This window comes from Hylobates moloch, unplaced genomic scaffold (genome assembly GCF_009828535.3).
Source record: "Hylobates moloch isolate HMO894 unplaced genomic scaffold, HMol_V3 SCAFFOLD_15, whole genome shotgun sequence".
NCBI classification, from domain to species: Eukaryota; Metazoa; Chordata; class Mammalia; order Primates; family Hylobatidae; genus Hylobates; species Hylobates moloch.
This window is the reverse complement of record NW_026652290.1, coordinates 4,533,589-4,602,837: the sequence shown is the minus strand read 5'-3', so window position 1 is coordinate 4,602,837 and position 69,249 is coordinate 4,533,589. Positions and strand designations below refer to the sequence as shown.

The following is a 69,249-nucleotide window of genomic DNA, read 5'->3' as shown; positions in this document are numbered from 1 at the left end:
GGTTGGGGGGCAAGTGTCACCCATGCCTCAGAGTGAGCCCTAGATCTGAGGAGAAACAAGATGGGGAGGAGGGGAAGGGGGTCAGCTCAGAGGGCAGCCCTGCCCACTCTGCCATGTCCCAGCTTTCAGACGTGGCTGAGAGGAGATGAGATGCCCTGGTCCCCAGAGCGGGTCACAGAACTCGGGGTAAGCTTCTGGTCTGCCTACCTGGCACATGCCCCTAGAGAGTGGCCTCCCCAACGGCACCCACCACCCCAGGGCAGGTGAGGAGCAGCGTCCCCCACCCCATGAGCCCGGCCGGCCTGGCCACCCTGCTGGGCCGCATGGTGCCACAGGTCAGCAGGGGTCTTCAGGCCATGTGAGGAAGGTGTCTGGGCTGGTGGCCAGGCTGGGTGGGAGGGGTGGGGGCAGGTGGAGCGGGGTGGGCGATTGGGTGACCCTGACCCCTCAGCAGGCTGCACCAACCCTGGCTGGAGCCGCCACTGGCCTTTGCTTCCCTTCTCAGCAGCAGTGACCTCAAGCAGCTGCTGCACCTGTTGGGTGTGGGTGAGCCTGGCTCTTCTTTCCCTTCCAGGGGAGGAGTCAGCCCGGGAGTCAACTGCCAGGTCGGGGAGGGGATTAAGGAGCTGAGAACAGGAGACAGCAGAGGGGACAGGCTGTCTTCAGGCACAGCTGGCACCTGGGGGAAGCCGCCTCTTCCCTCCCACCCCCCTGCTTGTTACTGGAAATGAGGAGAGCCTCCCAGGTCCCAGCAGAGCTGCTGCTGGTAAGTCCCTTCCCCAGCGGCCCCTCCACCCCTCACAGGCCCAGCTGTGCCAGCCCAGCCTGGGCCCCACTCCCGGCTCCTGCTTTAGGTGGTCTCCTGTGGCCTGAGGCTCTGGGGGTGGGCAGGAGTAGGCACCCAGGCCCAGAGGCTCCGCGCCTGTCTCCAGGCCTCCCTGCTGCCCGGGCTTTGTGGTGGGAGGCGGGGTTGCAGGTGAGGGGAGTCCTCCGCAATCAACCCCGGTTTATAGGAATTGGGGCCCCAGTGCCCAGATTCATGGGCCTCCAGGGGAGCAGGTGGGAGGCCCTGCCCAGCCCACCTCCCTCTGAACACGGATCTGAGGTCACACACACCTGGCTGGAAGTGACTTATCCTGTGAACCTCAGTGTCCTCACCTGTAAAAGGCAACAAAATTCCGTCTTCCTCCAAGTGGCTGAGAAAGGTAGAAAAACAGCATGAGAGCAGCTGGTCCCAGCCCCGTGAGCACTGGCCGGGACCCCTTGGGCAGGATCCCATGGTACCATCTCTGCCCATGATCCAAGGAGACCATTTCAGAGAGGGTGAACAACATGCCAGGCTCAGGGCACGGGGCCGGCTTTAGCTTAGCCACAGCCAGCCGGCTGGTGAGCAGGGGCGGGGCGGACGTGGGCCTGGAGAGTGGGGGCGACTTCTTTCTACCCCCTCCCAGAAGGAGAAAGCCCAAATTTTTAGGCACCACAGCAGCCTTTTTGGGCAACAGGCTTCCCTTTTTTTTTTTTGGAGACAGAGTCTTGCCCTGTCACCCAGGCTGGAGTGCAGTGGTGTGATCTCAGCTCACTGCAAACTCCGCCTCCCAGGTTCAAGCAATTCTCCTGCCTCAGCCTCCCGAGTAGATGGGATTACGCCCACCACGCCTGGCTAATTTTTGTATTTTTAGTAGAGACAACAGGGTTCCACCATGTTGGCCAGACTGGTCTGGAACTCCTGACCTCAGATGATCCACCCACCTTTGCCTCCCAAAGTGCTGAGATTACAGGTGTGAGCCACCGTACCCGAACCTCTTTTAAAAAAAAAAAAAAACTTTTAAGTTCAGGGGTCCAAGTGCAGGTTTGTTATATAGGTAAGCCCGTGACATTGGGGTTTGTTGTACAGATTATTTCAGCACCCAGGTACTAAGTCTAGTACCCATTGGTTATTTTTCCTGATCCTCTTCCTCCTCCCAGCCTCCACCCTCTGATAGGCTCCAGGGTCGGCTGGTCTCTTCTATGCAGGTTCTTAGAAATATCAACTGAGACCGGGTGCGGTGGCTCACGCCTGGAATCCCAGCACTTTGGGAGGCCGAGGCGGGCGGATCACCTGAGGTCAGGAGTTTGAGACCAGTCTGGCCAACATGGCAAAACCCCATCTCTACTAAAAATATAAAAATTAGCTAGGCGTGGTGGCACCTGTAATCCCAGCTACTTGAGAGGCTGAGGCAGGAGAATTGCTTGAACCTGGGAGGCGGAGGTTGCAGTGAGCCGAGATCACACCACTGCACTCCAGCCTGGGTGACAGAGCAAGACTCCATTTCAAAAAAAAAAAAAAAAAAAAAAAAAGATAAATATCCCTGATGGAATGCAAGGGGAAAGCTCCGCCCTGGCCCATCAATCCTGGCAGGTGCTCCATCCTCCCACCTGGGGACCCAGGTGGCAACCGGCAGAGCAAGCCATGTCAAGGTGGCAAAGCAGCATCCGCCTGGGTCCCCTAAGGGAGTAGGGCTTCGTAGACTGGGTGCACCCGCCCTGGGCTGTTACAGAAGGAGAAATAAACTTCTCCACAAGCCACAGTTGCTATTGTTGGCGACTGTGCTGCAGCTGCTAAGCCTACCTTAACTAGTGCCAGTTACAAGAAACAGAAACTCATCTCAAACCAGCTTAAGTCAAATGGAGCCTGAAATGCAAATTAAAACCACAAGAAGACATCACTCAATACCTATTAGGACGGCTACTATTTTTTAAAAAAACAACAGAAAATAATAAGTGTTGGTGAAGACGGGGAGAAATTGGAATCCTGTGCACTCATTTTTTTTTTTTTTTGAGGTGGAGTCTCACTGTCGCCCAGGCTGGAGTGCAGCAGCACTATCTCGGCCCACCACAACCTCCACCTCCTGGATTCAAGCGATTCTCGTGCCTCAGCCTCCCAAGTAGCTGGGATTACAGGCATGCGCCACCACGGCCCGACTAATTTTTATATTTTTAGTAGAGACGAGGTTTCACCATGTTGGCCAGGCTGGTCTCAAACTCCTGACCTCAAGTGATCCACCCGCCGTGGCCTCCCAAAGTGCTGGGATTACAGGTGTGAGCCACGGCACTTGGCCCTGTGCACTCAATTTTGGTGGGAATGGAAAATGGTACAGTTGCTGTGGAAAACAGTGTGGTGAGATCCTCCAAAAGTTAAACATAGAATTAGCGTATAACCCAGCACTTCCACTCCTGTGTCTATCCCCAAAAGAATTAAAAGCAGGGACTCAAAGAGATATATGTTCACCCGTGTTCATAGCAGCATTATTCATTTGCAATAGCCAAAAGATAGAAGCAACCCTAGTGTCCATGGACGCATGAATGGATAAACAGACTGGTCTATCCATACGGTGGAATATTATTCAGCCTTAAAAAAGGAAGGAAATTCTGACCCATGTTATCACATGGATGAAACTTGAAAACATCACACTAAGCGAAATCAGCCAGTCACACAAAGACACATACCGTGTGATTCCACTCATGTGAGATCGTTAGATTTATAGAGACAGAAAATAGAATGCTGGTTGCCAGGGGCTGGGGTCCAGGGGAATGGGGAGCTAGTGTTAATTAATGGCGACAGTTTCAGTTTGGGAAGATTAGAATGTTCAGGAGCTGGAGAGCTATTGCGCAACAGTGGTAATTACTTAATGCCACTGAACTTTCCACTTGAAAATGGTTAAAATGGTAAATTTTATTATGTGTGTATATATTTATACATATATCTTTACATAAATTATTTATTTTACAGATGGGAAAAAAAGTTTAAAAAATACACTTTACCGCCGGGCGCGGTGGCTCAAGCCTGTAATCCCAGCACTTTGGGAGGCCGAGGCGGGCGGATCACGAGGTCAGGAGATCGAGACCATCCTGGCTAACACGGTGAAACCCCGTCTCTACTAAAAATACAAAAAATTAGCCGGGCGTGTTGGCGGGCGCCTGTAGTCCCAGCTACTCGGGAGGCTGAGGCAGGAGAATGGCGTGAACCTGGGAGGCAGAGCTTGCAGTGAGCCGAGATTGCGCCACTGCACTCCAGCCTGGGGGACAGAGAAGGACTCCGTCTCAAAAAAAAAAAAAAAAAAAAAAATACACTTTACCAAGGGAAAAAACAGGTTAGACAAATATGGGAAAATAATAATAATTGTGGAATCTGAGTGATGTTCTATGGGGATTCATTACACCCTTCTGCCTATTTTTATTTAATTTATTTTTATTTTTTGAGATGGAGTCTCGCTCTGTCGCCCAGGCTGGAGTGCAGTGGCACTATCTCGGCTCACTGCAAGCTCCACCTCCCGGGTTCACACCATTCTCCTGCCTCAGCCTCTCGAGTAGCTGGGACTACAGGCACCCGCCACCATGCCCGGCTAATTTTTTTTGTATTTTTAGTAGAGATGGGGTTTCACCGTGTTAGCCAGGATGGTCTCGATCTCCTGACCTCGTGATCCACCTGCCTCTGCCTCCCAAAGTGCTGGGATTACAGGCGTGAGCCACCGCGCCTGGCCCCTTCTGCCTATTTTTAAAAAATATTTTCATGGGCCAGGCACAGTGGCTCACGTCTATAATCCCAGCACTTTAGGAGGCCGAAGTGGGCAGATCACCTGAGTCCAGGAGTTTGAGACCAGCCTGGCCAACATGGCAAAACCCCGTATCTACTAAAAATACAAAAATTAGCTGGGCGTGGTGGCAGAAGCCTGTAGTCCCAGCTACTAGTCGGGGCTGAAGCAAGAGAATTGCTTGAACCCGAGAGGTGGAGGTTGCAGTGAGCTGAGATCACACCACTGCACTTCAGCCAGCCTGGGTGACAGAACAAGACTCGGTCTCAAAAAAAAATTTTTTTTCATAATAAAAACTAAAAACAAATAAGGGGAGGATGGAATGATCAGTCCTGCTTCTTCACTCCCCTGTAGTAGAATTATGCATTCACATCCTTGACTTAGGGCATAGCTATGGGACTTGCTTTGATCAGTGGGATGTCAGGGGATATAGAGTGAGTAGACTTGAACTGTGCTTGCACAATGAACTTGCTCTCTTTCGCTGCTGACGTCGCCTGGAAGGAGCACGCCTCAGGTAGCTTGCTGGGCCAAGGTTGATAAGAAACATGTGAAGCAAACCTGGACCCAACTCACAGCCCAGATGCCAGCCAGCTAATCCAAGCCTGGATCTGGTGAACGCCCACAGACCCACAGAGATGTGAGCAAAAAAACAAATGCTTATTGTAGAATGCCACCACGATTGCGGGGCTGCTTGTTACACAGCCTGATTATGGCAATCACTAACTGATACAGGGAGTTTCTCGTAAAACCCAAGAGAAGCCACTAGTCAGTATTGTGACTGACAGTGGCACTCTGGTTAACCTAGGCAGAAAAGGAATTCAGTGGGTGTAACCGTTAGCACAGAATGGCCCGCATAGGGTATCGAGGCTGGATACTCACTGCGTGCTGTGACACAGTGTTGTCTGGCTCTGCCACAACCCTTGGGAACAATCCTATATTACTCTTTTTTTATTTTTTATTTTTTTTTGAGATGGAGTCTTGCTGTCACCCAGGCTGGAGTGCAGTGACGTGATCTTGGCTCACTGCAACCTCTGCCTCCCAGGTTCAAGCGATTCTCCTGTCTCAGCCTCCTGAGTAGCTGGGATTATAGATGTGCACCACCATACATGACTAATTTTTGCATTTTTAGTAGAGACAGGGTTTCACCATGTTGGCCAGGCTTGTCTCAAACTCCTGGCCTCAAGTGATCCACCTGCTTCAGCCTCCCAAAATGCTGGGATTACAGGTGCGAGCCACCACACCGGCCCCTAAATTACTCTTGAACTTGGCATCTCATCTTTACGATTAAACATTCAGGTGGAAGCATTTAATGTGATCACTTTGGTCACATTCCCAGGAGTCAGTTTTCAGAGCCTGGGAAGGGGAGCAGAGACCCCCAGGACCCTACCTCCAACGTAGAAAGGGTACTTGGACACCACGCAACCAAAAGGGCAAATGTCTACCACTGACAGGAATGCAGGAGGGGCTGTAGACAGGTGTGAGCTCTCGGCAGGAGTTGGGGGGCCTGCTCCTACCTCCTGCGGTTCCCCCACGTCCCCTCTGTTTTGAATTCAGAGCTTCGGACAAGAGTCCCCTCCTGCTGTCTGAAGGGCACCAGTGTGGCTGCCCGCTGCTCCCAGGTTCCACGTGCCTAGCTTCAGCCACCTGGAGGGAGACTGGTTCCTCCTCCTCATTCCAGTTCTGATTTCTGGAGCCAAGCGAACGCAGTTTGGAGAAATGCCCCTCGGCTTCCACTGTCTCCAGGCAAAGGGTAGGAAGGAGCGGTTCCCAGAGGTCGAGATGAGGACTCAGATGAGGCCACAGGTGTCTGTAGCCTAGTGTGGAGTCTGGCAGATGCAGGCGGAGACTTACCTCTGACATAGGGAGTTGTTGACGTCCCAACTAAGTCAGCTGAGAACAGAAAACCAGCGAGGCAAACAACCCCAACTCACGGGACGGCTCGGAGGCTGGGGCGAGGCATGCAGAGTACACCTGCCTGATCCCAGTGCAACTCACAGGGCGGCTGGAGGGTTATCCCAGCCCAACTCTAGGGCAGCTGGAGGGCTGGGGAAAGGCATGCAGAGTATGCCGACCAATCCCAGCCCTGGACAGAGAGGCATGGAGAGGGCTATTTTGATACCCAACCTTGTTTTAACCTGAATTGACTCTCCCTTAGCTGAGAGAGCCAGACAGACTCCATCTTGGCTCCTTCACTTACAGCCCCTTACCCACCCCCTTCCTCAAGGACTTAACTTGTGCAAGCAGACTCCCAGCGCATCCAGGGATGCAATTAACTGATAAGATACCGTGGCAAGTTATATCCGCAGTTCCTAGGAATTCGCCCGGTTGATAGCACCCAGAGCCCCCGCGTTTGTGTCCGGTTGATAACACCCAAAGCCCCACGTCTATCACCTTGTACTAGATTTAAAGCCCCTGCACCTGAAACTGTTTGCTTTCCTGTAACCATTTATCCTTTTAACTTTTTTGCCTGCTTTGCTTCTGTAAGATTGTTTTAACTAGACTCCCCTCCCCCTGCCCGCCCCCTTCTAAAACAAAGTATAAAAGAAAATCTAGCCCCTTCTTTGGGGGCAGAAAGAACTGTGAGCACTAGCGGTCTCTCAGTCGCTGGCTAATAAAGGACTCCTGAATTCGTCTCAGAGAGTGGTGTTTCTCTACAACTCTCTCAGTTACAACACTGTGAGGGAGGCAGATAGAGGAAGGAACACCCACGCCCCCAACTGCACTGTCCCCCACCCCCATGTTCTGCAGGTGCCTCCCACTGTGGGCTCCACAGAGACAGAGGATGAGGGAGCCACTGATAGGCCCCTGTAAGGCAGCCTCGCTCAGCAAGCAGGAGCAGGTCAGGGGTGAGTGGAAGGATGACAGCCCAGGGCGTCCTAGGCCACCGGTGCAAGAGCAAGCTCCCTGTGCCTCCTGACCGCCGCCTCATTTGCGGATACACATGCTCATGTTGGGAGATAGCTGCAGTCATCTCAGCTCCTGTCCCCCATTCCGCAGGTCCACAAGTCACCAGGTCCCATTCCCCTTCCCCTCCACATATCTCAGAGCTGTCACAGACTCTCCATGCCCCATTTCAGGGGTCTTGGCCCAGGCCTTGTCATGCCTTAACTGGACCAACAGCAATGGTCTCCAACCAGCTCCACCCAGGTACCCCCTGCCCCGCGCGTGTCCCCCATAGTTGCACCATGCCTGCTGGCACCTGCCCTCTCTCTTCACTGGTGCTCCAGCAGCTGCAGAGGCAGGGCTGAACCCTGGGCCGCTCTCAGGGCCCCCACCTCCTGCTCATCCTCCACGTGGCCCAAGCCCTCCATGGCTGTTTGCCTCTTGCCCACATCTTCCATGTTGATGTTGCCTGGGACTGGAGGATGCATCAGAGCATGGGTCCTCGAGCCAGGTTAAAAACGGTGTGTGAGCCTGAGCATGGTGGCTCACACCTGTAATCCCAGCACTTTGGGAGACCGAGGTGTGTGGATCACCTGAGGTCAGGAGCTTAAGACCAGCCTGGCCAACATGGTGAAATCCCATCTCTATTAAAAATACAAAAATTAGCCAGGTGTGGTGGCACATGCCTATAATCCCAGCTACTCGGGAGGCTAAAGCAGGAGAATCGCTTGAACCCGGGAGGCGGAGGCTGCAGTGAGCCAAGATCGCGCCACTGCACTCCGGCCTGGGCAACTGAGAGAGATTCTATCTCAAAAATACAAACAAACAAACAAACAAACCCGATGTGTGAGTCCAGTTTTGCCATTCAGCTTCCTCACATTCACTTCCTTCATTCACTCATTCATTTAATTAACAAACCTTTATCTGTGCCAGGTTCTGCCCTGAGGCTCTGCAGACCCAGCTGGGGAACAAGCCCACCCCCTGTCTTCACAGGGTCTACAGGAGTTAGTGCATGCAGTGTGCTTAGGACAGGGCCTGCTGGAGGAATGTTTACTACTATTATGAATGACAGGTACCCGGGGCTAGTGATCCAGCATTTCCTGCCTAGCGCCCCAGCCCTGTCCATTCCATGAGAACCGGCCCTCCTCAGCCTCACCAGGGACGTCGACATGTCTGACCCCCTGCAGCCTGCAGGCAAGAATGCTTTCGTCTTTTCCTGTCACTCCCTAGTTCCCGAAAAGGGGCTGGGGCTCAGGCGGTGGGGTGGGCTGGACTGAAGGAGCCCAGGACCAGAGTCTGTCCTGCAAGGGAACTGCTCCCAAGACTGAACCACACCCACCCCCCCTCCTGGAGAGGTCCCCATCTTGCCCCTTAGAAGATAGAGGGAGCAGAGTTGAGTCTAAGGGGTGCTGCCCCCCCATACCAGACATCAGGACGGAACCACAGCAGGGTGCCAAGTTGGGGCTCAGCTCCCCTACTTCCTCCTGAGCGAGAGAGAGCAGGTCCTAGGCAAAGGCCGAGCCCCTGGTCCCGCTGAGCAGCCATGGGTGTGAATTAAATGTCTGGTGCGGCCCCAGCCGGCAAGCGGGCCCCACGCAGGCTTCTATCCTCCCTTTATCATCTGCAGCAAAGCGTTTACAGTCAATAAGCTGGCTAATTAATTCTCTTCAAAGACCTCTCAATTATTCATCCTGGGCTACAGAGAGAACAATTAGAGCATCTCCTTGCTCGCTCTGGCTGCAGAAGTGAGGCTGGGCCTGGGCCACGGAGCCCCCTGAGCCCCTGCAGCCTTGGGTGTCCCCAGGGTCCCCTCCCCCTGGCAGAGGCAGCAGGACAGAACCTTCTAGGGGGATCCTCTTCCCCAAGCTTGGAAGCAGCCCAGATCATTATCCCCACTTCTCAGGGGGAGGACACGGAGACGCTGAGCAGGCAGCGACTTCTGGAGTTCAACAGCCCCCTAGGGCAGACCTGTGGATGCAAAGCCGGGCTCCAGGTACGCAGTGCCCTTGGGGGCCGCCAGGTGCTGGCAGCAGGGCCATAGGGACCTGGGGCTGAGCCCTCTCTGCCGCCAGGAAAAAGGTTTATGCCGGGAGGGGAGAGGAGGAAAAGGGGATCAGCTAACAGGGTAGCAGCTGCAGCCAGGCCGGGAAGGGTCTCGTGTCCCAGCGACTGCGGCAGGGGTCACTCTAGAAGGGGTGAAGCCCCGGAGCAGCCCTCAGGTTCCAAGAGGAGCTGCGCTGTGGGCCCCAGCTAGGCCTCCTCTGTGCCAAGGGGGCCCCTGGGTCAGAGCTAGCTTCACTGCTCCGCTCCAACTTCCTGGAGTTGCTCAAGTCACTCGCTGGGGCCTTCAAGGACAGGGCAGCTGGTCTTTCCCCCTGTCCACCCTCTCCTCTCCAGCCCGGGGCCCACATTGCCGGCTCTCACTCCCGTCTCCCCCAAACAACAGACACCGGTATGCGCAGGGTTAACTCCCTGAGGCTCCAAGACCGCGCAGAGTGGGGGGTGGGGGGCCGGGCGTGCCTGTCGGGAAGTATGGATTTCTGCAGTGGTTTTACTGGAAAAGCTGTAGCTGAAGGTGGGAGGGGGTCACCATGGCAACTTCTGGCTGTGGGAACAGGTTGGCTAGTGGGAACCCATTGTTCCAGGGGCCCAAGGGGGCCCAGCAGGCCCTGGGAGACCCCACACTTGCCTCCCAGGGGCCCTCACCCACTCAGAGAGCTACGGAGACCCTCCTCAGTCTGGAATTACCAACCTCCCCGCCTCCCTTCCCGTCCTCCCTCCTGTAACATCTCCCCTGGGCTGGGCCCCTGACTCAGCCGCCCCGCCCCCCACTGAAGTGCCCCTTGCACCGGAGCTGTTAATCGAAGCGCCAATTACCAGGCGGAGGCCCAGGAGCTCCAGGCAATCTCCCTCTTAGAAGAGCTTTTCCTGTGGAGCGAGCCTGACTTCAAAGCCTGGGGTGAATTCAGGGATGCCATAAATGAAGCTCCCCCACCCCAGCCCAACCCAACAGAGGGAGCCCAGGATGCCGGCGGCAGGGGGTGGGCGGGGTGTGCAAGAGCTCACCCCAACCCCGTCCCAATAGGGAAGATTCCAATCACAGCGGCAAATTCTAGGAAGTCCTCCCCACCCCACCACAAACCTGCACAGCCCTCCCTGCAAGGGAAATCAGGGTAAGGGGAGGCGGCCCGGAAGGGACAGGAGGCTCCCGGGTGCCCCTCCAAATCCCAATGCCCCCCTGCCTGCTCTCTGCGCGGGAAGACTCCTTGGTGGCTGGGATCAGCCCTGCCCAGCGTCCCACAACACTGCGAGTGCCCTGGGCTAAACCTCCCATAGGGACCCTCTGCAATGCCTTGCTGAAGCCCCCGCAGCTGATTCAGCCCCGGCCCCGGAGGGCCTACTGGGTGCAGGGTGCACGGGATCGGGGATCAGGCCAAGGGAACGCGGGGCACTGGAGAGCAGACACGGCTGGCTCCTAGACCCTCCAGGCTCAGGTTCCTCCCGGGTCCTGCAGGGCTCCGGGCTGGCCTTGGAGCCCTCCTGCAAACCGGGGAGGTGCAGAGTGAGGGGCTGGGAGGGCCCCGGAGGATATGTGTGTGTGTGTGTGTGTGTCCCGAAGGCACTTCCAAAGGCATCTCCAGCGGCACTGCCCAAAAGGCCCTGGCCAAGCACGGATGGTTGCGGGGGAGTGAGGGGGGACGGCGGCCGGGGGGCGGGGGGCGAGGGGAGCCACGCCCCCTGCTTTTGTTCCTTTCTCTTGGAATGCTGCCCCAAAAGAAACACCACCCACCCGCCCCCCACCTGGGCACCTCCCTGCTCTGCTGGAGGACCTCAGATCTGTGACTCCTCTCACTCTGGTTTCCTCCTCTAAAAATGGGCCCGATAAGCCCACTTCCAAGGGGTGGTGGACGCGGAATGAGATCAGGTGATACGCGGGAAGTTAATAGGTGACGGATTCCAAGGTCACGCTGCTTCCTCCTCCTTCACCCCCACCAGAAAAGGGCAGTGGCCCTTAAGTCCTGGGTTGCTGCTGAGAGATGTGGCTCCCTACCTTCCCTCCCGTCCCCTAGGGTCCTGTGGGGCAGAGGAGACATCAGCACAGGCCAGACCCCAGAAAGGCGCGGTAGGCCTGTCCAGGCCAAACACCCAGGTACGATTTTGCAGCGTTGGGCAGGGCCTGAAAGAGTTAACCTGACCAGCGTTAACCAGGGTCTTTCCGTCATCTGGGTCGTCCAGCTGATTTGGGGGACACTCCAACTTCTGGGGCCTCCAAGTGCTCCCCTAATATCCCTGCCCTGCCCCCGCACCCGCTGCCTGCACACTCGGATCTGCCGAATCTCGATAAAACATTTGGGGTAGATAAGTGCTGCATATAAATAATTAAGACCACATGCATATTCGCCAACAAAAGAAAAGTTTCAAACCCCTATTCCGGGAACAGCTGCCCGTGTGGGGCCCGGCAGGGCTGTGGAGGCCCACCCCACGGACTCTCTCTTCTGGGAGGACCAGCCAGGGGCTCCTGCCCAAGCCAGTGCCTCCCCCAGCACCACGGGACCTGGCTTCCAGAGTGGGCGGGGGTTGGCAGGGGCAATGAGCCCAGAGTGGGGTGGGGAACGCCAGCACCACCATGGAGGGGCCCTCACACACCCACAGAGCCCAAACCCCCAGGCAGGGTCCCCCAACCCCAACACCGGGCAGGCTGTAGCCACCCTGTCGGTTCCCAATAAGCCATTTATCGAATAAAGATTGAACCCAAAACTCCAGTTTCCAGGGGAGTGTGATTCCTGAGCTCTGGCTGAGGGCAGCCGGGCTAGAAGAACTCCCAGAGGGAGTAGCTGTCCTCCATGCCCTTCTCCTCTGCAGGACGGGTTGGCGCAGGCTCACCCTGGGCTAAAGGAAGGCTTGCCCTGCCATGCCCCTGCCAAGGACCTGCCAGGACTCCCCATGGACGTTAGTATCTGATTCCATCCCTCTGCCTGGCTTTCAAGGTCCTCTGTCCCACGGGGCCATCCCAGGAGGTCAGACAGGCCTCCTGCTCACACCATGCTCCATGCCCTCCCTGGAGATGTTCTGTACTGGCCCCCCCACAACTCCCCACCACCCCCACCCTGCCTGGTCATCCCTCTTGGTTCACATCTCACCTTCAGAAGCAAGCCCCTCTCCACCCTCTGCTATCCGTTTCCTCATCCACGTTTCTCCAGTTATTTCCTGAATGCTCATTATGCCCTAAGCCCCCTGCTAGGGATCCTGAGAATGAAAGACTCAGCTCTTGCCCTCCATGAGCCTAAAACCCAGTGAGGGACGCTGGCCGACGACAAAGGCAACTGTGAGATAAACCAGGTGCCAAGGAAAAAGGGGGAAGAGGGTGTGTGTCTTGGCAGAGGGGTAGGGCTATCATGCAAGGCTTCCTGGAGGAAGAGAGAGGCTGAAAACCAGCTGGAATTCTTCCAAGTGCAGAAGAGGAGGAGGTTGGACAGTGCCTGGAGGCCCTGCCAGCACTGCCCCCAGCTGACTCCACACACACCTGGGGTTCACACAGCCAGGGTGGGTCCTAAAGGAAGGCAGAGACCTTAGCGGTGCACGTTCCAACCCTGGCTTTACTGCTCACCAGCAAGGTTCCCTTCCTCCCTAATCTGCTTCCTCCCCAGCCAAAGGGGATCTTGGTCCCAGCCCCCGATGCGAGGTCCTCTCCCCTTGGCAGGAGACGAAGAACACTGACCCCAGCACCCAGCATGGGCTGGCAAACCACATCAGTGCCCATGGATTATGTTTGTCATCCACCGACTGGTGGATGGATTTAGAACCTTGGAGTTATCTTCCTGAATCTTCCCTCCTTGATGGCAACTCACCTCCGCTCACCAAGGGGTCCAGGAAGGCACCTGACTCTCAGGACTGCTGGCGTCTTGTACGTGTCAATCACCCACCAGACCAGGAATGCATGGCAGCACACACGGCCTCTGCCCCTGCCCGGGGCCCTGGCAGGAGTGTCACAAATATTTGTTGTGGAATTAGGTTCTCCAGCGATGACGCTCTGCCCAGGGATCCCAGGGCAGCTCGGCAAGTGGGCGTGCCTCAGCCGGTGCCAGTTGTCCTTTCGTTCCCAGGAAGGGGCTCTTGGGTTCCTAATCAGAGGGCCCATGGCTGGGAGCGGTGGCTCACGCCTGTAATCCCAGCATTTTGGGAGGCCGAGGCGGGCGGATCACCTGAGCTCAGGAGTTCGAGACCAGCCTGGCCAATATGGAGAAACCCTGTCTCTTTGTTTTTTTTTTTTTTTTTTTTTTTTTTTTTTTTTTTTGAGACGGAGTCTCGCTCTGTCGCCCAGGCTGGAGTGCAGTGGCGCGATCTTGGCTCACGGCAAGCTCCGCCTCCCGGGTTCACGCCATTCTCCTGCCTCAGCCTGAGGTGCCCGACACCACGCGCGGCTAATTTTTTTTGTATTTTTAGTAGAGACGGGGTTTCACTGTGTTAGCCAGGATGGTCTCGATCTCCTGACCTCGTGATCCACCCGCCTCGGCCTCCCAAAGTGCTGGGATTACAGGCGTGAGCCACCGCGCCCGGCCACCCTGTCTCTACTGAAAATCCAAAGCTAGCCAGGCGTGGTGGTGTGTGGCTGTAATTCCAGCTACTCGAGAGGCTGAGGCAGGAGAATCACTTCAACCCAGGAGGCGGAGGCTGCAGTGAGCCAAGATCGCGCCATCACACTCCAGCCTGGGCAACAAGAGCAAAACTCTGTCTCAGAAAACAAAACAAAACAGAGGGCCCAGCCAGGGTCTTGTCTCTGCTTCCAGTGGGGGCAAAGCACTCACCAGAGAGAGGCCCGAGCCCCATGTGTGCTTACATCACCTCTTGCTCTTCAGGCCCGCCTACGCTACTCATTAAACTAGGCCTTTCTGCTGCAGCCTGTCCTGCAGGTCCCCAAATATGGGACCTTCCTTCATCCTGCCATCCTAGACCTTGGAACCAGCAGGTGGGTGGCCAAGGACAGAAATTATAAGACCTAGAGCCAGATGCGGTGGCACACGCCTACAGTCCCAGCTACCCTAGAGGCTGAGGCAGGAGGATCTCTTGAGCCCAGGAGTTCGACGATGCAGTGAGCTTTAGCTTGGGTTACAAAGCAAGACTCCATCTCTAAAAAATAAATAAATAAATAAAAAGTAATTAAAGAAATAATAAGACCTAGGAGAAAGTGACCTTCAAACCTTCACACTATTTTGATCATATACCCTCACCAATAAAAATGATATATGCATAGTTATTTTTAGATTACAAGTTTCCATGACCGTATAAATACATTACTTGCATTATAAAACATTCACGAAAGATAGACATTTAAAAAGAATGAGATTTAAATGCTAAGTATAACATTCTCTTCCCTGCCCCAGGGGGTCATCCTGTATATCCCATTCTAGAGGCCAATGTCAGCAGGACAGCCCTCCCCTCCCCAGCTAGGATGGACCCCCTCCCCTCTGATCCATCCCCCAGCCTCAAGTTCCAACCTTCCTTCTTCCCAAAGACCCTCTGCAAACTCTGCCACTATGAAGACCATACTTTTCAGCTGTTCTTTTATTTTTTCTTTCTTTCTTTTCTCTTTCTTTCTTTCTTTCTTTCTTTCTTTCTCTCTCTCTCTCTCTCTCTTTCTTTCTTTTTTTTTTTGAGATGGATTCTCACTCTGTCGTCCAGGCTAGAATGCAGTGGCACGATCTCAGCTCACTGCTGCAACCTCCACCTCCCAGGTTCAAGCGATTCTCCTGCCTCAGCCATCTGAGTAGCAGAGATTACAGGTATTTGCCACCACGCCTGACTAATTTTTGTATTTTTAGTAGAGACAGGGTTTCACCATGTTGGCCAGGCTGGTCTCGAACTCCTGACCTCAAGTGATCTGCCCGCCTCGGCCTCCCAAAGTGCTGGAATCACAGGTGTGAGCCACCATGCCCGGTCTGTCTCAGCTGTTCTATCATCAGCTGGGGAGCCATGCCTGGGGTGCCCAGGATGCCTGTAACAAGGGCCATCTCTCATCCTCCGCAGGCCACCCTGGGAGAGAAATTCATCTGGCTTATGGCACAGGGACAGAAGCAGGCTGGCTGAGGACAAGGTAACAGAAGGGCTAGGGCTTTTAGAAGACAAAGCTTCCTTCATGGGTGCAGAAGGAGAATGCTGTTTTGCTGCGCTGCGCAACCTGGGTTTGAATCCCATCTCTGGGGTAAGTGACTGACGGCAGGGCGCACAGCAGGTGTTCGGCACACAAAGCCCTTACTGCAGATACCGCTCTATAAGGCAGGATCTGCCTGGCCCTGGCTTCAGTCCCTCAGCGGGGGCTGGGCAGCCACTCTTGCCCATGCCCTGGTGGCCCCGAGATGCCAGCACTCCCCTGGGTAGTTGGGGAACCCACCCAGGGTGGAGGAGGTGGGCAAGCCCTGGGATTCCACATCTCCGGGGCAGCAGACCCCATGGTCTCCAGGAATCTTGTTTGTGCCCAAACTCCTGAGCCTTCCCTGTCCTTTTTCCCACAAGGGCCATGGCCCTGGTGGCTGCAGAAGTGGGAGGAGGGGATGTGGGGGAGTCTGGGGAAGGCCACCTTCCATGACGCTCTGCCAAGCCAGGAGGGATGAAGGAGTAACCTGGTCCCCGTGCTGGACCCTGGACTCCAGGGAGCAGAGCCTACAGCCGGCTCAGCCTTGGGGACCCTGCCTCTGTGGAGCTGGCCCTACCCCAGATGGCCACTGTGCCTGAAGCCCGGCATCTGACCCTCTGTCCTCCCTGCCGAGGGGTCAGAACAGAGGCCCCGGGAACAGGCAAGGCGTAGTGCACGGAGCTGACCCTGTGCCTCAGTCCAGGCCTAGTAACAGGAAGTGAGAGGCCAATGCCGGTAAACGAGATCCGAAAGATTAGAGGCCTCGCTGCCGCCCCAAGTTAGAGGAGAAGTTCCTGGAAGGAGGAGGAAGCTGCCGCAGCAAATAACGCCAGACCCCAGCGCGCCTCCCAGCTGTCAGCAGCCAGTGCGGCCTCAGGCTGGTGGGCCCAGGAGGGAGCAGGTGGGGGCAGAAGGCACAAGGGGGTGCCCTGGTCTCAGCCCAAGCTGGGGACACCTAGAAGGCAGTAGAGGGATTCCCAAGGGTCCCCCCAGCCCAATCCCCAAGTCCCCATTCCCCTGTCCACACACACCACAGCTTGCAACCGTATCTAAAGACAGAAGGGGGGCCGGGTGCAGTGGCTCACGCCTGTAATCCCAGCACTTTGAGAGGCCAAGGCGGGTGGATTACTTGAGATCAGGAGTTCAAGACCAGCCTGGCCAATACGGTGAAACCCCCTCTCTATTAAAGACAAAACTTAGCTGTGTATGGTGGTCGGTGCCTGTAATCTCAGCTACTGGGGAGGCTGAGGCAGAGAATCGCTTGAACCCAGGAGGTGGAGGTTGCAGTGAGCTGAGATTGCACCACTGTACTCCAGCCTGGGTGACAGAGCATGACTCCATCTCAAAAATAAAAAAAAAAAAAGAAAAAGAAAGAAGAGAAAAGAAAAAGAAAAGCCAGCCAGCTGCAGTGGCTCATGCCTGTAATCCCGGCACTTTGGGAGGCCGAGCTGGGAGGACTGCTTGAGGACAAGAGTTTGAGACCAGCCTGGGCAACATAACAAGACCTCATGTCTGCAAATAAAATGAAATAAAATAAAATAGTCAGGCATGGTGGTATGTCCCTGCTACTCTGGAGGCTGAGGCCAGAGGACTGCTTGAGCCCAGGAGGTTGAGGCTACAGTGAGCTATGATCATACCACTGCACTCCAACCTGAGCAAAAGAGTCAGACCCTGTCTCAAACAACAACAACAACAAAAGACAAATCACAGCACAGGGGAAATTTTTTTTTTTTAGACAGAGTCTCGCTCTGTCACCCAGGCTGGAGTACAATAGCTCGATCTCAGCTCACTGCAGCCTCCACCTCCTGGGTTCCAGTGATTCTCCTGTCTCAGCCTCCCCAGTAGCTGGGATTACAGGCATGTGCCAACACACCCGGCTAATTTCTGTATTTTGAGTAGAGACAGGGTTTCGCCATGTTGACCAGACTGGTCTCGAACTGCTGACCTTGTGATCCGCCCACCTTGACCTCTCAAAGTGCTGGGATTGAAGGCATGAGCCACCGCGCCCGGCCCTGGGGTGAAATCTTTGCAACACACAGAACCCACAAGGATCAGTATGCTTGCACATACAAACCAGCCTGACCAGTCAATGAGAAAAGACCAGAACAGGCTGCTCACAAAGAGGAATTCAAACGGCTAAAACATAAGAAAAGGTGCTCTCCTTTAGCAGTTAAGAGTAAGAGCAGGTCCCGGTGCGGTGGCTCATGCCTATAATCCCAGCACCTTGGGAGGCTGAGGGGGCGGATTGCTTGAGCCCAGGAATTCAGGCTGCAATGAGCTATGATTGCACCACTGCACTGCAGCCTGGGTGACAGAGCAAGACTCAGTTTCTTCAAAAAAAAAAAAAAAAAAAAAAAAAAAAAAAAAGAGGCCGGGCACGGTGGCTCATGTCTGTAATCCCACCACTTTGGAAGGCTGAGGCAGGCAGATCACCTGAGGTCAAGAGTTCGAGACGAGACCAGCCTGGCTAACATGGTGAAACCCCCATCTCTACTAAAAATACAAAAATTAACCAGGTGTGGTGGCGGGTGCCTGTAATCCCAGCTACTCGGGAGGCTGAGGCAGGAGAATCGCTTAAACCCGGGAGACAGAAGTTGCGGTGAACCAAGATTGCATCACTGCACTCCAGCCTGGGTGACAGAGCAAGATTCCATCAAAGAAAAAAAAAAAAGATCAGATTAAAATTGCCAGGAGATATCACATGTCAGAAGGACGGCTGAGATGAAGAAGTCTGATAACACTAGTGTTACTGAAACGGACAAGTGTGGGAAAGTTGGGGAGGAGGGCATTTCCAGCACTTCGGGAAAGGATTTGGCCCACCTAGTATAGCTGCAGATGAGAGACCCCAGAATCAGCAGCCCCACCGCCAGGCATCCGCCCTCCCGAAGCAGGCACCTGTGCCCCAGCAGACAGGAATAAAAGAATGCCCACCAGCACCACCGTATATGGCCATGGCCAGTCTGGAAACAAAACCCCAAACGTCCCTAAACAGGTAGAATGGAGAAATAAACTATGCTCTAGGGACCCAGTGGAAAAGTACCTGGCAGCAGAGAATAAACGACAGCCACAGCACGGGTGACTCTTGCAAACGGCCTAATGAAGCCAGACATAAAAGGAGACACCCTGATTCGAGTTCTGTAAAGTTCACACACAGGCCACACTCAACACTCACCTGCTATTAAGGGATACATCCACGGTGGCAAAATCATAAAGAAAAGCAAGTCCTGGCCATAAAAGTGAGGCCAGGCCAGGCCTGGTGGCTCACGTCTGTGATCCCAGAGATTTGGGAGGCAGAGGTGGGAGGACTGCTTGAGTCCAGGAGTTCAAAACCAGCCTGGGCAACATAGCTAGACTCCGTCTCAAATATATATATATATAAAGAAAGAAAAATGTCAGGGCAGCAGTAACTTCTGCAGAGGGAGGGTGGTAAATAGGAAGGAAGCTTCTGGAATCCTGGCCATGGTCTATTTCTTTTGTGTGTGTGTGTGTGTGTGTGAGTGTGTGTGTGTGTGTGTGTGTGTGTGTGTGTGTGACAGAGTCTTGCTCTGTCGCCCAGGCTGGAGTGCAATGGCAAGATCTCGGCTCACTGCAACCTCTGCCTCCCAAGTTCAAGTGATTCTCCTGCCTCAGCCTCCCGAGTAGCTGAGATTACAGGCACCCGCCACCACGCCTGGTTAATTTTTTGTATTATTGGTAGAGACAGGGTTTCTCCATGTTGGCCAGGCTGGTCTCAAACTCCTGACCTCAGGTGATCCACCCACCTTCCCAAAGTGCTGGGATTACAGGCGTGAGCCACCACGCCCAGCCATGGACTATTTCTTGATCTGAGTGGCTATGGCACGGGAGTTTATTTTATATGTATGTATTTGTAACACTGTACAAATATGCTTCATGAGCATTTCTGTATGAGTGGTAAATTTCTTAATTTTTTAAACAAGCAAGTGTATTTGAGCGCCCATTGTGTTGGGCACTGGGGATGGGCCATGCCGAGCTCCTGCTAGCCCACGGTTAGCTGATGGAGTGCAGGTGAACGTCCTGTGGCTGCCCGCTGGGGTCATGCACAGGGTCTCCCCAGCTCTGTAGCCCCCCTGCTCTGCACCTGGCTGGGGAACAGCCCCCACACCCCCCTCACTCCACCCCCCATTCTCTCCCGGTCTCACACCCTCATGGCACCTCACTCTGGATTTCCAGAGATGGTGCTGAAGGCAAACCTGGAGAGGGACATCTTTCCCACTGGGGGGTCCCAGTTGGGGAGGAGCTCCCTCCCTTCCCCTTCCCAACCTCCCAACAGCACACATGACCTTGACACCCGCCCCCACGTGGGCTAAGTGCATGCCCACCATGGGCCCAGCCAGGCCTCCAGGCCCAGCGCCCTGTCCTTTGCCACCCAGCCCCCCAGACTGGGAATGATGATGGCAGTGCCAACAGCTCCCCTCTGGATCCCAAGCTATCGGGGCTGGGCCTAGGCTAGGGCGCTATAGATCCTGCAGGCTCAGGGCCAAGAGGATGGGATGGAAAGGACATTTCCCCCCCACCCCCCCCCACCACCTGTTTACCAGGACCCAGGGCCGCTATCTCCAGCTGCGATCTGCTGCCTCCCTTTATCTCAGCGGGGCCAGCCCCGGGTTCCCAGCAGCAGCCTCCCCGGCGCGCACTTCCTGCCAGCAGCCCAGCGTTACAGGAATCCGCACACTGAACTCAGCATGTGAGTGTGTGCCCACACCCCAGTGCCTGCGCCTGGGCGGGTGCCAGGGAGCCAGGGGTGCCGTGAAAAGCACCCCACCTGGGGCTTATGTCGCAAGCCCCCCTCCAGCCAGCCCAGTGGCCTCCCACTGCTCAGGGGAGCCGCAAATCTCTCAAGAAGGCCAGGGAGGGGGCTGTCTTCAGGACCCCCAGAGCTGACTCTGAAAGGCTGAGGCCAGGCCAGCCCCTATTCTCCTGGAATCCTCGCCATGTCCTTCTGCACAGGGGTCTCACACGATGCACCCATGCTGCCTGGGGGTCCCAGGGGCAGGGGATGGCGAACCACATGTCCCTCCAGTGTCAGTCACCTGGCTGGTGTTTACTGAGTCCTGTGGCCCCAGCACTGGGCTAGGCATGCAGGACACACCAAAGGATGAGGGCGTCTGGGCCCTGCGGGCGCAGAGCATCAGCCACATGGAGAAGTCAGAGGAGTAAACAGGCAGCTGTGACCCGTGCGCAGTGGGAAGAAAAGGTGCTACAGGCACCACAGGAGGAGGGCTACCCCCATCCCCCACTGGGCTGGGCCAGGAGGGCTTCATGGAGAATGAGGTGTCTCAGCTAAGATCTGAAGACTGAGAAGGTGGTGACCAGGGATGCGTGCCGATGGTTGGGGGTTTTCCAGACAGAATGCAGGTGCAGAGGTCTTGGGGTGAAAGAGAGGCCAGCGCATTCGGGAACAGAAGTGTTGCAAGCCAGAGTGTGGGGCGGGGAGGCGTCTGGGAGGCAGAAGGGCTGGATCCCACAGAGGCCAGGGAGGAAGCCCCGCCGAGGCCAGGGAGGAAGCCCCGCCGAGGGGCCCCACTGCACCCACGGACAGAGGAACTCAGAAGTTTGGGGAGGGCTGGGCTGCAGGGGTCAGTCCTGGGGGGCAGGGGCTCAGGAGAGAAGGGAGCAGCTGGCATGTGGGGGTGGGGCCAGACTGCATTAGGGCAGGAGATGACCCCAGGACCTCCAGTGACGGTGACCCTTCTGGTGAGAATGTCAAGAAGAACTGCAGAGAGGGGGAGGGAGGAGGGTCAGTGCTGTGACAGGGGTGGGGGCAAGTAGAGTTGGCTCCCCAGAGGGCCTTGGGTTTCTCATCCCAGCCTGGGAACTGTGGCCTGTCCCCAGCTTACCAGCAAGACAACTCAGATCTCAGTTGCAGCCAGGGTCACATATGCACACACATGCATGTGCACACACACGTGCACACACACGCATGCACACACACGGACACACACATGTACACACACATGCACACACACACACATATACACACACACATGTAGGAACCTAGACAACCCCCCAGAAGCCAAGCCGCGGTCAGGGGGTCCACCCGCCACAGGCCTCACTGCACCTTTCCCTGTGAGAGCCCACCCTTCCTGCTCCTCCACACTGTCAGACCCCACTGGGACAAGGCAGGGCTGGCCCAGGTGACCTGGGGACTAGACAGGAGGACCTGGAAGAAGGAAACTATTCTGCCCCAGGTTCCCCCAGGGAGCGGCCACCTATCTGGGGAGACAGCTCCGATTTGGGAGAAAGGGAGAAAGGCCCTGTTGGGTGACCAGCTGTGCCTCTCGGGCAGGGTCCTCGGGCCTCTGTGACCCCAGCCTCCCTGCCCATTCTCCCACTGCAAGGCCGCTGGGACCATTGGCAGGGAAGCTGCAGAGGGCAGGCTTTGCAGACTGCGAAGCTCGGCAAACAGGAGGCCATTCTGTGATTCTGCCATAGCTCGAGGGGCCAGGGATCCATCTCTTTGTCCCCTTTCTCCCCTGAGAGCTGCTATCCCTGCCCCCAATCCCTGCCCCGTCAGACCATCCACCTCCCTTCCTTCCCACAGAGGCCTCCGTTCCCCACCCCCTACTTCCCAGCAGAAGGTCTGGAGCCAGACAATGAGATAAGGGGCTTGTTTTTTAAGGGCAGGAATTTGGTGCAGATTGTGGGTCAGGCCCAGAAGGGCTCTGGGGAGGGGAAGGCAGCAAGCCTGTCCTTCAGATGGGTGTCCTTGGGACCACAGACCCTGCGGGTACTTAAGATTCCCACCAAGCTGAAGGAAGAGAGATGGAGAGCCCCTGAGAGGTCACCAGGCCCCGGATGTAGCTTTTGGGCTCCATCCCTACCCCTGCTCACTTCCCCAGCCACACTGGCCCTCGGGGCCACAAATGCAGCAGCTCCTCTCTACCTGGAGCCTTCACCCCTGCTATTCCCTCTGTCCAAAGTCGGCTCCATCTTCGAAGCTCAGCCTAATCACTGCTTCCTCCAGAAAGCCTGCCCTGCTGCCTGGACTGGGCCTGTTAGAGCTGCTCCCTTGCTGCCATCCTCTCACGGCCAGCATCTTGTCCCCCACCCCTGGGACCTGAGCTCTGGAGGGCAGGCCACCTCTGCTCGCCCTAAGTTCCCAGGCCTGACCTGGAGCTGGCCTGTGGCGGAGGCCTGGCCATGACTCATCTAGGATGGGTGTCCTCCTCACCAAGGGCCACCCTCACCAGACGCTTGGCCCAGCAGCTATGGCCCCTCCTGGATCTACTTTCTCCTATGGGGGCAGAAAGAGGAAGAGGAGCCACTGAGTGGCAATGGGTGCCTGTGCTCCCTGTGTGGGGGAAGGGCACCCCACAGTCTGGACTGAGTCAGAGTTCACCCCAAAGCCCCCGGGCCCTCAGGGTTCCAAGCTGGGATCAGTAACAACAATGATAATAACAGCCACAGCTGGGCAGGTCGTGGTGGCTCACGCCTGTAATCCCAGCACTTTGTGGGGCTGAGGGAGAATCACTTGGGCTCAGGAGCTTGAGACCAGCCTGAGCAACGCAGCAAGACCTCGTCTCTACAAAAAATACAGAAAAATTAGCTGGGCATAGTAGCACTTGCCTGTAGTCCCAACTATTTGGGAGGCTGAGGTGGGAGGCTCATCCAAGCCCAGGAAGTCAAGACTGCACTGAGCCGTAATCACACCACTGCACTCCAGCTTGGGGGATAGAGTGAGACCCTGTCTTAAAAAATTAAAAAATAGCCACAGTGGGGTGACCACCCTGAGCTTACAGCAAGTCAGGCACTGGGGTCAGCACCAAACACATACCCAGTCACTGAATGCTCACAACAGCCCAATCTGCAGTTGAGAAAACTGAGGCACAAAGAGGCTACATGGCTTGTCCAAGGCCACACAGCTGGCTTGAACTTCAGCACCACCCTGCCCCCATGGAGGCAGTCCGCCCAGGGGCAGGGGCCTATGGAGGAGGGGTTCCCCACGCATCCTTTTAGCAGTCACCCCTTAGACTGGGACCCGGGTGGAGACATCGCCCTGTCCCCCTGCCTGGCACCTGGACACTGCCTGGCGCACGGAACTTGCTCAACAAATCAATACTGAAGACGGTAAACGAGGGAAGCTGCGTTTTAGGGGCTTTAACGGTGATTTAGGGCTGCCCTCTGGAGACAGCCGCACCCCGCCCCGACCAATTCCTACCCAAGTGGCCTCCGGCTGTCCGTTAGCTCCGCGTCTCCCCTTCCCCATCTGCAAGACAGGGATAGCAATAGCGCTTGTCTCCTAGAGTCGTCGGGAGGTTTAACTGAGCTAACATTTGCAAAAGGCCTGGGGCAGAGCCTGGCACATGGCAAGTGCCACATGAGCGTCTGCGTTATAAAAGCTTGCCCAGGGCTGGGCGCAGTGGCTCACGCCTGTAATCCCAGCACTTTGGGAGGCCAAGGTGGGTGGATCACCTGAGGTCAAGAGTTCGAGACCAGCCTGGCCAACATGGTGAAACTTCGTCTCTACTAAAAATACAAAAAAAAAAAAAAATTAGCTGGGAGTGGTGGCGCGCGCCTGTAATCCCAGCTACTCGGGAGGCTGAGACAGGAGAATTGCTTGTACCCGTGAGGCGGAGGTTGCAGTCAGTCAAGATCGCGTCACTGCACTCCAGCCTGAGCGACAAAGCGAGACTCTGTCTCTCTCTCACACACACACACTCGCTCGGCCTCGGTTTCTCCTTCAATGAGCAGAACCTTCTGCTCCAGCATCACGGGCTCGCAGGTTCTCCGCCGCGACGCAGCGTGTACTACAACTCCCAGCGTGCCACGGGGCCCGTTCGCAGAGGCTCGCGCATGCCCGCCTCGAGGGAGCGCGAACTACAACTCCCAGCGTGCCATGGGGCCCGCTCCCCGGACCCCCGGCCCAGGGCGGCTGCCTCCCAGCTCTAGGAATTCTGGCGGTACCGACCTCGCCGCTCCCGCTGCCCTCGCTGGGGAGTAGAGGAGTCAGCAGCTCCCGCCGGGGTGGGGAGCCGGCGCTGCCCGCGCCATGCTCCGCAGACTGGCCCGAGCGGCGGCCCCGGTACATGGGGCGCTCCGGGCGCGGGGGTCGCAGCCCACGTGGTGGGCCTGCGCAGCGACAAGGTGACCAGGCCCAGGCCGGCCACGAGGCGCGTCATGGCCGAGGCGGTTGTGGGGGACGACGACTACGGCGAAGACCGGCGTGCAGGCCGGAGATCGTGGAGGCGGCAGCAGAGCTCTGTCCGTGATGGTCTGGGACGCAGGGGAAGTGGCTCCCCTGGCGCTTAAAACCCATTTATGCCTAGTGTTCCATTATTGGAACGCTAAGCATCTGGGAGGTATTTATGTCCTACTGCTCAAGGTCATCGCCAAGGTCTGATGGCAAAAATTCAAAAAATTGCAACCTTCGACATAAATGGGTTTAATGAACACCTGCCACAGGATAGGCATGCTGTCTGCGTGCGTGCCGCTGTTATCTGAAAGTTAGAAATGCAGATTCCGGCCGGGCGCAGTGGCTCATGCCTGCAATCCTAGCATTTTCAGAGGCCGAGGCAGGCAGATCACGAGGTCAGCAGTTCGAGACCAGCCTGGCCAACGTGATGAAACCCCATCTCTACTAAAAATATAAAAATTATCCGGGCGTGGTGGTGGGCACCCGTAATCCCAGCTTCTCAGGAGGCTGAGGTAGGAGAATCACTTGAACCCGGGAGGCAGAGGTTGCAGTGAGCCGAGATCGTCCCACTGCACTCCAGCCTGCGCAACAAGAGCGAGACTCCATCTCAAAAATAAAAAAAAAATAAATAAAGAAATGCAGATTCTCAGGGCCTGCCGAGGAGAACCTGCATTTCTACAGGCCTACCAGGTGGTTGTGTGTGTCCTGCATTTTCACCCAGCTGCCCCCTGAGATGGGTGATGTCCAGTCTTGCAGAGGAGGGTTCTGAGATGTGGAGGGAGGTGCTGCAGGCCCCATACTTAGTAAATGGCAGAACCAAGGTTTGAACCCGGGTCTTCTGACTCTGAAATCCACAACCGTTCTACTGCACTGCCTTCCCCCACAGAAGGCAAATGGAAAATAGACGTAGAAAGGGGCAGGTTCTACAGGCCGCACCTTGCAAGGAGTGGGTTCTAATAACCTAGGGAGTGTCTCCAGGGTACAGCCACCCCCAGCCCCAGCCCTGGGTCATGAGTTGCCATAGTGAACCACTTTGACTGTTGGGGTGTGCACACCCCTCAGCTAGGCCAGGACAAGCCATAGGGTCACCAGTTGAATCCTGAGGGCCCGTCTGTTAAGAGATTAAGGGATGGCTGGGGCTAAGCATGTATCCAGCTGCCGCCCAGTGTTGCTGGAGATGCTGATCTCCATGCTCCCAGGCAGCCTCACATGTCAACAAGTCACTGCCGCTCAAGGAGAGGCTGGGGAGGCGCTTGAGTTGATGGGAGCCTAGAGAGGGTGCCCTGGGAAGCAGAGGATGGGGCGAAGCTGTGGCTCACTGGGAAGGGGCCTTCACAGAGGAACCCTCCTGCAGGCTGAGTGGAAGCATCCCAGGCAGGGAAGGGAGCACCGGCCCACAGGGCAGGGGGCTTCAGGAGCAGAAGCAGACTGGTGAGAAAGGTCTTCAGGGCGCAGGTGGGCATGTGGCAGGAGTGGAGAGTGCAGGAGGCTCTGAGGAGCAGAGGCAGAGGCCAGGTCACGCCAGCCCTGAGTGTCATGCTAAGGACTTGATGCCACAGTTGGGGGGACCACAGTGGGCTTTACAGCAAGAGTGGGAGCCTTCCTCACCCTCCAGCTGCACCCTCATGCCCTGTCCAGCCCCCCACTCACCCCTCCTGACAAGGAAAGGAAGTCAGCAGAGAAACCACAGGCCCCACCTGCAAAGGGCTGAGGGGAAAGGAAGTGAGACAGGTGTGAGGTCTGCTGGGGACAGGTTCAAACCACAAGAGAGGTTACTGGGGGGAGCGGGGAGAGGCCATGGCCCAGGGTAGGTGGGGTGCAGAGTTGACTGAGGGCCCCGTGGAGCTGGATATGTGGTTGCTAAGCCCACAGAGTGTGCAGCTGGTGGACGGGGCTCCAAACCCACTCGGCCGCTCACCGGAGCCTCGGGCTAGGGGCCTCACCTGGGCTCACAGCGTGCTCTGGCCCAAGTGACACAGGGAAAGCAGTGTGGACGGTTCTGACACCCAAGTGTGCGAGCACAGCGGCTTCCCTGTCCCTCCGCAGAGCTGCAAGAAATGGCTGCGGAGCTGCTAGGGCTGGAGTGCACCCTCTTTGTGCCCTCCAACACTATGGCCAACCTCATGTCTGGTGAGCGCCGGGCGATTTCTGTCTGCCCAGCAGGTCCTCAGAGCATGGGGGGCGGGGGAGCTGTGACACTCGTGGACCACATTCCTGCATTTCTGTTGGGTTGGGCCGGTGGGGAGCCCTGGAAGGAGATGGGGGAGGAGGAGAGTGGGGGCTGCAGGTCTGCTCCTCCCCGGCTCCTCTTCCGAGGGTCCCCAGGGCCTCCGGGCCAGCACCAGGGACCTCTCCACATAGCCCTGGCTCCAGGTTCCTGCAGCCACACCTTCCTCTCACCCCTCAGGCCTGTCCTCCGGGCTTCCCTGCTCCTGCCTCCCCTCTGTAAACTGTCCCATGATTAAACACTGCCAGTTTCCCAGTGTGTGTGTGTGTGCCATCTGTTTCCTGCCAGGGTCTGATGGCTGCAGGTGCCTCAGCTGCTTGTCCACCAAGAAGCAGCATTGCAGCAGCTTCTCCAGCAGGCGATGCTTTGCGGAGGGGCTTTGGGGCGCGGGTGTGCAGGCTGGGCGTGGCCCAGCGATTCCCAGCACAGCACAGCCATTCTAGGCTTGTGTGTTTAATGGCATGGTTTTCCAGCACGTGGCACTGAGGTGTCTTGAAGGTGCTGTTTCCTTGCCGGCCTCAGGCATTTGTGAGTTGACTGTAGCCTTAGGGCTCAGCCTAGCCACGCTGAGCAGGGCCACATGCCTCCAGACTCAATGCCAAGACCTGCCCTCCTTCTGTCTCAATGATGTGTCACTGCCGGCGCCGGGGCTCCCAGCTCCTCCTTGGGCAGGAGTGTCACCTCCACGTCTATAAGCAGGGTGGGGCGGCTCAGGTAAGGAGCAGGCATTGCTCACCTGGGGCCCCGGGCATCCTCCAGCCAGCGCAGGCTGCTCAGGGGCAAACCCACTTCCCAGGCACCAGGCTGAGACCTGTAGAGGGGAGAAAAGTCAGCCATGGAGAAGCTGGCTGGGATGGCGGCATCTCCAGGGGAGGAAGGAAGGAGAGCAGAGCCCCAGATTTGCCACGTGGGGGCGGCAGCGGCAGCGGCTGGCCCCAGGCTTGCCGGGCAGACACCTGGGTGGTGCTTGGTGCCTGGTGCCCTCTAGCGGACACTCGGAGCACTCCCGCGCTCCCGACGGGAGCCAGACAGCAGCATCTGAAGAGTTAACAGGGGAGGGGCCCAGTGCTCCCCAGCTGGGACGTCTGTCCAGATGCACAGACCAGAGGAAATGCTCCAAGGCCCAGATCTCGGGGAAGCAGACACAGGACTCAGGATCTGGGTCCTTACTCCAGAGGAGCCCCCCACTCCGCCAAGAGGTGCCCCTGGACCCCTCAGCCCTCATCCCCTTCCTGACCCACAGATGGCTAGAGTGCACTCCCACTCCCTCCCAGAGCTGCCCCACGGCACCCTGGACCTGGCTGAGCTGGGGAGGATGATCACGCGGGGCCTCCAGAGCCCCTACCACCAGGTCTGCGAGCTCATTTGCCTGGAGAACTCATACAGCAGCTCGGGTGTCCGGGTCCTCCCCATCGACTACCTTCGCCAGGTAGGCCCAGCCCCACCACTGTGTGCCCCCCACCAGCCTGATCCTGGCTTCCTGTGCCCCTGGCCCATCCTGGGGTTCAGTCCCCTCTGATTTATGCCATGGGCACCCAGCAGCGGCCAGACCTGTCACAGGAAGGACACACGTGTGGTCCTAGGCTGAAACACAAAGGGAATTATTGCCCCAGGTCAGGGCCCCTAGTCCCTGCACCAGCCCAAGAGCAGAGATGCCCCCACCCCCAAGTCCCCAGAGCTGAGTCCCAGAGCAGCACCAGGGCCTGCTGCCCTGGTCTGGAAACGTGCGCCCCATGAGGCTGTAGGAACAAGCTTGTGTGAGGGCCCTCCACCTGGTCCTTGCCACCCACGTGCGAGGTGAAGAGGCCACAGTGTCTGAGCTCTGCTGTTCACCAGATGCTAGTTAGGCAGCAGCCTAACTCTCCAAGCCTTGCGTTCCTTGCCTGTGAAATGGGAGCAGTGGCGTCTCCCTGGAGTTGTTGTGCAGCCTAAATGAGGTGACACACATTTACCCTTGGCCCACGGTCATTTGGCCCATGGTCAGTGTGTGACAAAGCTGGATTAAATGTGCACCCCCAGCCCCTCTCAGAGCCCAGCATGGAGGCTTAGGCAGCACAGCCTGACTGCTCGAGTCCCAGATCACCAGAGCCAGTCACCAGCCAGGTCTCCTGATCCCTCCTGATTCCTCAGGCAGCTAAGCCCAGGCCCCTCCTCCCTCTATGCCTCCCTCAGGCCTGGCCCCTCTGACTCTGCCCGCACCTCGTCCCCAGGTGCACCTTCTGGCCCAGACCTATGGGGCCCGGGTCCACCTGGACGGGGCCCAGCTGATGAACGTGGCGCTGGCCCTGCATGTCCCACCCACCCACATTGTGGAGCACTGTGACTCTGTGTCTTTCTGCCTCTCCAAGGTGGGAAAGCCCTGGGCTGGCCTCCCACAGACAGGTGGGGTGGGGTGCCCCAGCAGGAGGCAGGGTTGGATTCCTGAGCTCCATCCCTGGCAGCTGGCCCCAGGTTCCCCTTTGACACCTCTGCAGACAGGGCGACGCATCTGTCCCCACCCCAGCCCAAGGACAGGGAGGTAAGCTGGCAGGAGTCTCTCCTCTCCACCTCCCAGGGCCTGGGCGCCCCAGTGGGGTCCCTGGCTGGGAGGCCCAAGGACTTCATTGAAGAAGCCTGGCACCTCCAAAAAGCCCTGGGTGGAAGCGTGCACCAGGTGGGGATGCTAGCTGCGGTGGCCCTGGTGGGACTGGTTCACACAAAGCAGGCACTGTGACAAGACCACGGGAACGTCCAGAGAATCACCAAAGGTGCCTGGACAGGACGCCCCACCCTCGATTCCCTGTGCTTCCTCTGACTTGGCCTGAGCTGTGCTGTCGGGGGTCCTCCAGCAGGCCTGCAGGCTTCTGGATCCTGGGACTTGGGGTGGCCAGTGAGTCACTAGGGCGGGACCCAGGGCACCAGCTGCTTCAGCAGACCCTACTCAGTGCAGAGTCCGGCCTGGGGAAGCCTTTGGTGGACGGCCAGGATTGTGACGCTCTACAGAGTCCGGCAGAGCCTCTAACCCGGGTCTTTCAACTGTTCACTGAGTCCTCCAACAACCCCATGACGTCCCTACTTCACAATGAGGAAATAGAGGCCCAGAGAGGTCAATAGGCTTGTCTGAGATCACACAGCTAAACGCAGCAGAGCCCAGTCTGTGCGACTGCAAAGACCAAGTCCGGACACAGGGCTCTGCCTTCCCCCACTGCGACTGGACCGCCCCCTGCCTCCCGGGTGACCTTGCTGGGCAATGGGGTCAGGGTCAGGGCCTGGGGTCGTCTCCGCTCACCTCAGGACCTGGCCCAGGACTCCAGGAGCTGGTGTTGTCCGTCTGCTCAGTTGATCCCACCTTCGTGGAGACGAACATGGTGATGGTGAGCACGGCTGGGTTGAGGGCCGTGAGTGCTGACCAGGTGGCCACGTGGCGTGGATGCCGCTGTTCCTATGGACACAGCAGTCCATGCTTACCGTGTGGCACCTCGACACATCTCGGCACAGGACACTGAACTGGTGCTGAGGCCGTTGGAGCCCTGAGGACGGAGTGACTGGGAGCCTGTGCCTGGGCTGGGATGGAAGCAGGGAGTGGAGGGGTTCCCAGCAAGCAGGCAGCAGAGGAGGCGTTACCTGCTCGTGGCTCTTTGGTCCCCTTCACCCCCACAACACTCAGGGTTAGGACCTCCCCCATGCTTGTCAGCACACACTGAGTTCCTCCAGTGTCTGGGACAGGGTGCAGGGACAGGAAGGACACCCTTCCAGCCCCCGTCACCAGAGCTCGGGAGGCAGCAGGGCAGGCCTTCGCTCTAGGTCACAGAGGAGCCCTTTGTTCAGGGCCACGTGGCCAGTGACAGCTTCCTGAGTTCAGGAAGGGAACCGTGAGAAGGAAGCAGAAAGGGACACGGGAGCTTGATGGCGAGGGCTTTAACTGCCGTGGTGAAGGAGTTCCACTTTATCTTGTGGTCCTCTAATACGTATTTTCCTTTTTAGGAAATAAATTACTCAGGGCCGGGCATGGCGGCTCACACCTGTAATCCCAGCACTTTGGGAGGCTGAGGCAGGCGGATCACTTGAGGTCAGGAGTTCGAGACCAGCCTGGCCAACATGGTGAAACCCCATCTCTACTAAAAATACAAAAATTAGCCAGGTGTGGTGGTGCGTGCCTGTAGTCCCAGCTACTCGGGAGGCAGAGGTGAGAGAATCGCTTGAACTGGGGAGGTGGAGGTTGCAGTGAGCCGAGATTGCGCCACTGCACTCCAGCCTGGGTGACAGAGTGAGACTCCGTCTCAAAAAAAAAAGAGAAAAGAAATTACTCTGCTTAACAAAATAATATGTCTGTATTGTAGATGATTTGGGAGTAAATCTCACTTTTAGCAACTCTTAGGGTAGTTCAGGCAGACTCAGTCAAAAAAAAAAAATGAAGCCAGGCATGGTGGGGTGTGCAGCTGTGGTCCCAGCTACGCTGAAGCCAGGCATGGTGGGGTGTGCATCTGTGGTCCCAGCTACGCTGAAGCCAGGCATGGTGGGGTGTGCATCTGTGGTCCCAGCTACGCTGAAGCCAGGCATGGTGGGGTGTGCATCTGTGGTCCCAGCTACGCAGGAGCCTGGGGTAGGAGGATCATTTAAGTCCAGGAGGTGGAGTCTGCAGTGAGCCGAGATCACACCACTGCATTCCAGCCTGGGTGACAGAGGGAGACCCTGTCTCAACAAATAAACAAACAAACAATCTGATAGTAGTGAAGAGCCTTCGAGGCAGTCATGAATTGTGAGGTCAAGATCTGGGAGAAGCGGGAACCTAGAGAGGTGAGCCTGGCATTTGGGACACTTTTCCTCTATGCATCTGCTCGGGAGCTGAGGAACTGAGCAGAACTTTTCACAGGCACGCAGGGCTGAGGGCAGAAGCTGAAGTTCAAGGCCTGCTGAAAGACCCTGGTTAAGAGTCCCTCAAGCAAGACTCTGTCTCAAAAAACAAACAAACAAACAAACCCTCAAGCTTTGGGTTGGGTCCCTGAAGGGCCACCCACTAGGAGTAAGGGCAATTGGAAGTAGACTGACCATCATGAGAAGTGAAGCCAGCTGTGAAGCACTGTAATCCCTGATTACGGCAATCTGGGGTGGCGGGTGCCTCTGGCCTAGAGGCCTGCCAGAAGTTAAAGATCGGTCTTCTCTGGAGGAAGGCGACGTCTCCCAGAGCCTCCAATTTCCTCTACAGTTATTCACATGGGATGCCCCCACTCAATCAGAAATAGCCAGGCATAGAATGGGACAAGATGTGATTGAAAATGAGAAAAAAATGGACAAAAGAGGCCAGGCATGGTGGCTCATGCCTCTAATCCCAGCACTTTGGGAGGCAGAGGCGGGCAGATCACTTGAGGTCAGGAGTTCGAGACCAGCCTGGCCAACATGGTGAAACACCATCTTTACTAAAAATCAAAAAAAAAAAAATAGCTGGGCATGGTGGTGCGGGCCTGTAATCCCAGCTATTTGGGAGGCTGAAGCAAGTGAATCATTTGAACCCAGGAGGTGGAGGTTGCAGTGAGCCAAGATCACACCATTGCACTCCAGCCTGTGTGACAGAGCAAGACTCTGTCTCCAAAAAAAAAAAAAAAAACACCCTTAGGTGACCCAGATAACAAAGTGGCTTGTGCCTGTAGTCCCAGCTACCCAGGAGGCTGATGTGGGAGGATCACTTGAGCCCAGGAGTTCAAGGCTGCAGTGAACTGTGATCATGCCACTGCACTCCAGCCTGGGTGACACAGCGAGACCCATCTCTAAAAAAATAAATAAATAGCTTGAGTGTGGTGGCTCATGCCTGTAATCCCAGCACTTTGGGAGGCTGAGGCGGGTGGATCACTTGAAATCAGGAGTTCGAGACCAGCCTAGCCAAGATGGTGAAACTCCATCTCTACTAAAAATACAAAAATTAGCTGGGCATGGTGGCACACACCTGTAATCCCAGCTACTCTGGAGGCTGAGGCAGGAGAATCGCTTGAACCTAGGAGGCAGAGGTTGCAGTTAGCCAAGATTGCGCCACTGCACTCCGGCTTGGGTGACAGTGAGACTCCGTCTCAAAATAAATAAACAAATAAATTAATTAATTAAATTAAATATTCTAGGCTGAGTGTGGTGGCTCATGCTTGTAATCCCAGCATTTTGGGAGTTCGAGGCAGGCAGATTGCTTGAACCCAGGAGTTTGAAACCAGCCTAGGCAACATGGCAAAACCCTGTTTCTACTTAAAAGTACAAAAATTAGCCAGGTATGGCACCTGTTGACCCAGCTACATGGGAGACTGAGGTGGGAGGATTGCTTGAACCTCCCAGGAGGTGGAGGTTGCAGTGAGCTAAGATTGTGCCACTGCATTCCAGCCTGGGTGACACAGAGAGACCCCATCTCAAAAAAATAAAAAATAAAATATTCAAGGAATTATAAGGCAAGATAAAAAAAATTTGGCAGGAATCTTGAAACTATAAGAAGGTCATATGGAAATTCTAGAACTGAAAAATACAATAACTTAAGAACTCAGTTAGATAGGTTTAATAGTAGATGAGACACAGCTGGAGAGAGAATTAGTGAAGAGGGAGGTAAATCAAGAGAAAATATCCAGATAAACAAAAGATGGTTCTTTGAAAAGAGTAATAAAATTGATAAACCTCTAATGAGACTGATCAAGAACAAGAGAAAGGAAGTATAAGTAACTAGTGATAATGGCTAGGCACGGTGGCTCACGCCTGTAATCCCAGCACTTTGGGAGGCCGAGGAGGCAGATCACCTGAGGTCAGGAGTTCAAGACCAGCCTGACCAACATGGAGAAACCCTGTCTCTACTAAAAATACAAAATTAGCCAGGCATGATGGCGCATGCCTGTAATCCCAGCTACTCGGGAGGCTGAGGCAGGAGAATCACTTGAAACCGGGAGGCAGAGGTTGCAGTGAGCTGAGATTGCGCCATTGCACTCCAGCCTGGGCAACAAGAGTGAAACTCCATCTCAAAAAAATAAATAAATAAATAAATAAATAACTTGTGATAATATTAAAAAGAATAAAGAGGCTGGGCACAGTGGCACATGCCAGCACTTTGGCAGGCTGAGGCAGATGGATCACCTGAGGTCAGGAGTTTGAGACCAGCCTGGCTAATATAGCAAACCCCATCTCTACTAAAAATACAAAAAAGTATCCAGGCCTGGTGGCGTGTGCCTGTAATCCCAGCTACTCCGGGGGGCTGAAGCAGAAAAAATGCTTGAACCCAGGAGGCAGAGGTTGCAGTGAGCTGAGATCCCGCTACTGCACTTCAGCCTGGGCAAGAGAGTGAGACTCCATCTCAAAAAAAAAAAAAAAAGAAGAAAATAAAACTTACCTATATTTTTATCATCCAAGAATAACTATTAATATTTTTGTCTATTTCATTCTAGATATGTATATATGTATATAAATCTGTGTGTGTGTGTGTATTAAAGAGGAGAGGTATACAGTCACATCAGTGCTTTAGAAAGCCCTTATTAGGAATCCCAGAAGGAGGATTGGTTTTAGAATGGTAGAGACTTTAGCTTAAGAGTGTTCACTTTGAGACCCCAAGAAGAGGTGGTTAAGAAGCTGCCAGGAATATAAGCACAGAGCTCAGGAGAGGGCCTGGACTAGAGGAAGAGCTATGAGAAACCACAGCATGGGCTGGGCGTGGTGGGTCATGCCTATAATCCCAGCACTTAGGGAGGCTGAGGTGGTTGGATCGCCTGAGATCAGGAGTTCAAGACCAGCCTGACCAACATGGAGAAACCCCATCTCTACTAAAAATACAAAATTAGCCGGGCATGGTGGCACATACCTGTAATCCCAGCTACTCGGGAGGCTGAGGCAGGAGAAGCACTTGAACCCAGGAGGCGGAGGTTGCAGTGAGCTGAGATCACACCATTGCACTCCAGCCTGGGCACCAGAGAACAGAGTGAAACTCCGTCTCAAGAAAGAAATGAAAGAAAGAAAAGGAAGGAAGGGAGGGAGGCAGGGAGGGGATGGTGGAAATCTTGGACTGCAGTGAGTGTAAGGGGAGAAGAGTCCACATGACAGGCAAAGGGGAGTCTCCCTCTGTCCCTCCATCTCTTAGAAGAATCCAGATCCATACTGTGGAAGATCCAGTATACAGGAGTTCCCAGGGCCCCAGAACTGCTCTCCTGTGCTTGAGAAGGTGGTAACTCAGAGATTCAAAAGAAAGCCAGCAACTCTCATGCCTGTAATCCCAGCACTTTGGGAGGCCGAGGCAGGTGGATCACCTGAGGTTAGGAGTTCGAGACCAGCCTGGCCAACAGGGAGAAACCCCGTCTGTACTAAAAGCACAAAAATGAGCAGGGCATGGTGGCAGGTGCCTGTAATCCCAGCTACTCAGGAGGCTGAGGCAGGAGAATCGCTTGAACCCGGGAGGCGGAGGTTGCGGTGAGCTGAGATCATGCCATTGCACTCCAGCCTGGGCAACAAGAGCGAGACTCCGTCTCAAAGAAAAAAAAAAAAAAGAAAAGAAAAAAGCCAGTAACTCTAAGCCCCTGTAATTCTATGTCTCCCTTACTGCCCTGTCTGGGGCAAGCAGCAGCAAAAGTACATTATGTTGGCTATCCATTGCTGCATAACAAATGACCCCAAAACATAGTGCCTTAAAGCAACTATCATTAAATATCATAAAATAACTATCATTATTTCCCATAGCACTGTGGGTTAGGAAATGGAGAGTGAGCCGGGTGTGGTGGCTCACGCACACCTGTAGTCAATCCTAGCACTTTGGAAGGCCGGGGCAGGTGGACTGCTTGAGCCCAGAAGTTTGAGACCAGCCTGGCCAACATGGTGAAACTCTGTCTCTACGAAAACAAAAAGTAGTCAGGTGGCCGGGTGTGGTGGCTCACATCTGTAATCCCAGCACTTTAGGAGGCCGAGGCGGGGGGTATCACCTGAGGTCAGGAGTTGGAGATCAGCCTGGCCAACGTGGTAAAACCCCATCTCTACTAAAAATACAAAAATCAGCCAGGCATGGTAGCACGCACCTGTAATCCCAGCTACTTGGGAGGCTGAGGCAGGAGAATCGCTTGAACTTGGGAGGCAGAGGTTGTAGTGAGCCAAGATCGCACCACTGCACTCCAGACTGGGCGACAGAGCAAAAACTCCGTCTCAAAAAAAACCAAAACCAAAACGAAACAAAAAGTAACCAAGCCTGGTGGCTCACACCTGTGGTCCCAGCTACTTGAGAGGCTGAGGTGGGAGGATCACTTGAGCCCAGGAGGGCCATGCCTCAGTGAGCCGAGACGGAGCCGCTGCTCTCCAGCCTAGGTGACAGAGTGAGACCCTATCTCAAAGAAAAGGGGGCGAGGCGGAATGTGGGAGTGGCTTACAGCTGGAAAGTTCTGGCTTGGAGTTTCTCACGAGGTTGCAGTTAGGACATCAGTGAGAACTGCATTATCTGAATAATCCTCTCGCAGGTGGTATGCCCACACAGCTGACACGCTGCTGCTGCTCTTGGTGGAGGCCTCAGTCCTGTCCATGTGAGCACCTCCTCTGGGCTTCCTGAGTGTCTGATGACTTGCTTCCCCTAGGGTGAGCAGCCTGAGACCGAGGCAGAAGCTGTCTTCTTATGACCTCCTCACACGCTGGTACCTCCTACTTGACACCCAAGTCAGCTGTGACTCAGTGTGGTAAGGCCTACAGAGGGGTGAGCACCAGAAGATGAGGACAGACGGGGGCTCTCTTGCGGGCTGCCTACTGCATTTATAAATGCCGGTTGGGCATAGGGCCTGAGCTGATGAGAGGCCCCTGTCCTCACAGAGGTCAGGCCCCTGGCAGGGGCACCTACCAGGTGGTGCAGATAAACATGCCAGAGTGGGATGCCAGTGGGCCCAGGACCTGGCGGAGCTGGGCTATCCCTGGAGAAAGGGCTTTGCTGTGGCGAGTGGAGCAAGAGCCTTTGATGCTGGCGGACGGGCCTCTGAGCCAGGGCTAGTTTCTGGCACGCACACACGCTTGCCCACACACATGCACAGAACACCTCTGGATGGACAGACATGCGCACCGCTGTGACAGTGTTTACTCACCTTTGTGCTGTTTGTGACACACGGGCATGTGTTACCTATTTTGAAAAGTTCTAAGAAAAATCTAAGAGAGAGGCCCACTTGGACCAGTGGATCCAACCGTGGGAAGCACCATTGCAAGCGGATTTGGTGCACCGGCTCTCTCCTCTTGCTGTAAACAACGTAGCACCATTTGAGCCTGATGTCATGTTGTCTATTCTGGGTGACCTTGAACCATGCACTGTCTCTTCCCTGGGAGGCACTCATCCGCCTCTTAATCACAGCCGCAAAGCCTGACACTCAGAGAACCATGAACACAGACAGACCCCTTGGGCCAATCACTGTGGAGACTAGCCAGAGAGTGAGGGAGTTAACTGGCCATTCAGAGGGTGAGGAACACTCAGCGGCCAATCAGAGAATGTGGGGCATCAACGGGCCAGAGTGGAGTCAACTAGCCAATCAGAGAGTGAGGGATGTGGCTGGCCAATCAGAGTGAAGGAGTTGACTGGCCAATCAGAGCATGAGGGAGTCCACTAGCCAACCAGAGGGTGAGGGTTGGCCAATCAGAGGGTGAGGGATGTGGCTGGCCAATGAGAGAGTGAAGAAGTTACCTGGCCTGGCTAAGTTCCACACCCCCCAGAACACGTGGAGGCAAGGTGGGCAGGTCTGTTCTGGAAGGGAAGGGGCAAGCAGCACACCCTCCCCACCACACACACTCTCCGGGAACTCTGGTGGTCCCAGCAGTCCCTCCCCGGTGTGTCTTCCTCAGTGTCCTATCCCCAGAGCCCAAGCCCATCTGCCGTGAGAGGCCTGAAGTTAGGCTCACACCCCTGGCTTCCCAGCAAACCCCGAGGAGAAGCCTCCTCAGCAGAAACTGGGGGCCAGGAGGAGGAGAGGAAGAGTCCCCCACACCTTTCCTCCCAAGCTGAGAGGACGTGTCCACAAAGCCAGCCCCTGTTTCCAACACGGAGACCCAGGCCCCCCTCCCCACTCCCTGTGCTGACCTGGGAATAAGAAGTAGGCTTGTGTGTCTGCAGATGACTTCACAGTGGACACACACACGTGCACACATGCTCTCAGAACACCTCTGAATGCACAGACAGACGCGCACAGCTGGTGACAGTGTTTGCTCACCTTTGTACTGTTTATGACAGAGGGGCATGTGTTACCTATTTTGAAAAATTGTAAGAAAAAAGGCTTATACTGCACACAGCACAAGTGATTTATGTAAGGACAAATGGGCACAATGGTCCCACATGGGATGGTAAACGTTCAAACACCAGGAGGAAGAGGAGGCCCCGCTCACCCCCCAGATTTGTCCTTACTGGGCCCCAACAAAACTGTGCCACCCCCTGGAGCCCCCAGGAGCTTCCTTAACCTTTGAATCAATAAAGAGACCTAGGGGTGGGGCAGGGTGGAGGAAGGTCAAGCTACAAGAGGCTGCCACCTTCCCCAGCACACCTCTCAAGACTCGGGAAGGGCCCCCAAACCCCAAACGAGGCCGTTTAGTGCTTCCACGTATTGCACAGGCCCTGGGAACACTTCTCCTGCAGCCGCCTCAACTGTCCATCTGCATAACGGTGGGCATGCCCCAGGCTTTGTGGCCCAAGGGGACTCAAGTGTGTGCTGGCTATCCCTCTTCTCACCTGTCTCTCCCTGGGACCGGCAGTGGGCCTGTGGGCCTGGGCCTGGGCCTGCAAGCTGAGCCCCTCCCAACCTGGGGTTCTGCCCTCTGTTTAACAAGCCTGCATCTCAAACTCCAGGCCCAGCCCTGCGCCACCCTAGGCAGCCCTGGCCCCTGTGGTCAAGAAGCCCTCTCAGCCAGGCCCCCTTTGAGGCAGGCAAGGAGTGGCCCCAAACTCCTCCACCATGGCATGACACCCCCACCCCACCCTTCTGGGACTTCCATCTCTACCAGCTCAGTGTGCCCACCAGGGCACTCACAATGGCATCCCTCCCCCAGGTTGCTGCAGAGAGGAAGGGTCGGGGGCCGGAAGCAGCAGCAGCCTGTGCCAGGACAAGGACAGAGATCTGGGTGCCTGCTCTCCCCGGAAGCGCTCAGTGGAAAGTACCTAGCAGGCTTGAAAACAAGGGAGGGGGCGGAGGGGCATATCTGGGTCGCTCAGCTCCTTGCCCCCCACACCTGCACATCGGAGGGGGCTCTCGGGCCCTCTCCTCAGCCTCTTCTCCACCAAGCCTGCCCTCCGGGGAGAGTGGACAGAACAGAGGCCAGGTGATCTGGGTGGGTCCCTCTGCCACTCTGGGCCTCAGACTCCCCCTCTGTAAAATGGATAAAGGGTAGCCATTGAGTAGGGCCATTGCAGGACTGGAGAGCAGCATGGAGCCCAGCCCCGCGGCATTTAACAGACACCTACTTTTCTCCCAGGTCCTTAGGAATGGGGGCAGAAGAGGCTCACTAGCCTGCTGGGGAAGGGGCGAGTTCAGGCCACACCCTTGAGAGGCGCCCCCACCCAACTCTGCCACTCAGCCTGTGTCACCTGGGCCACTTACTTCCTCTTTCTGGACTGGCTCTTCTCATCTCTAAGAGGCAGTTGAACCAGTTAGTCCCTAAGGAGCCTGCCGGGGCAGGGGAGCCTCCCCAAATATCTACGGAGAAACTTGAGGAGCTGGATTCTTGGCTCTGCCCCCCACCCCTTGTCACCCCCTGGCCCCTTCCTGGTCAGGACCCCAGCCAGGCCCAGAGAAGGGATTCCCAGACTCTCAAGGGGCCCGGGCCCTGGCCCTGACCTCCCAGTCCCGGGAGGTGCAAAGGGAAACCCAGCCCCCACTCACCTCCCTCCCACCTGCTGGGGACTCAGATGACCACAGAGTGGGGGGCTCAGGCTGAGGGTCCAGGCAGCTGAGAGCAGGAGGGCCCCGCTGAATGCCTCCAAGGCACAGGAGCCCCAGGCCAGGGCCATGGACCAGCCGAAGCTGACGCGGACGCCCTGCACGTGCTGCGGGCCATATTGCCGCGCCGTCTCCGCGAAGGCCAGGTGTGAGTAGCTGATGTAGATGCTGACCCCCGCCAGTGTCAGGACACCTGGGGGAGAGATGGGGAGGGCAGCTGCTCAGTGTCTGCTCCGGCCGGCCCAGGCCCAGATGGTCCTGCAGACATGGCCTCAGCATCCCCGGCCCCGCTGGCATTCAGGCAGAGCTGCAGGCAGCACACCACCCTTCCTGTCCTGGTTAGCCCTGCCTGGCTGTCAACCTGGCCCCCTCTCCCAGATACCACCTCCTGCTTGGGGTCGGACAGGACTAAAGGTAGTCAACTGCATTTGGGGGAGTGGAGCTTTCAGAGCCTCCAATTCAGTCCTCCAACCCCAGAGACCTCATCCCACAAAGCCTCCTGCAAACAGTGCCACCTGCCCCTCAACATGGTTCCCACTCACATAACTGCCCCCCACACACCCTGTACCCTCCATGGCCCCCAGCACACACATGCACACACACACCTACACGAACACATTCGCACACATTTACACACACACACACACACACACACACACACACACACACAGCCATGGCCTCTGCTGGCAGCAGGTTGCCCAGTGCTCTGATCAGTATGAGTCTGTGCCCTCCACCCCCGCCTCCTCTTCCTCACACCTTTGCCCTCCCTACCTCTGGGGCTAACATCCCCCTCCCTCTGACTCCCCTTCCAGAGCCCCCCGTCCTCCCAGCTCTGAGTTTCCGGCCCTTCCCCAGGGGAGGATGCCTGCCCTGGGCCTTCCTCGCTCCTCCCTCCCACTCTCCACATGGTCAAAGCTGTTGTCAAAGGAATGAAGCCGGGCTTTGCACAGGGTGGTGGGCACCAGGCTTCATCCGGCAGTTCAGGGTCCAGAAAAGAGCTGGGTAGGGGACTCGGCCCATGCCTCCAGGGCATTTTACTGTCCACTGGGCTTGGAGGAACCAGCCCCGAGTGCCACCCCCTTCCCACAGCTTCAGGCTGATGAGAAAGCCTGTCCTTGGTGCCGACTGTAAGGAATGTTAGCCAGGGGGCAGGTGGCCCTGATTTCCCCACAGGCACTTCCTGGGTGCACAGGGTCGCCTCTGGGCACTGCCCAGCCAAAAGAAGGCAACTGACTCAAGCTGCCGTTCAGGGCCAGGTCTGGATCTCACTGGTGCCCAGTGAAGGGGCACAACCCAGCCTGGTCTTCTGCGATTCCTCCTGGGAATCAAACTTGGGAAAGAGAGTGGGGAGAAGAAGGCATGGGGAGGCTGGAGGAGGGAGGACACATGGATGCCTGCCCGGCTGGGCAGCGTAGCAACAGAAATTATGGATTTAATTTGGGGAAGAATGTGAAGCCAAATTGAATGAATTGGGCCCTGGGAGAAGCAGGGGGTGCTGACTGTGCAGCAGGAGGTGCCTGTCTCTGCCTGCAGCACTGGCCGCAGCTGCAGCCCAAGGCCCCACTTCCTGGCAGGCCGCCCCACCAGCTGAGCCCTCTCCAAATACCAGCTGACTCCTGTAGCCTGGCCGAGGACACGGCCTTTCTCCCAAAATGAAGGTGAAGAGTAAGCTCCCACACTGGGACCTGAAGCGCCTCCCAACTCCCTGGTGATGGGGCCTGGGCTCAGCTTCTGGCAGACCTCCTTCTCAGCCTCCCACCTCCTAAAGGAGGCCTCCGCGGCTGGCACCTGCAGCCTCAAGCTGGGAAACTCTAAAGGACTCTGTCACCGCGGGCCCCGTCAGTACCCCAGGCCCCCCATGATCCTGTCTCAGGGAAGGGCACCCAATCCATCTGGGGCCCTCCATCTCCCTCTCCCTCCCCCTCCTTGCAGTGCTAGTGAGGGATGAGGGCCTAGCTGACACTAGGCAGGTGCCTTTGGTGTGACATCCTGAGAGCCCTCTGTGCTTCAGCCCACAGCTGACCCTCATACTAGGATGGAGGCCCCCTCTGCTTGGGGAGGCTGGAGTCACAGTGGAACCCCCACCCATCCACCAGCTACCTCCAGCCCCTCCACCCCCTAGCTGGTGCCTTTGCTTCCAGGCACAATGCAGAGGGTCCGTGTCCCTGTAAGTTCTTCCGGTTACAATCCCAACCCAATTACTTCGGTCGCTGGCTCCCAAAGGTCCCCTTAATTGGATTCTGAACACTCACAGATGGGCTGCAGGGTCGGGTCATTTGGATTCTTCCTGATTTCATTGTCTAGAGGAGACCTTGACTTCAATGTTGTTCTCATGTGGCCTGTGACCAATACCAAGGCTGCTGGTTTCCCCAATCACTGCACCCAGTCGGGCGTCCTCAGTGACAGAGGCCTCCCAGAGAAACAGGGAGGGTGCCCCCAGCCCTGGATGGTCTGCTCCTTGTGTCCACAGCCTTGACAGTGGAGCTGGCCTGAGACACCAGGCCTGGCTCAGGCCTAGCCTTGGTTGACGGGGTGGCAGAGGACAGACTGTCAGGAGCCCCCAGTCCACCTTCGGCAACAGCCAGTGCTGGGCAGTCGGTGGAAACTGAGGAGACAGCACCAGCGGGGGTGAAGGGGAGCCCAGGCCCTCGGCCCTCTCCAGGCCTCAGATTTCTCCCCTGCAGCTGGGACTGGGGGGCCTTCAGAGGAGCACGTGGCCAGCACTCGGCATGCAGTCGGAGCTGGAGCCCCGTCGGCGGATGGGTGGCTACCAGTTACAGTCTCAGCCTGTGCTGGGGTCAGAGCTGAGGCCTCGGGTGCCCCGTCGCACCTGCCTTCGTGCCTGGCCCTGCCTCGTCTGTGCCAAACCCCTGAGCCCTTGCTACTCCCACCAGGACAGTGTGGGAACGAGAAGGGTGTGGTGAGGGGCTGGCCCCAGGGCCCCCCGCATGATCTGACTCAGCAGAGCAGGTCCTGGGGTTGCCCTGGAGGCCCTCATGCCCCCCACACCAAGAAGCTTGGATCCTGGTGCTCCTCCCTGTCCCAGGCTCTGACCCACAACCAGAAGCCCTGCTCCTATCACGGTGCTATGGTTTGGTGTCCTAGCCCGAATCGCATATGGAATGGTAATCCCCAGTGTTGGAGGTGGGGCCTGGTGGGAGATGACTGGATCATGGCGGTGGCTTCTCATGAATGGGTTAGCACCATTTGCCTTGGTGCTGTTCTCTGGATACTGAGTGAGTTCTGAGATCTGGTTGTTTAAAAGTATGTAGCACCCAGGGCCGGGCGCGGTGGCTCACGCCTGTAATCCCAGCACTTTGGGAGGCCGAGGCAGGTGGATCACAAGGTCAGAAGATTGAGACCATCCTGGCTAACATGGTGAAACCCTATCTCTACTAAAAATACAAAAAAATTAGCCGGGCGTGGTGGCAGGCGCCTGTAGTCCCAGCTATTCAGGAGGCTGAGGCAGGAAAATGGCGTGAACCCGGGAGGCAGAGCTTGCAGTGAGCCAAGATCATGCCACTGCACTCTAGCCTGGGAGACAGAGCAAGACTCCGCTCAAAAAAAAAAAAAAAAAAAAAGTATGTAGCACCCAGCTGGGCACGGTGGCTCACGTCTATAATCCCAGCACTTAGGGAGGCTGAGGCAGGTGGATTACCTGAGGTCAGGAGTTCGAGACCAGCCTCACCAACATGGAGAGACCCCATCTCTACCAAAAATACAAAATTAGCTGGGTGTGGTGGCGCATGCCTGTAATCCCAGCTACTCAGGAGGCTGAGGCAGGAGAATTGCTTGAACCCAGGATGTGGAGGTTGCAATGAGCCAAGATCATGCGATTGCACTCCAGCCTGGGCAACAAGAGCGAAATTCCATCTCAAAAAAAAAAAAATGTGTGTAACACCTCCCTACTCTCTTCCTCCTATCCCAGCCATGTGAAATACTGGCTCCCTGCCTTGGCCTTCCGCCTGTGATTGTCATTTTCCTGAGGCCTCCCCAGAAGCCAAGCATCATGCTTCCTCTACAGCATGCAGAACCGTGGGCCAATTAAACCTCTTTTCTTTAAAAGCCTAGCTAATTTTCGTGTTTTTAGTAAAGAAGGGGTTTCACCGTGTTGGTCAGGCTGGTCTTGAACTCCTGACCTCAGATGATACACCCACCTCAGCCTCCCAAAGTGCTGGGATTACAGGCATGAGCCACTGTGCCTGGCCTAAACCTCTTTTCCTTATAAATTACTCAGTCTCAGGCATTTCTTTACAGCAATGTGAGAACAAATACACATGGGTACCTTCTGGAACCACAGGGAGCCGCCTGCCATGGCTCCATCGCCAGGCTCAGCACCCGCCCAGAAGGGAGCAGGGGACGAGGGCAACAGGAGAGGCAGCACCCCACTCCCAGGACCTGTGGCCCGGGTCCCATCTTTGGAGCCACTCCCCCAGGGCCCCAGACTCACCCCCCAGCAGGAAGTAGCAGCCCGTGAAGAGCAGCAGAGGCACGCTCTGGGCCAGGGAGCTGAGCAGGCCGCAGATCCAGCCGCACACGAGAAGGACCAGGCTCAGAGGCAGGACCACCATGACTGCGCGGTGCAGCACTGCAGGAAAGGGGCCTCGGGTGAGAATTCTGGTCCAGGTGGGCCCTTCAGCGCTTGTCTGCCAGAGGACAGTGACATGGTGCTTCATCTTCTCAGGAAAGGCGGCTGACACCCATCTCTGTGAAAACCACTGGACCCTCCCAGTGGCCCCCTCTCACTCTGGCAGGGGCTTCCTAAGGCCAGGGGAGGGAGGTGTCCCCAGAACCCTCCCAGCCCCCAGCCCCAGGCCTCACATGTCCCCCAACCCGCCAGGTGGAAGGTGCCAGCCAGGTAGACAGCAGGCCATCTGGAAGAATCGAGTCCTAAACGGGGAGCCAGGAGTCTGCAGAGCCCGCAGGATCCAGCCACGCTCGGAGCTGCCCGGCTTCCCCAACAACAAAGGGATGAGCCTTAGCCACTGAGAGGGAAACTGAGACGGGAAAACAGGACAGGCTGGGAGCCGGGCACCTGTGGTTAGGGACAGCAGCACAGCACCGGGACAGGTCTGCGTGGAAACGTCCTCTTGGAAACACAGGGGCGATGGAAGCAGTGCCGCAGGATGGGGATGGGAATGGCTGGGATGGGCCTTGCCTGAATATTTGGAAAGGATGGGGAGGTGGCCACACCCAGGACTCACAGATGAGGTGCTGCACCGAAGTGGAGACGTCCAGGCTTTCACTGGCGAAAGGGTCCACCAGCGGGATGCAGCCGTTCTGCCCTGGGAAACAGAGGCCTCAAAGCCTGGGGCCTGGACGCCGTGGTGCACCCAGCAGCCTCACCCCAAGCCCAGGGACCCCCGTGCACCACAGGGCCCTGCCAGCTTCTCTCTCCTGCTGAAACTCGGGGCTGGGACTCCAAGTGGGATGAAAGGCCCGAGACCTTTCGCCTTGTTTATTTTCACGTGCAAGTTATGCCTGCACAGATGCGTGTTTAAAATTTCAAACGCTCCATGGAGGCCCCTTCAGAGTCCCTCAGGCAGGGGTCCTTGTAATGCGTTTGTGTGTGGAACTCAGGCTTTGCCTGAAAGGAAAAAGGTGTGTGCAAAACAGGCTCCTGGGAAGCCTCGCTCCAGAATCTTCCTGACTTGTGTCATGCGGGCATACATACTCTCTGGTTCTCACACGCGTGCAGAGCCACCTGCATAGGCACATGCCTGTGCACACGTGCACACAGGTGCATGTCAGGAGGTCTTTGGAGCACAGTTAGGCACAGTCTGTTGGATGGATGAACACACGGCTCCTAACTCCTCCCCAGTTGCACTGAGGAAGACCAGCACACGCGCACCACCCATGCATGCACTCACTCATATACATGCACACGCACTCTCACATGCACACACATGCACACTGACATGCTCACACACACTCATATTCACATGCACACACAACTACACACACTCACAGTCACACATTCACATTGACATACACAGCCAGGTGCTCGCACATGTTCATGTTCAGCGCATGCACACACATTCAGATGCACACACATGCTCACTCACACACACATCCCTGCTGTGCCAGCCCTCGCCCTGTGCAGGGGAAGCTCCCCAGGCTGGCCCCAGCTCCTGAGGAGGGAGCTGGGGGGAATGGAGGGGGCCCTGTGGACCCTCCAGCCTGCTGGGATCCCCTTCTCTCTCCCCGGACTCTGAAGCCTCTGTACACATTTGGAACCCCTGCCCCCACCGCATCAGGAGGTGTGGGATGAGCAGCTCGGACAGTGCCTGACAGGGAGGGGGACAAGGGGCTGCCAGGCCCAAACCCCGGGGAGCGTGATTAAGAAACAACCCCTGGTGACTTGGATGAGGCCCCCCAGCTACACACCTCGAGGCTTCCCTCCCCCACTCTTGCCCCACAGCCCCCTCCTCCGGCTGTGAGGGGCCCCGAACAGGGCACCTTCCCTCCTGTAGCCCCTGGGCTGTCAGTTTTTGGGGGAGACGGAGGGTGATGGGGAGGGAGCTGAGAGACACCCTGGGGCAGAGCGGGATGCAAGGGAGGGGTCCTGGGAGGGGGTCTGGCGGGGCAACACGGGCAGGGCGGGGTTAGGGGGGTGTTGGAGGGAAGAGGTCGCGGAGGGAGGAGGGCCGGCTGGGTGGCCGGTTACCTTCGCAGATGCGCCAGAGCCCCGAGTGCGAGGAGAGCAGCTCTGCGCGCCCGGGCCAGGCGCTGCCATTGCCGGCGTCCGCCACCTCCAGGATGTACCAGTAGTCGCTGGCGACCGCGGCGGCCAGGAGCGCGAAGCTGAGCAGCGCACCCAGGGCGGCCGCCAGGAGCAGCGCGCCCAGCCAGGCCATGGGGGACGCTGGCGGGTGGGGACGGGTCGGGGCCCCGGGGGCGGCGGGGTGCGCGCGGAGCCGGGAGCCGGGAGCCAGGGGACGGGGGGGCGCGGCGGCGCGCGGCTCTTCTGAGCACGTCCCCGCTCCTGCCCGCGCACTGGCCTCGCGGGCCCCCTGGGGTCGCAGGGCGATCGACCCCACCTCTCTGCGGTCGCCGAGCTCGCCCCTGGGGGAAAGGAGAGGAAGTCGGGAGCCGCGCGGCGAACCTGGGACCTGGGCTCCAATCCCAGCGTCCCCACGGGCTGGCCCCGGGTCCTTGGGCACGTTCCTTAATCTCCCTGAACCCCCGGCTCTTCAACAGCCAAACGGGATGCACCTGCCTGGCCGGGCTGTGCAGGGCTTGAGAGGAGGAGGGAGGGTCCGCCAGAGACCGACCCCAGGAGGATGGCCGGTCAGGCAGCAGGACCACCCACCCGCTCTCCTGGAAGCATAGGAGCCTGGCACGGGCTGGCCCTGGGGTCCTGGTCTGTATAGGTCCTGAGGACCAACCAGACGGCATCCGGTGAAATGCAGTGGCTGAGCCCCGCGGCTGGGCGGGGGGCTGCGGAAGGAAAAAACCTTGTTTTGGATTCGCTCATAATTACAAATGCCCCCTCCAGCAAGGCCGGCCTCTGCCTGTCCAGCCACTCACGGAGAAAACAGGCAGAAAGAACCTTCTAGGACAGGTGTGGGGTGCCAGTGGGGGTGGGAGGCAGAGGAGCCGCCGAGAGGCCCCCCCCCACCCACCCAGGACTAGCCCCATGAGCAACCCCCGCGTGGGCAGCCACGCAGGTGGAAGGGACAGGCTGGGCAGCCATCGCCTAAGGTCTGGGGTTAAATCTTAAACGAAGGGGAGGCTTCCTCTGGGTTGCCACACAGGGCTGGGCAGAGCCTGCAGAGAGGGGGTCAGAGGTCTGAGGACATCCCCCCGGATGGTGGCCCGTGGAGGTGAAGCCAAGGCTCTCCTCTTGGGGTGTTTTGGCCATGCTTTCCTCTGCTAGGCTCTTGTTGGTTTGAGGAATATAGTCAGGAAGGAAAAACCAGCCTAGCAGTTATTGAAACAATATTTCAAACGGAGTTCAGACAGAGTGACAGAATGGCTCAGGTATTTTGTAGCCGTCCTCACACCTGCAGCACCAGACTGTGTTGCCGCACATGGGCGGCTCTGGGGTTTTCCAGCCCCCTTGGAGCTTGTGTGCCAGAGGACAGTGACATGGTGCTTCATCTTCCCTGACCACAGCCCCTCTCTGGGAGCCGCGTGGCATCCAGCAGCCGTGTTCTCTAGGGGTGGGGCTAGCATGTTAGATCTGGAAGGTGAAAGAACTCAGCAGTGCTCAGAGTAGCAGCCGCCATGAAGGCAGAGGCGATAGGGATAGGGGGTGGGGCCTCTTTCCCTCCCTAAACTCACTACAGCTGGGGAAAGAACGGCGCATGATGAAAACTCGTGGTACTCTGACACTGACCCCACAATAAAGCAATATAACAAGAATCAATATTGCTTTGCTTGGATCAACACCTTTGTGCATGTGAAAGGTACGAAGTGACTGTGCGGGGAGAACAGAGGAACCCCATTTGGGCTGCGTGCTCCACGTGTGTCCTCCCGATGACTTCCCCTTCTCCCTCTCTCTCTTTCTCTTTTATCGATTTATTTCGTTAGAGACAGGGTCTCCCTATGTTGCCCAGGCTGGTCTCGAACTCCAGGGTTCAAGTGATCCTCCTGCCTTGGCTTCCCAAAGTGCTGGGATTATAGGCGTGAGCCACTGTACCCAGCTTCCCCTTCTCTTGAGCTGAGAGCTGGTTTGAGATCTGTTATTGCACCCACATAAAGCTTACGTAGGGCCAGACGTGGTGGCTCGTGCCTGTGGTCTCAGCTACTTGGAAGGCCAAGGTGGGAGGATTGCTTGAACCCAGGCAGGAGGTTGAGGTTGCAGTGAGCTGTGGCTATGATCAACAGAGCGAGACCCCGTCTTAAAAAACAAAAAAAGGCCAGACGCAGTGGCTCACGCCTGTAATCTCAGCACTTTGGGAGGCTGAGGTAGTCGGATCACTTGAGGTCAGGAGTTCTAGACCAGCCTGGCCAACATGGTGAAACCCTGTCTCTACTAAAAATACGAAAACTAGCCAGGCATGGTGGCTCATGCCTGTTATCCCAGCTACTCAGGAGCTGAGGCAGAAGAATCACTTGAACCCGGGAGGCAGAGGTTGCAGTGAGCTGAGATCACACCACTGCACTCCAGCCTGGGCAACAGAGCAAGACTCCATCTCAAAAAAAAAAAAAAAAATAGCTTAACGCCACTGTTATCTAGAAGGAGGTTTCAGCCGGGCGCAGTGGCTCACGTCTGTAATCCCAGCACTTTGGGAGGCCAAGGCAGGCAGATCATGAGGTCAGGAGATTGAGACCATCCTGGCTAACACGGTGAAACCCTGTCTCTACTAAAAATGCAAAAATTAGCCGGGCGTGGTGGCACACACCTGTAGTCCCAGCTACTCAGGAGGCTGAGGAAGGAGAATTGCATGAACCCAGGAGGCGGAGGTTGCAGTGAGCCAAGATAGTGCCACTGCACTCCAGCCTGGGCAACACAGCCAGACTCCGTCTCAAAAGAAAAAAAAAAAGAAGAAGGAGGTTTCAGCATCATAGAGCCGCATCTCTGTAGAATGGGCACATGTTTCACTCATGCTGCAGCACTAGGAGACAGCCACATTAGCAATCCATACCCCATCTGCATGAGAAAGCCTGGGTTCAGTGTTTCCAGCCCTAGATGTGCAGCTGGAACCACTGATTAAATTGTCCCCTAGGCAGCAGGCACCAGTCTTCGAGGGGCTGCTTTGATGAATTCTGCTAGTATATTCCCCTTGAAATGGACCCAAATTATAACCTAGCCCAGTATGAAAAGGCACTGCTTTAGAACAACCCATTATTTTTCATTATTCATCGTTCTTTCATCAACTTGGAACTCCAAGCCTGTCTCTAGGCTGTCAGGCTCTCTTCCAAGCCAGCATCAGACCCCTATCACTGAAATCAGTGCAGAATGGGCTTTTGATGGACGAAATTCCAGTTATAAGTGACAAAAAAAATGTGGCATCCAAGCCTCTTCTTTTTTTTTTTTTTTTTTTCCAGAGATGAGGTCTTGCTCTGCCGCCCGGGCTAGAGTGGTGCAGTGGTGTGATCACGACTCACTGCAGCCTCAAATTCCTAGGTGCGAGTGTTCCTCCCACCTCAGCCTCCAGAGTAGCCAGGACCACAGGCATGTCACACCATTCCCGGGTAATTTTTTAAATTATTATTTTGGTAGAGGCAGGGTCTTGCTTTGTTACCCAGGCAGGTCTCAAACTCCTGGCCTCAAGCAATACTCCCACCTCAGCTTCCCAAAGTGCTGGGATTACAGGTGTGAGCCACCGCACCATGCCTCTCTTATTTTTATTATTTATTGATTGATTTTTTTTTTTAGACGTAGTCTCGTTCTGTTGCCCAGGCTGGAGTGCAGTGGCATGATCTTGACTCATTGCAACCTCTGCCTCCTGGGTTCAAGCAATTCTCCTGCCTCAGCCTCCTGAGTAGCTGGGACTACAGGTGCCTACCACCAGGCCCGGCTAATTTTTTTGCATTTTTAGTGGAGGCTGGGTTTCACCATGTTGGTCAGGCTGATCTTGAACTCCTAACCTCAAATGATCACCCACCTTGGCCTCCCAAAGTGCTGGGATCACAGGCATGAGCCACCGCACCCAGCCATGCCTCTCTTCTTTTAAACCCATTTGTAACTACCTGGAACCAGCGGCTGGAGGACCAGCAGGCCTGGCCCTTGTGATGCCAGCGGGCAGAGCCCTCTGCTCCAGGCTGATGACACCATCTGCCACCTCCACCAAAGGGCTGGGGAAGCAGCTGGAGCTGTGGCTGAGTCACTGTTGGAGCAGCTGAGCGTCACCTATGCTACAACTGATTTCACAGCATTTGACAAACATCACCCCACAGAAAATGAACCTCACTGAGTTTCCCTGTCCAACAGGTTAATTCAGTAACTCAGGGCATTAGGAAGCTAATCCCCCCTGGTAGACTCAAAGCCACTGTTCAAGTCAAAACCCCAAATTCTAAGGGCTCTTGCAAGGTTGGGGCCATGGGTTAGAACCAGGCACCTTTTCATTTTTCGTGGACAGTGCTATCGTTTGTGAGATGTGGCCGTGATTGGGAGGCAGCCGAAGAGCTGTGAGGTCTCCTCCCTAAGCACAACTCCCAGGCCTGTGAGGGGCTTCGCACGGTCACCCAGGCTTCCCCAGCACCTGCCCAGTGAGCCTGGGACCAACAGGATTCCACTCTCAGGGAGGCAGGCGGGCGCCTCCGAGGTCACACGGGGTTTCTAAGGGACAAGCTTCTTGGGCAGCCGTGCTTTGGGCACTGCAGCACCTGCCCAGCATCCTGGATGGTGGCTGGAAATGATATCCTGGAGAAACAACTTCCTCAAAGGGAAATGAGTTCGTGTTTTCTAGAGTGAAAGTTCCTCCCCGGACAAAGCTGAGACCTGCACTGGCTTTGAGTGACTAAATGTCTTTCTGGGAGGCTTTGACTCACTGGGTCACGTGGAATGGGCAGTGCCCTAGGCTGCAGGGCTTCTCTGACATCCTGGAACCAGCCTGTGCTTCCTTCCCCACATCGCAGAGTGCACCTGCGGTGCCCGTTCCGTTCCCTCCGGGCTGTGCATCCTCCCCTTCCCTTCCTGGTCCCACTGGCAGCCTGCCACCTGTGCCAGGACAAACAGCAGCATAGGGATGCCCTTTCCTGTCACCATCCAGGGCAGAGCTCACCATCTTCTCGGTCCTCCTGCAGACACCAGCCACACGTGTGCAGACGTGCATGGCTATTTGCTGACTTGTCTTCCCACCGTTCAGAAAACAAAAACCCGGGAAGCTCACTGCAAGAGTTGTTCCTGGGCTTCAATTCCTGGACCTGGCACCTGGCGCACAGTAGGTGCACAAGCAAATACCTGAGTGAACGAATGGGTGTCACCCCTTTGGGGATCACGTGGAAACCCCGGAAGTCAAGGCCCCAGTTTGGTCCCATCCAGCTGAAAACAGGTGTAAATAATGCAGGCTAAGACCAGCAGAGAGAAAATCTGCAGCTTAGTTGGTCCTTTGCTTTGTTGAGTTAGATTCAGCTGAGTCAGGAAATCCTTCATGATGGCAATACGGGCTTGGGGAAAGCTGGACCACACAACTCACTCTCTCAACACAGACCTTGGAGGTTGAAAGTGAATACAGTGCACTGTCCTCACAATGGGGGAAAGGAGGGGAACGGTATGTGGGACCCCCTGTACTAGCCTTACAACTTCCTGTGAATTTTCATTTCAAAATAAAAGGTTACAATGTACAGCGAGGATCTATGGAAGCCTTGGGGAGGCAGGTGTCAGTTCCATATGACAGCCTTTCTGACAAAGCTGTCTAAAAATGGAATAGGGACGCTTTAAAAACAGCCCTCACTCCCTAGAATCACACAGCTGACCATAGCCACCCCCTCAAGCTGACAGTGTCCTTCAGCAGTGAGGGCCCAGCTCTGGGGCCAGATTGCCTGGGTTCAAATCCCAGCCCTAAAAGTTATCTTATTCTACTATCTTGGACAAGTTATTTCATTTCTACAAGTCTTCACTTCTGCATTAAAAAATGGTAGCTAGGCCAGGCACAGTGGCTCACGCCTATAATACCAACAATTCAGATGCTGAAGCAGGGTGATCACTTGAGCCCAGGAGTTTGAGACCAACCTGGGCAACAAAGTGAGATCCCATCTAAACAAAAAAAAATTTTTCAATTAACCGGGTTTGATGGCATGTGCCTGTAGTCCCAGCTACTTGGGAGGCTAAGGTGGGAGGTTCACCTGAACACAAGAATTCGAGGTTGCAGTGAGCTATGGTCATTCCACTGCACTCCAGCCTGGGAGAGCAAGGCCTTGTCTCAAAAAAAAAAAAAAAAAAAAAAAAAAAAAGTAGATAAAACCACATGAGACTTTATTGGCAATTGTGAGTTATTCTTTCCACATGGCGATAGCCTGCAATGCAGTCCCCAGTTTGGCTTGCTGGTCTCTTCTCGGCGGCAGGCACTGCTGTCTCTACTTTCCAGGGTGGCAGTTGGCCCGAGGGGCTCTAACCTGCCATTGGAACCTCACCCACAGCCCAGAAGCCTCCATTCACAACCCTTCCCAGACTCCACTCCGACTTAAGAGAACCTGAAAAACGGACACATGGACACATATCTGAAAGAAAGTCTAGGCGGTTGCGCTTAGACAAGGGCCTACGGCTTTATTAACAGATGTCGAGGAAGCTTTCAGGTGCTGGCAGCCATGAGGGTCTGGTTTTAAGAATGGCCTTTAAGGAAAAGCCGTGGCAGGCGGGCTGAGAGGGGCGACTCCAGCTCAGCCCTGCCCGCAGCACAGGCTGACAGAAGCCGAGATCCACATCACCGCCTGGCGTGCAGAGGAGTTGAAGACAAAACCATCTTTTTCCAGCTTCTCTACAAAGCCAATTACTAAGCAACAGTTATTAAAGTGAAGTATCCATTTACAGACTGGCACAAATATCAAAAATAAGCAGCTTAGATGAATACAGAGGCTGGAGTGCATTTTCTGCTAACAAAACCCACTGTGATACTCTCCAAGTTTATAAGGAAAAGTCTATCTCAGGCCAACTCAGATGTGACAGAAATAAGTGGGTCTGAAGTGCATTTCCAGTTGTTTCTACCCGGAAGGAGCCTGGATGATACAAACAGGTCTGGGGTTCGCGGCTCTGGCAAGCGCCCAGAGACAACTGCATCTCTGCCAGGACGCTCATCCTCACTGTGGTTGTCTGGGCAGATGGCTGTTGGCAGGCTAAGGACGACGATGAAAAACGGACAATATTTTAAAAACCCCGTAGGGTCCACAGCAGTGTTTGAAATGACAGGCTTTTTATTTCTCAGGAACAGCCGAGATGACCTCCAGAGGTTTCCAACGAAGCTGTAACAATCCACCCTGCAGCTCTATGACAGGGAGGAGGGCGAATCAAATCCATCATCTTACGCCAGACTTCAGTCCCGTGGGAGCTGCTGCCTCCAAAGAAAGCAGGGACCTGGGCGGACTGCATCCCTCCCCCGTGTGGAGAACGTGACAGATGTGAAGGTCAGGCTGACAGACACACAGCCTGCAGCAGCCTAGCCAGTCCCCCAGAGCATCGAGCCAAGTCATTTAAAAAGGATTCAGGCCACTGCTTTTTCTGAGGGAGGAGCAGCCAGCATGTGCCCCGCGGCTCACTGGGCCTGTCTAATCACACAGCAGTGGCAAAAGGAGTATCTGCCAGACGCTTCCTATCACTCTATTCTGTCTCCACATCCACCTGAAGTTCACCCCGTTTCCCCAATGACTTAGAATGGCTTTGTGCTTAGTTTTAATTGTAGTTTGTGCTATTCTGTGAATTAACAATTCAAACAAAATAAGAAAGCCACGTTGTTAAACAGTAGAGGAGCCGGGGACTCTGTCTCCATTTCCTCCTCATCACACACAAGTCATGCATCTACCAAAAAAAAAAAAAAAAAAAATTGTCTTCTGAGGCAGCACAGGTGTGACAGACGAGGAACCTGCAGCTCAGATTCAACAGGCACCTGCCAAGTCCACACTCAGGACTGTGTGACAGCCTCAGCAACATGAGGTCCAGACACATTCACTGTGGAAGGCTCTGCCCACGCGAACAAAGCCGTCAGCTCTAGCAAAAGGGACACCGCCTTCTTACCTGGTAAGTCCGGGAATCAAGACAGCAAAAATGAGCCCCCCAAAAAGAGAGAGAGAGAGAGAGAGAAGCAGTCACTGTTATCAGCAGCACCCACTGCGCAGGTAGAAGCACCTCTGGTGCCACTTTCAAGACAAAACAAGAGTACAGTTGAAACATCTAATTTGAAAATGTTGATCTCCTTTCCTACGACATTGCTAAGGGTCCCGCAGGAAGGCTGGTGGCACCAGGGAATAAACCCTGGAAGTGGTGCAGCCACTCTGGGACCAGGCAGCTCCGGCCAGAGGCCTCAATCCATGGCAGCCAGCTGCTCAATGGCACAGCGCACTTTCTTCGCAGTTTCCTCAAATTCTTTCTTCTTATTGTTGGTTTCCTTTGCCTGGAAATAAAGAATAGACACATGACACTGAAAGCAGAGCTTCCCAGTCACATCCTGTAGATAAGATGACAAAGGAAAAAATAATCAGGGAACACTGAGAGAGCACCTAAACGAACTGGGCACTGGGCTGGGCAGATTCCCAGCTGCCTGAGACAAACGTCCTGATTCAGCTCAACTCCCTCTCGTTGAAGCTGCCTCCTAATCATCAAATAACAGAAAACACTGACGGAGTGCTTGGTATGCACCCAGCACCACTCCACCTGCTTCGCTCCTTTAACTGATTTATGTTCAGTGATCCGCGGTGGGTGCTCCCATATCTCTACTATACAGGCGAGGAAACCGAGGTCCGGGCTGAAGGAGCCACTCAAAGTACCCAGCTAGTCTAGGCACCCCAGCTAGTCTAGGCAGAGCTCTGCTCTTAACCACTGCCCTACCTTTCTCCTGAAACTCCTGGAGGAAAGTCCAGAGCCTTCCTCTTCATGTCCAGTTAAACAGACCCTGGCAAACATCACGCTCTTCCTCAAAGAGAAATTCTTTTGCTTCCAGTCCCTCCCTGAATCTGGCTTCCAATTTTTTCATCCTGCTAACAGAGCTCTCTCCTAAGGGGCAAATGACAATCACATTAGCAAATCCAGGGACACCCTTCCCTATCATATTTTTTATAAACCCTAACTCCTCTACTACATTAAAAAACAAAGACCTTTATTGGGTTAAATTTGTTTGCTGACAGAGGTTAACTTAAAAACAATTACTTTTGAGACGGACTTTTGCTTTTGTAGCCTAGGCTGGAGTGCAAAGGCACGATCTTGGCTCACTGCAACCTCTGCCTCCCGGGTTCAAGAGATTCTCCTGCCTCAGCCTCCCGAGTAGCTGGGATTACAGGCATGCGCCACCACCCCGGCTAATTTTGTATTTTTAGTAGAGATGGGGTCTCTCCATGTTGGTCAGGATGGTCTTGAACTCATGATCTCATGTGATCTGCCCGCCACGGCCACCCAAGTGCTGGGATTACAGGTGTGAGCCACTGTGCCTGGCCAAAAAATTACTTCACAATATGTACTTTATATATCCTAATATATCCTAAGTTTTACCTCATGTATAATAATTTGTCAGTTATTTTTATATAAATTTATAATTTATAAATTATTAATCAAAAGAAAATTCAATTTAAAAATAATAAATTGATAAGAAAAAAGAAAATGGTGCACCATTTGTTTGTTTTGTTTTGTTTTTAGCGACAGGTTCTCGCTCTGTCACCCAGGCTGGAATGCAGTGGCAAGATCATGGCTTACTGCAGCTTTGACCTCCAAGGCTCCAAGTGATCCTCCCACCTCAGCCTCCTGAGTAGTTGAGACCACAGGCACGTGCCACCATGCCTGGCTAATTTTTTGTGTATTTTTTGAAGAGATGAGGTCTGGCCACATTGCCCAGGCTCGCCTCAAAACTCCTGGGCTCAATCAATCCTCCTGCCTTGGCCTCTCAAAGTGCTGGGATTCAGGCACAAGCCACTGCACCTGGCCCAACAGCGCACTTTTAATGGACTGTGATGGACAACTCTGCAGTCCCAGGGAGCCTCATCTTTACTGATATGGAAAGATAACCATGGCTTTTAAAATATATATATACACATAGATTATTCAGTTTCTTCTTCTCTTTCAAAAAAGCCTAAAATTAACGAAGCTCCTTAGCACACATGCTATAATTTAACCACCCCAATGTGGAGGTCAATATCTCCATTTTATACATTTTTCCACTAAAGGGAGGGGCGAAGCAAACACAACTCTCGCTATTGAAAAACAAAACAGGCCGGGCACGGTGGCTCATGCCTGTAATCCCAGCACTTTGGGAGGCCGAGGCGGGCGGATCACGAGGTCAGGAGATCGAGACCATCCTGGCTAACACGGTGAAACCCCGTCTTTACTAAATATAAAAAAATTGGCTGGGCATGGTGGCGGGCACCTGTAGTCCCAGCTACTTGGGAGGCTGAGGCAGGAGAATGGAATGACCCTGGGAGGTGGAGCTTGCCATCAGCCGAGATCACGCCACTGCACTCCAGCCTAGGCGACAGAGTGAGATTCCGTCTCAAAAAAAAGAAAAAAAAAATCTAAAATCAGCCAGGCATGGTGGCATGTGCCTGTAGTCCCAGCTACTAGGAGGCTGAGGCAGGAGGATTGCTTGAGTCCAGGAGGTCGAGGCTACGGTGAGCTGTGATTGCGCCACTGAACTCCAGCCTGAGCAACAGAGCAAGACGCTGCCAATGAAAACAAACGAAAAACTCCTGCCGCCCAGGTCTACAACTCGCCTCCTTCTAGTGCTTTGTTTTGTCCTCATCACAAGTATTTACCAAGTAAACTCTTACGAAGAACTAAGTTGTTCTGTTTATTTCCACATTAAATTTATTCCCTGATCGATTTTCACACTGGTTCTAATTTATTTCATTGTTCCAAAAGCTAAGCACCGAGGCAGCGGCAGGAACAAGAATCGGCACCCAGTGCATCGCCCTGGATGGCCAGGCCTCAGCTTCCACAGCAGCGCCCTCCTGGCACCCTGGCAAGGCAGCAGACAGGGGCATCCTGCCATCAAATCTGGGATCTCGGGAATCCCCAGCATCAGCAGCAACAGCATCCTTGTCTTCAGGATTTGTATAGCACAACACACGCACCTGTGGTCCCAGCTACTTGGGAGGATGAGGTGGGAGACTCATTTGAGCCCAGGGGGTCGAGGCTGAGGTGAGCCAAGATCACACCACTGCACTCAGCCTGGGTGACAGAGTAAGACCCTGTCTCAAAAAACAAAAAAAGATTATATTGTTTCAGAATTAAAGTAATAAAAACAAATCCATAAAACCATTCTGTATTCTGAATTGAGGAAAACTAAAAAACAGTCCAAAATAAAAGCCAAGCAGTTTTTTAAATCTCCCCACTTATCTCGCAGGCTGGAATGTCTCCTCTCATTCCAGTGAGGCTGGGTCTGACTATCAGGAGACGGAGACCGAGGGGTCTCCTGCGGGGCTGAGGCCTCTACTTCTGCCTCCTGCTCCTTCAGCTCACACATCCTGAAAGTCTACTGTTCTTTTCTTCTTTTTTTTTTGAGACGGAGTCTCGCTCTGTGGCCCAGGCTGGAGTACAGTGGCGCGATCTCGGCTCACTGCAAGCTCCGCCTCCCGGGTTCACGCCATTCTCCTGCCTCAGCCTCTCCGAGTAGCTGGGACTACAGGCGCCTGCCACCACGCCCGGCTAATTTTTTGTAGTTTTGGTAGAGACGGGGTTTCACCGTGCTAGCAAGGATGGTCTCGATCTCCTGACCTCGTGATCTGCCCGCCTCGGCCTCCCAAAGTGCTGGGATTACAGGCGTGAGCCACCGCGCCCGGCCCTGAAAGTCTACTTTTCTTAATCACATCTTCCAACAGGTGAGTCGACTTCCCCTACCAGACTGCATCTTCATTCCTGTAACCCTAGAGCAGAGCACCCCGCAGTGTCCACCAGCACTTCAGGGCTTTCTGGAACTGGATGGTATCAGATTTCAGTTGCTGTTTGTAAGGCCACAACCCTGTCTTTCTCAGCACTCTGGGACCTGGTTTCCAGCTCACACCTCCACATCCACTCTGCTCCTCCCCTGTGCCCATGATGGTTCCAGGCACACAAGCTGCTCCTTGACTAAAACAGGGCTTGGCAAGCAAGGGCCTGCTGGCCAAATCCATCCAGCGCCTCGTGGCCTTTTTTTGTCCAGCCCACGGGCTAAGAATGCTTTTTATGTTTCTAAAAGGTCATGAAAAACTACAACAAGACAATATGCAACAGAGACTCTGACCCACAAGAGCTAAGAGATGGTCTATGGCACACTACAGAAAAGCTGACTGACCCCTGACCCGGAAAAAGATGATCCCCGGCCCATTTTCCGGTTCCCACACTGCAGCTCCCACAACCTCAACCAGGTGACAAGCTCTTTCACAGCATGCTTCACCCACAACTGGCCTCTTCCCTCTTCCTGACAAAACGCAATCTTAGTCCTTAGCACTTAAAAGCCACTATATTGAGGCCAGGCGTGGTGGTTCACGCCTGTAATCCCAGCACTTTGGGAGGCCAAGACGGGCAGATAACTTGAGGCCAGGAGTTCGAGACCAGCTTAGCCAACATGGGAAAACCCTGTCTCTACTAAAAATATAAAAGTTAGCTGGGCCTGGTGGCACACACCTATAATCTCAGCTACTTGGGAGCCTGAGGCACGAGAATCGCTTGAACCTGGGAGGTGGAGGTCGCAGTGAGCCAAGGTCGCACCACCAACGCTCCAGCTTGGGCGACTGAGTGACACTCTGTCTCAAATTAAAATAAAGCCACACATAAGGACAGAATTATTTTACGCTGATCTCTACAAAGGAATACAATTTTAAAGCTGAAAAGGAACCTGAGAAACCACGGGATAGGGGGTCTAACCTCTATTTAGCAAGGAAAGCATGATCACGACTGGCTTAAACTCAAAGTCTGCAAGTGGCAGAGACAGAACTATGACGTCTCCTGACCCTCCACCCAGGGCTTTGCTACAAGGATATGGAATCCCCCAGTACTTATTCTGTGTGGGACTGCCAGACTTAGCAAATAAGAATATAAGACGCCCAGGCCGGGCGCAGTAGATCACACCTGTAATCCCAGCGCTTTGGGAGGCCGAGGCAGGCAGATCACTTGAGGTCAGGAGTTTGAGACCAGCCTGGCCAACATGATGAAACCCGGTCTCTACTAAAAATACCAAAAAAAATTAGCCGGGCGTGGTGGCGGGCGCCTGCAGTCCCAGCTACTCAGGAGGCTGAGGCAGGAGAATGGCGTGAACCCGGGAGGCAGAGCTTGTAGTGAGCCGAGATCGTGCCACTGCACTCCAGCCTGGGTGACAGAGCAAGGCTCTGTCTCAAAAAATAAAAATAAAAAAAATTTTAAAAAGGCCAGGCATGTGGCTCATGCCTGTAATCCCAGCACTCTGGGAGGCTAAAGCGGGCAGATCACGAGGTCAGGAGTTTGAGACCAGCTTGGCCAGCATGGTGAAACTCCGTCTACTAAAAATACAAAAATTAGCCAGGCATGGTGGTGCGTGCCTGTAGTCCCAGCTACTCGGGAGGCTGAGGCAGGAGAATTGCTTGACCCTGGGAGGCAGAGGTTGCAGTGAGCCGAGATCGTGCCACTGCACTCCAGCCTGGGTGACAAAGTGAGACTCCGTCTCAAATAAAAAGCCCAGTTACATTTCAACTTCAGATAAATGACTGTTTCTAGTAAATACTGACACAAAATGTGGGATTTACTTATACTTATACCGGCCACACTCCAGGAGCTTTAAAATCACACAGATATCCTAGGGGCTTTAAAAATGATTCCTAGCTGGGCACGGTGGCTGATGCCTGTAATCTCAGCACTGTGGGAGGCCAAGGCAAAAGGATCCCTTGAGCTCAGGAGTTCAAGACCAGCCTGGAAAACACAGGGAACCCTCATCTCTACGAAAATAAATAAATAAATAAATAAATAAATAAATAAATAAATAAATTAGGTGGGCATGGTGGGGTGTGCCTGTAGTCCCATTACTTGGGAGGATGAGGTGGGAGAATCACTTGAGCTCAGGAGTTCGAGGCTACAGTGAGCTATGGTGTACCACTGCACTGCAGCCCAGGTGACAGAGTGAGTCCCTGTCTCAAAAAAATAAAAACAGCCAGGCGTGGTGGCTCACGCCTGTAATCCCAGCACTTTGGGAGGCCAAGGCGGGCGAATCATGAAGTCAGGAGTTCAAGAACAGCCTGGGTGCCGGGCGTGGTGGCTCACGCCTGTAATCCCAGCACTTTGGGAGGCGGAGGCGGGCGGATCACGAGGTCAGGAGATCGAGACCATCCTGGCTAACACAGTGAAACCCTGTCTCTACTAAAAATACAAAAAAATTTAGCCGGGCGTGGTGGCGGGCGCCTGTAGTCCCAGCTACTCGGGAGGCTGAGGCAGGAGAATGGCGTGAACTCCGGGGGGTGGAGCCTGCAGTGAGCCGAGATCGTGCCACTGCGCTCCAGCCTAGGCAACAGCGAGACTCTGTCTCAAAAAAAGAACAGCCTGGGCAATGTGGTGAAACCCCATCTCTACTAAAAATACAAAAATTAGCTGGGTGTGGTGGCACGTGCCTGTAATCCCAGCTACTTGGGAGGCTGAGGCAGGAGAATCACTTGAACCTGAGAGGCGGAGGTTGCAGTGAGCCAAGATTGCACCATTGCACTCCAGCCTGGGCAACAAGAGTGAAACTCTATCTCAGGAAAAAAAAAAAAAAATGCTTCCCGAGGAAAACAGAGTCCCTTTGAGGGACTAGGTAGTTTAGTGCTAAAGACATTGAACAGGGTTTGAACAGTTCTTATTCCCAATACATACAATTTTGTTCTTGGCTCTTTCTCTGTCCAGTTTCAAAAATTCACCAAGGGTTAATTCTTCAAACTGCTTCTTGACAGAAAGGAAAGCACAACCAGACGAATGCTTTTTATGTTCCTCTCTAGAAAAATCAAAACAACAGCGGAAAGGTAGCTGAAGGGATTAAAGCGGCAGTCCACTCCCCATGGGCCACCTCCCCAGGCCCTCCACAGGCACACCCTGCTCTGCCTCAGGAGTAAGACGTCAAGTCTGAAGTTGATGGCATCAGTGCTTTGCCCAAGCCACATTCCCATATGGCACCTCTTAGCGCCTTCTCTCTCTCTCTGGACATCTCCCCCCACATCTGTGTGGCTAATGTATCCATTTTATCTGGACTTCTTTAGCAATTAGTTGGAAAAGTGTTACATGGTATATGTCCAAAGGAATTACATGTTAAATCCCTCCAACATTCTCAAGGAACTGTTTGAAGTCATTTCGTTTCACTGGAATTGTTATGTAATCCACTGTAAGGATTTTTTTTTTTTTTTTTTCTGAGACGGAGTCTCGCTCTGTCGCCCAGGCTGGAGTGCAGTGGCGTGATCTCTGCTCACTGCAAGCTCCGCCTCCTGGGTTCACGCCATTCTCCTGCCTCAGCCTCCCCAGTAGCTGGGACTACAGGCGCCTGCCGCCACGCCCGGCTAATTTTTTTGTATTTTTAGTAGAGACGGGGTTTCACCGTGTTAGCCAGGATGATCTCGATCTCCTGACCTCATGATCCGCCCACCTCGGCCTCCCAAAGTGCTAGGATTACAGGCGTGAGCCACTGCGCCCCGCCCACTGTAAGGATTAAGGGCAGAGAAGGGCATTATTGCCCAGGGTTCCCCAAGGGACCCCAGCTCATACTCATTTTCTGCTAGGGGAGTCTCCCTGCATAACTGATTATCACTGTTACCAGAACCGTATTACAATGAAAACACGGCCACACAAAGTCCAAAAGGACAGCCAGTTGTAACTCTAATCTGAAAATATGATAACACTTATTCATTTTCAAGAAGAATACCACTGATATTTTCCCAGTGATTACGGGGATGCAGTATAACCACCATAGCAAACATACTAAGAAAAAAAAAAACAGCTACTCTCTTCTGGCCAACAAGAAAAACAACTGGGGTGATTCTCAACGGGAAAAAAATTAAAGTTGTGGAAGCAACTGAATCTGAGAGAAAAAAGGGTGAGAAAAGAATATGGCATTACAGCGTGGAAAGACAGATATCATCCGAGCACAGAATTTCATTTTCATTAACTAGGCATCTTGAAGAAAAAGATCCAAAACAACACTGAAGTATATGCTTGCTTTCTTTTTTTTTTTTTCAATTTTTTATTTTTATGACGGAGTCTTGCACTGTTGCCAAGGCTGGAGTGCATTGGCATGATCTCGGCTCACTGCAACCTCCGCCTCCCAGGTTCAAGCGATTCTGCGCCTCAGCCTCCCGAGTAGCTGGGATTACAGGCGTGCGCTACCATGCCCGGCTAATTTTTGTATTTTTAGTAGAGATAGGGTTCCGCCATGTTGGCCAGGCTGGTCTCAAACTCCTGACCTCAGGGGATCCACCCGCCTCAGCCTCCCAAAGTGTGAAGTGCACACTTTCAAAGGGTAATTTTTGTGCTGTATGGGTTATATTTCAATTAAATTGTTTTTTTAAAAAATCTCAAAAAAAGCACTTGGACATTCCTGGGAGTTCACAACAACAGGGTCTGCTAATGTATTCTGTTGAACATGAAAGGCATCAGGCATCTTACGTGAATGAGACTTTAACATCCACCCCAAGGGCATTTTGGTCAAATGAGATTTAATTAGGTTGTAAGCATCACCAAGGCACCAGCATATAGAGAGGTATCCGTTCACAACAGCTGTTTAAGAAGCAATGAGGCTGGAAAGCAACCCTCCCATACTAAGTGTCTTCACAACTCAAATCTTTTGACAGCTCAGTTCAAAACAAAGCCCGTCGAGGCTGGCCAGGGAAGACTTACATGGGGTCGTCATCTGGCTCCCAGCCTTCCAGCTCCTTGAAGCAGAAGAAACACTGGGCCAAGTCTGGCTCGTTCTCAGTGGGGCAGTGGATGAAGCCAGCCTCCGCCATCTGCAAGGGATAGCACAGCTCGTGAGTAGACTCGGCAGCCCGGAACCCCGAGGCCCAGCCACAAAGGCCTCGATGGGGACAAAGCAGGGAGGGGAGGGCGGCCCGGACCCAAGGGGCCCAGCCACAGTGGCCTCGCTGGGGACAGGACGGGGAGGGGAGGGCGGCTTGTACCCCCGAGGCCCAGTCACAGTGGCCTCGCTAGGGACAGGGCAAGGCGGGCCTGGGGGACCCCAGGAGGCCGAGCAGTCTCACCCGCTCCGGGGTGCAGGCGCAGCCCTCCAAGAAGGGCCAGTTCTTGAATGTAGAGATGCGGTGATCCTTGAGAAAGGGCTGCCAGGCAGGGGGCAACGTCGGGGCACCCATGCCGCCGCCGCCACCTCTGCCAACGGGTCCCGCGATTCAAATCTGGCGGTTAATGGCGCGCCGCGGGGCATGTCGGGAGCGCACGCCCTCTTGGGCGATCCACCCCCCGCGGCCTTCTGGGAGTAGAGGCGGGGCGGCGCGGGGTGTGCCGGGAGTTGTAGTCCTCCCGCCGCGTGGCTCTGCCCCTGCTCGCTGGGCACCCAGCGACTCCGCGCCATCTCGTCCCTGCCCACACCTAGGCGCCCCCTCGACTGCTTTCAAAGAGCGCGTGCAGGCCGGGTGCAGTGGCTCACGCCTGTAATCCCAACACTTTGAGAGGCCTAGGCAGGAGCATCACTTGAGTCCTGGAGTTCAAGGCCAGCCTGGCCATCACGGTGAAACCTTGTCTCTACTAAAAATACAAAAATTAGCCGGGCATGGTGGTGCATGCCTGTAATCCCAACTACTCGGGAGGCTGAGGCAGGAGAATCGCTTGAACCTGGGAGGCAGAGGTTGCAGTGAGCTGAGATTGTGCCATTGCACTCCCCCTGGGCAACAAGAACAAAACTCAGTCTAAAAAAAAACAAAAAAAAAGTCAGACAGGAGGGCTTTACAGGGCGCCACCTCTGCAAAAAGCAACCACTCCAGATGGGCATGAAGGACAAATGGACAGGGGAGGGATGGAGTGCAGCAGACATCGCTGTCCCGGCGAGTACATCGTTGACTGCACGACCTGGGTTTCCAGGAGGGCCGCCTTCTGGAGTCAGGGGCCAGGGACTGGTCCACTACCGTGATAAGAAGACAAGGGAGCTGGGGAAAGCCCAACGGAGGGTGGGGGCCTGTGCTCAGGGCAAACTCCTCCTTTCCGTTCGCAAAGCAGGGCGTCCCACCAACATGTTGTAAGTCCTGCAGCCTATTAAAAAAAAAAAATCAGTGTGTCCTCTGCTTTGGAACAGGGTGTTCTGGAGTCACTTCTGGAGCTGGGCATTAGAGGTTGGCACCTCTCACATCCGCTCACTTCTCTGGTTCTATGGCCAGAGATAAGAAGCCTGGCCCTATTAGCCCTCCAGCTCCACACAGGCCTGACGCCTCCACTCTCTTTTTCATTTTGGGGTTTGTTTGTTTGTTTGTTTATTTATTTATTTATTTATTTATTTTTGCAACCTCTCCCCACCCCCCCCACCCCGCTCCCATTCTTTAATACAGTAACTTTTTATTTTGATGTTTATTTATTTATTTGAAACTGAGTCTCGCTCTGTCGCCCAGGCTGGAGTGCAGTGGCATGATCTCAGCTCACTGCAACCTCCTCCCCGCCGCAGGTTCAAGCGATTCTCCTGCCTCAGCCTCCCGAGTAGCTGGGATTACAGGCGCACACCACCATACCAGGCTAATTTTTGTATTTTTAGTAGAGACGGGGTTTCGCCATGTTTGCCAGGCTGGTCTCAAACACCTGACCTCAGGTGATCTGCCTGCCTCGGCCTCCCAAAGTGCTGAGATTACAGACGTGAGCCACTGTGCCTGACCTGATGTCAATTTAAATAAAAGATAATTGCAAGAATAGTACAAAGAATACTCATATACCCTTCACCCAGATTTTCTGTTTATGTTTTGCCTATTCCTTCAACATTCACTCTCTGCTTCTTCCTCCCTTTCTCTCCTCCTCTCCCTCTCTCTTACCCTTTCCCTCTCTCTACTCCCCGCTCTCTCGCTGTCTCCTTCTCTGTCTCCTTTTTTCCTTTCTCTCTCCCTCTCCCTGACCTCCTTTCTCTCTCCCTCTCTCTCTCCCCTCATGTATATGAACACACACACATCCCTGTATGTGTATATATCATATGCATGTATATGTACATATATGGGTGGTTTACCTGAACCGTTTGTAAGTTGAAGGCATTACCACACTACCCCGAAAGACTTCATTCTCTTACACAACCACAACACAATCATCAAAATCAGAAAACTTAACTTCGCTGCAGTTATCAAATCCAGTTGACTTTGGCAGGTTGCCCCTGGGTCCCGCTGATTGGCTCGCTAACTGGGCCCTGGCACCACCATGGCCTCTGCTGGGGTGGCCCCCGGGCACAGACCAAGGACGCATCACCTCCACTGGCAACCGCAGCAGTTGCCTGCTCTTAGGAGGGAGGAAGGGAACAACTCCTTTTCACTTCTTTTTTTTTTTTTTTGAGACAGAGTCTCGCTCTGTCGCCAGGCTGGAGTGCAGTGCAGTGGCACAATCTCGGCTCACTGCAACCTCTGTCTCCTGGGTTCAAGCAATTCTCTGCCTCAGCCCCCCCAGTAGCTGGGATTACAGGCGCCCACCACCATGCCCGGCTAATTTTTTTGTATTTTTAGTAGAGACAGGTTTCACCACCTTGGCCAGGCTGATATTGAACTCCTGACCTTGTGATCCACTGGCCTCAGCCTCCCAAAGTGCTGGGATTACAGGCATAAGCCACCACGCCCGGCCTAACTGCTTTTCACTTCTGCACACAATGTCATCAAATGCATGGACAAGGACAGCCCAGGTGTCCTCCTCGACCTGAACACCCTCAAAACCGAGTTCCGGGAGCTTCAAAAGCTCATGGGCACCGGGCCCCCAGCATCCTCCAGAGCCCGAGCAGCAGCTGCAGCCCCACAGCATCCGGGTGCAAGTTAGGACCAAAAGGGGCTTCTGCAAAAGTGCTGGAGTCTCTGCACATTTGAAATCCCCGAGAAGCAGAGTGAGGCTGACTTCAGAAATGGCTGAGAAAGACGGGGGAAGCAGTGGCCTGTGTGCCCCGACCCCCACACAGTCCCTTGGGGTGTGGTCCCTTTGGACCCCAGCTCTGACTTCAAGCCGCCTGGGGTGGGGCTGCTGTGCTGTGCCCGGCTTGAATATTTCCGCATGTCTAGACGCATAATAACTTGAGTGCCTGAAGGCGGGAGTCAGGATGGTCATGGAGGCTGGGGAGTGGGTGGAGGATCCTCCCCTGTCTCTGGGAAGGGGGCCATCTGTGGTGATTCTGGGTCCCATCGGCACATCTGAAGGTGCACCAGGAAAGGAGGGGCTGTTCTTTGCTTCCTTCCCCTCTCTTCTCCCACCCTGAGGTATGATCAGTGTGTACCAAGTACATATCATTCCTGTGATCAGCAGGTGCATGAAATATTTGCACAGCATTCACCGGACATATTAGGCCTGCAGCGTGGACTTAATATGATAAGAGAAGGCTGTGAGAGAACGAACATTGTTTTTGAAAGGGCAGAGGGGTCGGGCCGGGCACAGTGGCTCACGCCTGAAATCCCAGGACTTTGGGAGGCTGGGGCGGGCAGATCACGAGGTCAGGAGTTCGAGACCAGCCTGGCCAATATGGTGAAAGCTTATCTCTACTAAAAATACAAAAATTAGCCAGGTGTGGTGGTGTGCGCCTGTAGTCCCAGCTACTCAGGAGGCTGAGGCAGGAGAATCTCTTGAACCCAGGAGGTGGAGGTTGCAGTGAGCCGAGATTGTGCCACTGCACTCCAGCCTGGGCAACAGAGAGAGATTCTTTCTTGGAAAAAAAAAAAAAAAAAAAAAAAGGGCAGAAGGGTCTTTTCCTCCCACCACAGTTGGATTCCTCTTATGTTTGAGCCCCAGTGAACAGAACTCTATCTGTGGGGGTGTCAGCCCCGAGCCCTGCTGGGCAGCCCGTCTCCAGGTTCCCCACCTCCTAGATTCTCCTTACCTTCTCCTCACCCCCTCCAACTCCTGCCACCTTTGGAGAGTGACCAAGCCTCTTCCCATCTGCAGTGCTTCCCGGAGCTGGCAGGTGCTGTCCTGTCCACCCAGGCTCAAACAGGACATCAGGCGAACAGATCTTTTCTCAAATGGCATTTCAGATTCACATTGGCCTCGTTTAAAAAAGTATTTCCCCACGCGGGGTAGTGGCTCATGCCTGTAATCTCAGCACTTTGGGAGACCAAGGAGGGAGGATCACTTGAACGTAGGAGTTCGAGATCAGCCTGGGCAACACAGTGAGACCCCATCTCTATTTAAAAATTTAAGAAATTAGCCAGGCAAGGCTGGGCGTGGTGGTTTATGCCTGTAATCCCAGCACTTTGGGAGGCCGAGGCAGGCGGATCATGAGGTCAGGAGATCAAGACCATCTTGGCTAACACAGTGAAACCCTGTCTCTACTAAAAATACAAAAAATTAGCCAGGTGTGGCGGGCACCTGTAGTCCCAGCTACTCGGGAGGCTGAGGCAGGAGAATGGCGTGAACCGGGGAGACAGAGCTTGCAGTGAGCCGAGATCGTGCCACTGCACTCCAGCCTGGGTGACAGAGCGAGACTCCGTCTCAAAAATAAAAAAAAATAAAAAAAAATTAGCCAGGAAAGGCCATGCCCAGTGGCTCACACCTGTAATCCCAGCACTTTGGGAGGCTGAGGCAGGTGGATCACCTGAGGTCAGGAGTTTGAGACCAGCCTGGCCAACATGGTGAAACGCTGTCTCTATTAAAAATACAAAAAATTAGCTGGACATGGTGGTGGGCATCTGTAATCCCAGCTACTCGGGAGCCTGAGGCACGAGAATCGCTTGCATCTAAGAGACAGAGGTTGCAGTGAGCTGAGATCCTGCCATTGCATTCCAGCCAGAGCAACAAGAGTGAAACTCCGTCTCAAAAAAAAAAAAAAAAAAATTAGTCGGGCATGCACTTGTGTAGTCTCAGCTACTCGGGAGGCTGAGGTGGAAGGATCACTTGATCCTGGGAGGTCAAGGCTGCAGTGAGCCATGACTGGGCCACTGCACTCCAGCTTGGGAGAAAGAGTGAGACCCAGTCTCAAAAAAAAAAAGACTTTTTTTCTTTCTTTTTTTTTGAGACGGAGTCTCGCTCTGTCGCCCAGGCTGGAGTGCAGTGGCATTGATCTCAGCTCACTGCAACCTCTGGCTCCTGGGTTCGAGTGATTCTTCTGCCTCAGCCTCCCAAGTAGCTGGGATTACAGGCCTGCACCACCACGCCCAGCTAATTTTTTGTATTTTTAGTAGAGACGGGGTTTCACCATGTTGGCCAGGCTGGTCTTGAACTCCTGACCTCAGGTGATCCACCCACCTTGGCCTCTCAAAGTGCTGGGATTACAGGCATGAGCCACCGTGCCCTGCCAAAAAAAGTATATTTTGAAAGAGCAACCCCATAACTTTGTTTTGTTTTGAGACAGAGTTTCACTCTTGTTGCCCAGGCTGGAGTGCAACGGTGCAATCTTAGCTCACTGCAACCTCCGCCTCCCAGGTTCAAGCGATTCTCCTGCCTCAGCCTCCCAAGTAGCCGAGATTACAGGCATGCGTCACCATGCCCGGCTAATTTTTGTATCTTTAGTAGAGACGGGGTTTTGTCATGTTGTCCAGGCTGGTCTCGAACTCCTGACCTCCACCTGCCTCAGCCTCCCAAAGTGCTGGGATTACAGGCGTGAGCCACGGCACCCAGCTTCACAGAACTTTGATCACAGTATATTGTTATCAGCATTCTACTTTATTAGGTATTGTTAATCTCTTAGAAGGAATATTTATATACCCTTTGCCAATTTATAAATTAAACTTTATCATAGGTATGCATATACAGGAAAAAACATAGTGTA

The 69,249-nt window shown here is 54.8% G+C and overlaps 2 protein-coding genes and 1 pseudogene across 4 annotated transcripts; 1 reads left to right on the top strand and 2 right to left on the bottom strand.

Moving 5' to 3' along the window:
- The first annotated feature begins 7,353 nt into the window (after positions 1-7,353).
- Positions 7,354-7,970, top strand: LOC116483741 (uncharacterized; annotated as a pseudogene).
- A 22,737-nt stretch (positions 7,971-30,707) lies between these two features.
- TMEM235 (transmembrane protein 235) lies at positions 30,708-46,683 on the bottom strand. The gene is made up of 11 exons (XM_058428782.1): positions 46,494-46,683; positions 45,031-45,111; positions 44,862-44,945; positions 44,277-44,414; positions 42,508-42,618; positions 42,079-42,168; positions 39,770-40,019; positions 38,921-38,983; positions 36,763-36,849; positions 36,557-36,611; positions 30,708-30,797 (listed from the first exon to the last, which is right to left on the bottom strand). The coding sequence occupies exons 1-11, from the start codon at positions 46,681-46,683 to the stop codon at positions 30,708-30,710; spliced, it is 1,239 nt and encodes a 412-aa protein (XP_058284765.1).
- A 6,257-nt stretch (positions 46,684-52,940) lies between these two features.
- Positions 52,941-64,089, bottom strand: BIRC5 (baculoviral IAP repeat containing 5). Of its 3 annotated transcripts, XR_004252409.2 has the most exons (5): positions 63,575-64,088; positions 63,213-63,322; positions 61,206-61,323; positions 55,257-55,421; positions 54,768-54,822 (listed from the first exon to the last, which is right to left on the bottom strand). XR_004252409.2 is itself a non-coding variant. In XM_032178565.2 (4 exons), the coding sequence occupies exons 1-4, from the start codon at positions 63,683-63,685 to the stop codon at positions 54,733-54,735; spliced, it is 429 nt and encodes a 142-aa protein (XP_032034456.1). In that variant the 5' UTR covers positions 63,686-64,079; the 3' UTR covers positions 52,941-54,732. The 3 variants fall into 3 exon arrangements, 2 of the variants coding, with proteins under 2 accessions (XP_032034456.1, XP_032034457.1); XM_032178565.2 differs by lacking the exon at positions 55,257-55,421 and having other exon boundaries at positions 52,941-54,822; positions 63,575-64,079; XM_032178566.2 differs by lacking the exons at positions 55,257-55,421; positions 61,206-61,323 and having other exon boundaries at positions 52,941-54,822; positions 63,575-64,089.
- Positions 64,090-69,249: the final 5,160 nt, after the last annotated feature.

Coding starts and splice junctions, on each gene's coding strand:
- TMEM235 (XM_058428782.1), bottom strand. CDS start 46,683: ATGGCCTGGCTGGGCGCGCTGCTCCTGGCGGCCGCCCTGGGTGCGCTG. Junction 36,850..38,920: donor CCTGGGGGAGGGATGCCATT/GTGAGTGCCCTG, acceptor CACTCGCCACAG/CAAAGCCCTTTCTCCAGGGA. Junction 30,798..36,556: donor CAAGTAGGAGGTACCAGCGT/GTGAGGAGGTCA, acceptor TCCTGAACTCAG/GAAGCTGTCACTGGCCACGT.
- BIRC5 (XM_032178565.2), bottom strand. CDS start 63,685: ATGGGTGCCCCGACGTTGCCCCCTGCCTGGCAGCCCTTTCTCAAGGAT. Junction 63,323..63,574: donor GCGCCTGCACCCCGGAGCGG/GTGAGACTGCTC, acceptor TATCCCTTGCAG/ATGGCGGAGGCTGGCTTCAT. Junction 54,823..61,205: donor AAAGAGCCAAGAACAAAATT/GTATGTATTGGG, acceptor CTTTATTTCCAG/GCAAAGGAAACCAACAATAA.